The sequence below is a fragment of the Ceratotherium simum genome, chromosome 24 (genome assembly GCF_057802395.1).
Source record: "Ceratotherium simum simum isolate JZ-2026a chromosome 24, ASM5780239v1, whole genome shotgun sequence".
NCBI lineage: Eukaryota > Metazoa > Chordata > Mammalia > Perissodactyla > Rhinocerotidae > Ceratotherium > Ceratotherium simum.
The window spans coordinates 28348672-28420760 of NC_141923.1; the positions used below are offsets into that span (position 1 = coordinate 28348672).

At 46.9% G+C, this 72089-nt stretch overlaps 1 protein-coding gene and 1 pseudogene across 1 annotated transcript; one reads left to right on the plus strand and one right to left on the minus strand.

Moving 5' to 3' along the window:
- Positions 1-10550: 10550 nt before the first annotated feature.
- Positions 10551-40768, plus strand: LOC101390818 (protein CDV3 homolog; annotated as a pseudogene).
- Positions 40769-45215: 4447 nt separating this feature from the next.
- Positions 45216-48631, minus strand: FOS (Fos proto-oncogene, AP-1 transcription factor subunit). The gene is made up of 4 exons (XM_004426372.3): positions 48327-48631; positions 47302-47553; positions 46787-46894; positions 45216-46662 (listed from the first exon to the last, which is right to left on the minus strand). The coding sequence occupies exons 1-4, from the start codon at positions 48465-48467 to the stop codon at positions 46021-46023; spliced, it is 1143 nt and encodes a 380-aa protein (XP_004426429.1). The 5' UTR covers positions 48468-48631; the 3' UTR covers positions 45216-46020.
- Between the last annotated feature and the right edge of the window lie 23458 nt (positions 48632-72089).

Below are 72089 nucleotides of genomic sequence, written 5' to 3' on the forward strand. Positions count from 1 at the left end.
ACATGTATTTCCTAACTCTGTTCACTGAGAGAGCATAGAAGCAATGACACCTCAGTAGCAAAGAGCACACACAGCACTCAAAGCTTGGTTTCTAAATACCACTCTCCAGTAAAAGGAATCAGGGCTTCCTGGAGAAAGAGCTGATTCTAGGGCTGGGGCAGGGAAAACACAAGGTGAGCCTGGAGCATCTTACAGTGCCAGAAAGTAAGGAAATAAAAGAAAAATGGGGGGCATGTGAAAAGGACACAGGAGCCAACCTGAAAGTGTTCCCAATAACCAAAGCTGGAACAATTTGAGCAACAATTTGGGAAAGTATTGGATTATAACTCAAAGAATAAAATAAATATCCATGAGTCCATACTGTTATAAGTAAATAATTGAACAAATAAATTATGGAGAAGAGACAAATCTTCATTATAGAAGAATTCCAAGTTGTATATGTAGATTCTCCCTCCTCCAGGGAGTGGAGTTTCATTTCCCTCCCTTTGAGTGCAGGCTGGACTTGGTGATTCACTTCCAATAAGTAAAGTCTCGAAAGGGAAAAACAGTAACTTTACAGTGGAGAAAACTGGCAGAGCTACCTCACCCACGTCATCAAGGTGAACCTCACCATTGATCTGTCATCTTGACATCATGTACCTCCTGATACGGTGCAAAGAGCAAGGGCACTTCACCTCTGTGGTATTCTCCCAGAAAATCCATACCCCTGGCCTAATCATGAGAAAACCCCAGATAAACCCAAATTGAGGGACATTCAGTAAAACACCTGAAAGTGTCAAGGTCATGAAAACTAAGGAACAACTGTGAAACTTTCACGGATCAGAAGAGACATGACAACTAAATGCAATATGGTATCCTGGAACAGAAAATGGACATGCGTGGAAAAACTGGGGAAATCCAAGTAAAGTCTGTAGTTTAGTTAACAGTATTATACCAATGTTAATTTCTCAGTAAAGTAACCCAGGAAAATGCCATCTGTGAGAAAGGATCATTACACCTGCATTTAGAGGCTGGAAGTCTAGACCACTAACTAGAGGGTGCCTTTCACAGTGGTCAGAGACCAGATATGCCGCTGTTTGAAACAAATGCAAGGAGAGGACCAGGGTAAAGGAGAGAGGCCTGGGTGAGTGTTGATGGCAATGAGTAGGTAGAAGGCCTTCACAGACCTTCTAATGATTTGTCAGTGACATCAACAGCCTTGCTGCAGGAAACCACTTCTGTTCCCCCACTCAGTTCTTACCTCTAGGCAAAGTCATTCTATGGGAAGCTGTTTCTCAGAAACGGGCTTAGTTTGTGATCAGAATCTATTGTCGGGGAGAAAGAAAGTCCCTTCTCCCATGCAAATGCCAGGCAGGGGATGGTGCCAAATGGTCACAGGACCCTCATTTTCTCCAACAGTGATTGCTTTGTGTAAAGGGGGCAAGATGCCAGGACAACTGCTGGGGAAACTGCCGGCCACCCAGCCTCGCAGGGCCCCAAGCGTTTGGGGAATTTCAGACTGAGACCGGTGGAAGAAAGAGAACTTCACCATGTGACCCCCGCCATCTTCGGGGAGTCCTTGTCAGCGAAATAATGGTGAGACTGCTTGCTCGTTCCTGTTTCGCAGATGTAACAGCAACACTGGTGACATAAGAGCAGAGCCCTCCAGGGGGGACAACGTTTAAAGTTAAGGGTGCTCTAGAATGAGTTACCAGAATAGCCAGATTTTTCAGAGAGAGGGGTTAATACTTTAAGTGTTTAACTTTGGTAATTTGGTTTCAATGGAGATCATTTTAAAGCTTGTTACTCACTCCCCCACCTTATTAAACAGAACTTGCAAAACACAAATGAACCTTTCCTTGGGGGTTGCAGGTCATTCTGATGAACATCAGCTATGCCGTGTGCTGAGACACAGAAGTGCATTCAGCCTTGGGGACATTTGCTGAATGGGTGGTGATCTCAGCAATGGCCCTGAAATCTGCTTTTTTGAAAGAATCCCTGACATCAGCTTGTTTGTCCTTCAGAAAAGTGCAATGTTCCCTCTTCTTTCACAAAGGCAAACAGAACACTAGCCCCAGAAGCTGTGTGACCGTGGCCAACTGATGTCATCTCTTAATGGCTCAAATTCTTCATCTGTAAAATCAGGAATAATGCTATGAAGTTAGATAATGCAAGTTTAGAACATGAAGGAGATGCGCTAGAACAATGCTTAGGACAGCGCCCAGCACAGAACAAGAGCTCAGTGTGTTAATTACTGTTCCCAGATGAAGACAAGTCCCCAGGTCTGGTTAATTGGGTCTACCTCCTTTTGCTGGGTGCTCATCAACACCAGCTAGCTGCCTGGGAAGCCACACGGCTGGTGACCATCTCCTGGGCCTCAAGTGGCCTCCAGCCATTGTGTGGACTCGAATCAATGCGGCTCACCTCAGCCTGTGCCTTGTCTAGTAAGAAGAGGCAGAGAGAGATCTCCCTGGGTCAGAGTCTCCCTGGGTCAGAGTGCTCCCTGGACCACAGGCCTCTTGCAATCCATCCCACGACGTCCCAGAAGGAAGCCTCTGCAAATGTGTGCTCAGGGCAGCGTCGGGCAGTCTGGCCATTAAGTATCTCTGCCCGAGAGGCGAACAGCGTTTCCGTTCTCCTCAGGCAGCTTCCCCCGCCTTGCTGCCCCCCAGGGGTTTTGGAAGATGAGCACTTGGCTGAGATATAACTAGAAAGCCCCGGGAGGGCGCGGGCCTAAGACTTCATCAGGAACTGAGGACAGTGGGGCTTGGAGCCCCTCGGGGCCGCCAGGGTAGGCTGGTACGGCCCCCAGCTCGCTTTCCCCCCAAGTCCTGGAGGAAGGCACTCTCTGGCCTCGACGCTCGTCTCTCCACCGGTGATATCACCCGCGGCGTTTCCAGCTGGCAAGAAGTCAGGCGTGACCACACCAGCCGCAGCCACGCCCTGCGCCTGGGCCACCCCCTGCCCCCGCGGCGGGGGGATCCGGAAACTCTGCCCGAGGATTTACCGGAAGACCCCCTCCTTCCCCAGGTCATCCTCCCCATGCCCTGTGCTGCCCCCGACCCCTCCAGCAGGGGCGCGCATGCGGCCACAACCAGGGAGGTCGCCGGCGGGCGCTGGGGCGCGCTTTCTACCGGACCCTTCGGCATGGACTCGAGCCCTGCGCAGACCCGAGACTGGGGAGACTGCTGCTTCGCAGTCCCTTCCGACGCGAGGATCAACCCCTTCCTTTCTGCGGCCTTCCTTCTCCCGTGTTTTGGCGGATGCCACCCTGCAGACACCACCTCCTCGGCTCTGCCAAGGCCCTGCTGGAGGTTGGCCCCACCCCCACTGGTGGAGCCCTTCCCGTCTTCTGCCAAAGACGCACCGTCCTCTTTCCTTATAAATACATACAAACATACATACCTGCCCCAGCCCTGGCTCCACCAACAGAGTAACTCACTGAAGGGGTGAGCAAGAGACCAGGCCAGTTTGGGGAAGCCCCTCTTCTTGGAACCTGGAGGGGGCAGAGCAGCGCCCCTGACACCTGGCATGCTGTGGGTGTTCAGTCGTTATTTATTTTTGCTCTCCCCTTCCTCTTTTTCTTTCTCAATATCAGTGCCTCTGTCCTCCCACCTCCTTCTCTCTCCATCTCCTGCTCCATCCTTTTTTCTCCCATTTTTTTCTCCTTTGGATGGATACCTCCTGCCTGTCAGGGACACCCAGTAGAGCTGAGGGGGTTCCCTTGGCCACCCCAGAGATTCTCCTGGCCCCAGGGGCTGCTAACCTCTGAACTAGCCTCCTACGCTTCCCTAAATTCACTCTGCCTTCTCCGCCCCTGGCCACCCTGGCTTGCCCAGTGTGGTCTGGTTGAAGAAATCAAATCTACATCCACCTCAACATCCAAAATTGCTACCTCAAGTACATCTCTGCACTGTCAGAGGATCTGGCTTTACCAAACACCTCCCCAGAGTTTTCAAAATGCCACCTTCTGGATTAGTGTTCATTTTGTTGGGTGTGATAATGATATTGCAGTTATATTTTTTAGGTCCTTATCTGTTAGAGATATATTCTTTGAAGTATTTACAGGTGAAATGATGTGATGGGAGGGGAGTAAGTGGATGGACAGAGAAGGAATGGCCTCTAGTTGAAGTTTCCTGGGATTCGGTGATGGGTACATGAAGGTTTATTATACTCTACTATCTACTTTCTCCATAATAGAAAGTTAAAAATAATACTCCAGCAATCAAAAGAGAGAGAATTGAGTAACAAACAAAGATAGGCAAAATGTTAATAATTATTGAAGCTGGGTGATGTATACATGTGGGTTCATTGTACTATTTTCTGTACCTTTTTATGTTTGAAAACTTTCATGATAAAAAAATGTTTAAAATTTTTTTAAAATACCACCTTCTCGGGGCCGGCCGGGTGGCACAAGCGGATAAGCGTGGGTGGTCTGCTGCAGCGGCCCGTGGTTTGCAGGTTTGGATCCCGGGCACGCACCGACACGCCACTTGTCAAGCCATGCTGTGGCAGCATCCCATATAAAGTGGAGGAAGATGGACACGGATGTTAGCCCAGGGCCAATCTTCCTCAGCAAAAAAACAAAGGGGGGGGAGGATCGGCATCGGGTGTTAGCTCAGGGCTGATCTTCCTCAAAAAAAAAAAAAAGCCACCTTCTCATGGACTCTTTACCATGTAAAGCTGCTCTCCTGTACTCAGCATGCACTGCCGAGATGTTGATGGACAGGTGTTTCCTCAAAGGCCTCAAGTGCAGTTCCTGCCTCTTCTCTCAGATGAGCACACTGAAATGCTCCAGAAAACCAAGAACCCTCCTGGTTGGGCAATGCTGCTTTTACATCTCTGTGCCTTAGCACATGCTGTGCACTGCCCTTCCCTGACCCCCCTGCCTCGCTCTCACTCAGCCATGGCCCCTCTTCTGTCAAGCTTCCTCTGATGCTCCCAGGCTTTGTGCCACCACTGAACCTTGCACACACCTCTATGTTATACCATTCACCTTGAATTCCAATGTTTGTTTATATGCCTGGGTCCCACCCCACCCTAGACTTGTAGCTACTCAAGAGCAGGGATAATTTTTTATTCAACTTTCCATCATCATGACTTCAAATACCATCTATAAATTCATGACTCCCAAATTAACATCACCAGCTAGACTCTCTGAAGCACCAGAGTCATAGAGCCAGATCCAAATGCCCCCTGAACTTCTCCCCTTGGATGTTCTACAGACCCTAAAATTCAGGGACTCCAAAACTGAGCACACTGTCTTTCCCCTAAACTGTTCCTCCTGCTCTTCCTAAGCAGGAGAACAGGGCTGCTCTCTATTGAGTTGCTGAACCCGCGTATCTGAGCTTCACCCTTCCCCTCTCCTCCCTTCACTCCCCCTGCTGATTCCACAACCTATGTAGTCCTTGAATGCACCACCTCTCATCCTCACAACTCCTTCCTTGGTCGAGCACCATCCTCTTTCACCTGATCACCTGCAAAAGCTTCTTAACCGTCCTCTAAATTTGCCCCCTCCATCCTAGTCTTCAAATGAGAGCCTCATCTTTCTAAGATGATCTTTCAGAAAGGCCAATACAATCCTGTCATGCCCTAATAAAATTCTTTCATGTCTCCCTGAAGTCCAAATTCCTCAACATTTAACATGGCTGGCAAGGCCCTTTGTGACTGGCCTCAGCTTATCTGAGTCCCTACAGTTTCTCTACCCAGCCCTCCTCACCAACTCCCAATACACACACTGTAAGCTCCAGCCATTCGGAATGACTTGCAGCTTCCCAACATGTTATACTCTCTCTGTGTGGCACAGGCAGCATTGTTCAAAGTTATGACATGTGCTCCCCTACATTTCTAGTCCTATATCAATTAGATGGAGCCTGGTGACTAGTTCTGGCCAATGGTTGAGAGCGGAAGTTATGTGATCACTCCCAGGCTAAAGCATTTACTCTCCAGTGAACCCCACACACACACACTCTTTCTCTCTCCTCGTCTTCCCTGGCCACACGTTGAGATGATAGAGTCCTGACTTGGAAGCATCCTGGATCACCGAGTCACCTCATGGAGGACAGTTGCCCTGAACTCACGTCAGACTTTGCTTGAGTGAAAAATAAACTTTTGAAATAAACTTTTCTTGTGTGAAGCCACTTAGAGTTGAGGGGTTTCTTTTACTGCAGCATCATCTAGCCTGTCTCCTCCAATTCCTTTGCCTATGCTCTCACCTCTGCCTGTAACGATTTCCCTCCTGCCTCTCTACCACCCACCTCCACACCTGGCCAACTCCTGTTTTCCTATCAGGTTTAGTTGTTGCTTCCTCCTGAACCCCAAGTCTAGGTATGGGATTCTTGCTAAGAACTTCCTTACCACCCTATGAAATCCCTTTTGACACTTTGCACCGTTCGTTTGCCTCTTATTCTCCACTGGGTCTGCGAAGCTAGGGCCCATGGCTGTCTGGTTCACAGCTCTATCCCCAGCACCTGACACAGGCCCTGCATGTAAGGTATTTAACAAATATTTGCCCAATGAATAAACTTTACATTCATGGGACCTAGCCTATAGCTCAATAAATAGCTGTTAAATAAATGAGCGAATGACTTCACAACCCCTAAAATCAAACAAGCAAAAAAAAAAAGAAGATTTGGGTTCTAAAAAGTACCTCAATCCTCATAAACAGCCGTAAATTAGAAAACTACGTTCACCCAACTTTAGATATACAAATTAGCATATCCACCCCTCAGCTCTGCTCAACACCAAAGGTCAATGATTTTAATGAGTCTTTAGTCCCTCTTTTAGTGGTAAACTATTAGAAATAATTGAGGAATTGGGAGAGTGGAAAGTCCCCCATTTTAATGACTTATACTCAGCCGGGGAAACAAAACACAAACATTGAAAATCCACAGCCGAGTCCTTACTCTGCCCCTCCCTCACTTTTTTCGTGTTTAACTTTTCCTCCGCACTACCCATTGGGACCCCAGAAGGCCCTGCTCTAGGCCTTGCAACAGCAGCTACGTAAATAAGGGAAGCATCTTGAGCTCCGGTGACGTTTAAGGCCACAGCTGTCCCGCATGGCCACAGGCACTGCTGTCGAGTCAGGTGGCTGGGAGGGCCAAGGAGGGGGGCTGAGCGGCCCCCATCTTTAGCTGTCAGATGCCTGCGGTGGCACTCAGGCCCTTTAGCTTCTCCATTTGTCATTTTCAGCAGAGCCAAGAGCTCAGGTCTCTGGGGACACGGGCAGGCTGCTGCAATTTTTCCCAAGGGTTTTAGCTCAATCTGGGTGAAACCTTGAGAAATCAGCCGGGAAAGAGTCATCAATCAGATGCAACTCAAGGCAGCAAAGAGTTATGGAGCACGCACATCCATGAGTCCCTGGAAGGAACTAAGAAGTCTATGTCCCAGAAGGTGCCTTCAAGGGTCCAAGGCTCGTGAAAAAAGCCAGAGTTAAGCAAATGAGAAAAAAACAAGAGGCCAATACAAGGCAGGGTATAATCAAGGGCTACATTGTGCTGCTCAGGCTTTACAAGGACCAAAAAGGCAAAAGAGTCATGTGACCAGGAGAAGGCAAGGAGGACCTCATTATAATATTTGATGTTGGATGCCTGCTCCGGGCCAGACATTACATGCATTAATGCTTAGTCTCTACAAACCCCATGCGATAGGCTCAGAGAGGCTAAGTAACCTGCCCAAGGTGACAGAGCTGGTGAATGGCAGAACCAGGATTTTAACCTAGATCTAACCTCAAAGCCTGTGTTCTAGACCACCTCGTATATCCAGCCTCATAAAGGGTATATGGTTTATTTATTATGACCAAGACCCTGAGCTAAAACCTTCACGTATGTTGTTTTTCGCCCTCACACTATCTCAAGGAGGGAGGTATTACTACTCCCAATTGACACTTGGAAAAACTGAGGCTCAGAGTACATGTGCCACAAGGAAGGAGGGAAACTGGGAGACGCCTGGTTGCAATACAGTTCAAGTTAACTCAAATTCAGGTATGCTGTGCATTTTCACTTCCCCTGCCACTGATTGTTATTTGAACCACAAAGATTTTAGAGGTACAAATGTGCTATGTTAGGAGTTGGGCACATTTAGATATTACCTTTTTCTCAAAGACAAATTGATAAGTGGTCTTACTGCAGCTCAGCATTCGAGTCCTTCCTAGGAAGTAAGCCCAGCCTCGTGGGAACTCACTGCTGGCCAAGATCATAATCCCCATCAACCCCACGTTGGCTGATGTTGCCATGAAATGTCACAGCCAAGCCTTTTAAAGCATGTTATGTGCTTTTGCAGTTTCCTGATGTTTTCCAGTTGCTATCAGCACTTGCCAGTCATATCAAACACTCCTATATACCAGGCACAGTCCTAACTCTTCTCTCCACACAACCCCCATTTGGTTCACGAGGAAACTGAGGGTCAGGGAGGTGAAGTTACCTGCTCCAGGTCATCCAACTAGTCAGTTACAGAGCCAGATTTCCTGCCTCCAAGACCAGAACATGTGTTTACATCATTCTCTGTAAAAATTCTCACCTGACTAGGCAGTCAGGTGCTCCTTAAATCTAGTTCTGAAAAACTTTTAAACCAGTAGATGTGCATTTTGTTCGTATAAAAATACAAGAACAAGGATTTGCCCATCTCATTGACCACCTTTGTAACTTTTGACAAATAACATAACCTCTTTGAGCCTCAAGTTTCTCAACTATAAACCATGAATAAGACCAGCTCCTGTATCATAGGACTGTTATTAGGACCAAATGAGAGAGTGCCTATAAAACACCTAATATCAGGCCTAGGATATCGTAAGCACTCAAAGAGTGATACTTATTAGCAGTAGCAATATTTGTTTATTGCCTACTATTAGCCAGGCCTTATGCTGTGTGTCATAAAATAGTATGTGTCATAAGACTCTGACATGTGTATGTGGAAAACACCTACATGGAGATTTATATATATACATGACTGGGAGTATACAGGAAAAAAAAGTCTGGAATGACACAAACCAAAATATTAACAGTGACAATGGGAGGTTTTAATTTCCTTCTGTGTCTTTATATATTTCCCAAATTTTTCTATAAAAAACATGGATGGGTTACTTTTATAATCAAAATAAAGAAAATCTTGGTAAATCCGTTTCAAGTGCAATTCATTTTGGAATGGGAGGAATGCTTTATTTCAAAAAAGCAATAAAAGTTTAAAACCTTTTAAAAGGTGCACTAGTATAATAGTCCCAGGAGGGAAGAAAGAGCTGTTTCCTAGCAAAGCTGAGCAAACCCAGCTGACTTCACCGGCAGTTGCTGTGACACCTGGTTCTAGAACAAGGACCCTAGGATTAGAAAGGGAAGACTTTTCAGTGGCAACCACCCATCTGGTGGTCACCTGAGGGAGGCGGTTGGCCACTGCTTGAACCTCATACTTAGTTGTTCTGAGGCCAAGCCCCGCTAGGACTCAGAGCCCTCCTGCGTCCCAGTCACCTCTTCACCGTGACACACACATCCTTCCCGGTGGAGCCCTTACACTGACGCGGGTGCAGCAGCAGCAAGTGGCTGCCCACAGCTCTCCCCACCTGGAAGGCAGATCCAGTTGCTAAGCAAGGAGCCACCAGCTAGAGAGCAGCTTCCATAGAAGCAGTGGGGTCTGGCAAGGAGAGCTAAGGAAAGAGGACCTGGGAGGGCAGCACATGAGACAGGGGCAGAGTCTTTCTGCTTCCCAAGGACTTTCTCATCCAATCCTCACCACAGACTCAGGGGGCAATTGGGAACCCATCTTGCAGATGAAGGGGTCTCGGGGAAGGTAAGAGCCTTGCTCAAGTCCCACAGCTAGTATGAGGAGGAAAGGGGCAATCTATGTGCTTTATTTCAGGTGGCACCAAACCATAGGTTGCAAGCGTGGTGAGGACCGTGGCACACTGAAGATCTGAGCTAAAACAGGGCCCCCTTTTCTGCTCCGGGACTGTGCCATGCTGGAACGCAGGCCCACTGTAGCCGGATCTTCTGAACTGTTTCGTGAAATGTCTCGGTTTCTGAACGTTGGATTCATTTTAAAAATAAAATAAAATAAAGGCATCTGCAGGTCAGACAGAACACCCCTACAGGCTGAGTGTGGCCAACCAACCCGCACCCTTGGCCTCAGCGGCTGCCTGGACTGGAGTTGGGCTGCCCAGCTTGTGAGTGCTGCCTGGCAATGGTTATGGAGTTTCGGGCTCCCCTGGAGGAGAGGCAACCCTTCTCACTGGGCTGGGGAGCTAACCCCAGAGAAATAAGAAAATATATGCAGGCTTTCAGATTACCAGTCAGAGAAGAATGTGGGCTGGGACCAAATTAGCCATAGGAAACTAGAGAGCTGGATTTGGTATCTAGTTCTCTCTGAGAACAGACCCTTAATTTCAGCAGACGTTGCTTAAGTGATGACTACATCCACTTGCATTGTTCTAGGGTCTGGGGATAGAGTGAGGAACAGAACAGAAAGACTCCTGCTCTCGTGGAGTTTATAGCTGAGAGAGAGGAGGCAGAAAATAACCAAGTGCATGATACCTCGAGGGAGAAAGGCTCATGAAGAAAAGTTAGGCAGAATAAGGAAGACAGGGCATGCGGGTTGAGGGCCACGCTGATCAGGAAGGCCTCTATGATAAGGTGAGATTTGGATGGGGACCTGACTTCATTGGCAAGCCATGTAGATTTCTGGGGAAGAGCAGTCAGGGAAGAGTAGGTGCAAAGGCCCTAAGGCGGGAGGACACAGGACACGCTGCAGGAAGAGTTATGAGCCAGCATGGCTGGAGCAGAGAGGAGGGAGAATGGTGGGAGATGAGGTCAGAAGAGGCAAGCAGAGGTGAGTCGAGGGAGAGGTGGGCTCTGTCATGTAGGGTCACGTTGGCAGTAATCAGGGCAGGTTCTGGGGATGACAGTAATGAGATCTGCCCCCAGCCCTCAAGGGGCTTGCAGCCCGGCCCTGTGACCCACTGTATCCCACTCCCACCTACCTGTGTGTATTCAGCATCATGAACTCTCCTGTTGGCCTCCGAGCCATCTGACTGCAGGTGGGACACTGCAGGGAGCCCACTCAGCACTGGGCCACTCCCTGGGTCTGGACGGAGGAGTGGAAAAAAGGGAAAGCCTGTGCGGGCTGCCCACCCTAGGACCCGTCATGCAGGACTCCACGGTGAAACGCCCACCGCCGCTTCACAGGTTGACACAGAGAATAGGAATCATCGCCTTACCATTAGGACCCAGAATTATTTTTGCACTAGCGTATTCATGCAACAGGTATTTATTGAGTAACTCTGAACATTGAGTCCTGACCAGCACTTGGGGACCCATAGGTGAAGGAGATGACCCTCGCCACCACAGAGCCCACAGTCCTGAGGAGATACGGACAAACAGACAATGTGAGCACAGCAGGTAAGTTCTGCAATGGAGGCGGACCAGGAGACTCTGGGCGGTGGTGTGCTGGTAAACGCTTAACAATTGGCTCTCCAGAAAAATATGTGTGTGTGTGTGTTTATGAATTTTACTGATATAAAGGATGTATAGCACATAATTTATAAATAATAACAAAATATGCAATACTCTTTACTGTAAATTCCATATAACCAATTGATTTTCACAGAATGCTTTCAGTGATTTTTGCTAACACGTGCATCTAGAGTCAATCTACCGTTGGAATTGATGAACAAGTGTAGTCTCAATAGAATATTAGCTGATGTTGTTTAGGTTAATAAGTAAGACAAGTGTGAGATAAAAATGTATGTTGGAACTTCATTTATTTGTCAATGGCATGAAAAACTTCTTTGCTGAATTACACGATAGTTTTTGAATACTGAATGAATATTTCCTCAACTTTTTTGTGCCATTCACGATGTAATGGCTACAAACACACTTTTAAGTTTAATCTGCATTTTTAATATTTTCTCCATCACTTCCTTAAGTTTAGACAAGCAACACAACAGTAAATCAATCCCTGATTTATAGCATTTGCCAATTTTCATGGTGAAAATATACCCACCAAGGCTGATTTAAAGCTACCGGTGTGCCATGGTCTGAATGTTTGTGTTCCCCCAGAAATTCACATGTTGAAATCCTAAGCCCCAAAGATGATGGTATTAGGAGGTGGGGCCTTTGGGAAGTGATTAGAACATGAGGGTGGAGCCCTTATGAATGAAATTAGTGCCCTTAGAAAAGAGGCTCCAGAGAGATCCCTCGCCCCTTCTGCCACGTGAGGACGTGGAAGAGAGAAGATGCCGGCTATGAACCAGGAAGAGGGCCCACACCAGAAGACAACGAGGTTGGTGCCTTGATCTTAGACTTCCCAGCCTCCAGAACTATGAGAAATAAATTTCTGTTGTTTATAAGCTACCCAGTCTATGGTATTTTGTTATAGCAGCCCAAATAGACTAAGACACAATGTAACACCACTTATGGAAGGTTTGGGACGAGATGCACAGTCGCCTACAAAATATATTGTATTTCCACCATATGGACACAAGAGACATAAGTAACCTCAAGAGCACAGGTAATAGCAAAGTATACTAAAGCAATTAGGAAGTGACGAATTTTGAGTGTTTATTACCATAGTTGAATTTTCAGTAATGGCTGAGTTTAGAAACCAGCTCGCAAAATTCATGAAAATTTAACAATCAGTTCATTCGAGGCACACTGGTGAGGTGCTAACCTAAACTTCAACAGGTCAGGCCAGTTGAGACCAAAAGGGCAGGACTTAGCTAGGTCAAGTAGGACAAGGTGTCTGGGCAAAGGAAACAGCACCTAAGGAGGTGGAGAATATGTTGTCTCAGCAGCTGAGCAGGGAGGGTATTATTCAGAGTCATTTCTTTTTCAAGAGAAGGCCTTGAATTTGGGCAAAAGCCGAACCTCTAAGTCCAGGACATCTGGTGGCCCTGAGGCTGTAAAGGAAGTGGGGAGTTAATGTGCATGATGGAGGGAGGGGGACTGGGAGAACCCAGGTGGGGAGGAAGGTAGAGGAAAAGGAAGGGGTGAGCTGAGTTCTGGGCACTGCACAATGGGACCCATCCTAGGACAGTCCCCTCCCTCAGACTTCAGGAAAAGCCACACCACAAGAGGCAAAACACTTGAAGGGTTTAATTTCTTGTGAAAAATGCAGTGAAGAGGCCAAGATTCGTGCAGGGTTAGTGCACACATAGGCCCAGAAGTGAGAGAGCACGGGGTATCCTGAGAACTGAAAATGGTTCATCCCCAGAGCCCGAGGTGTGAGGTGGGAAGTGGGAGGAAGACTGAGCACCAGAAGCCAGGCTGACAGTGATGGATCGTGCCTTGTTCAGCTCAAGGGCCCATGCACTTCACTCTCACGCACATTTCTGGGCCTCTTTGCCTCTCTTCTGTGGTTACTCCAGGTGTGGGCACCCCACAGGTGACGCAGACCTTGCAGAGCCCCACGTCAGAGTCAGGCTAATGCCCTTGCCGGACAGGCCTTGCCCCCTGTTCTTGACCCCAAATAGCCTTCCCCAGGACCCAGAGGCTGTGGTGTGACAAGACTCAGGCAAAGTTCCCTCTGAGGAGGCCAAAGTTCCCTCTGAGGAGGCCACTAACACCTGCCCCTTTGCTAACAATGACCTTTAATGGGCATCAGGCACCCAGAGAGAGGACAGCAAGGATTTTCCCCCAGCTGCAGAATGTCCTTCTCATGGACTCTTGAGGTTCCCCCTGTGGTGACACAGCCAGCTCCAGCCGGTGACTAACTTGGGTTTGAGGTGACTCTTTCCACGATGGGGCAATGAAGCCTTGGAAAAAGCCCCCTCCCGCAGGGGGTTTTTCTTCCCCCATCTGCAGTTGGCTCATCCTGAAGTCACAGAACTCTTGACTTCCTCTTCTCCATTTTCTAAAGCCCCTAGATATCCTGTTTCTGTGGGGAAAGGTGGACAGGTCCCACAAGGCCCAGAATCCAGCTCTTCATCACTCTGCTCTTCTGCCCTATGCTCCTGCACACCTGCTGCCTTCAAGGGGCTCGAGCCCCGTGGGCTGGGGGATGGGCTAGTAAACAGACAGCTGCAATGCAGCATGACATGCACCCCAATAGAGATAAGCCCAGGGCCCTCTGGAGGCCTGGAGACTGGGGCACCTAGTCCAGCCTGGGCAGGTTGGGAGAGGATGCCCAGAGATGGCGCAGGTGAATCTAGAATAGACACTGAGTCGAGTTAGCCTGGCTGCGAAGCAGGGACAGGACATTTCAGACAGATGCAAGAGCATATGCAAAGACATAAGCAAAGAAGGCACATTCAGGGTCGTGTGAGTGGGTAGCGGGATGAACTCTATTCATGTTTACATTTCTGTACCCTGATCAATTCAGGCATGGCCTGGGGACCTGGCCCATGAAATTTGAGCAGAAGAGACACCCGTGTCGTTTCCAGGCAGAAAGGCATGGTCCAGGAGGCTGTGTCCTCTTTCCCTTCCTCTCCAGTAGTGGAAATATGTCAAGATAGAGCTTCCATCAGCCCGGATCCTGAGTGACTATAATGAATAGAGCCCCCTGCTGGTCTGTAGTACCAGTACCAGTGGCCATGTAGTACGAGCAAGAAAAGAACCTGGTGGCTCATTCGTTCCTGCAGCAGAACCTAGCCTGTTCCTAATTGATATGCTTGGCCTGGCTGAAACAGAAGGCTTATTCTGGGGGGTGTCAGGAGACACGCCTGCAATGTAAGTAGTCAGCTAGATCCCCTCTTCTTCTTTCCCCAGATCTCAGAGAGCAGCACAGACTGGAGTTAAGTGGGTTGGAAGCCCAGCTCCACCATTTACTGGTTCTGAGACCTTGGGCAGTTTAGTTAAACCCTTCGAGCCTAAGTTTATCCATCTGTAAATAGAGAATAATGAAAATAATATGACCTACTTCACAGGGCTGTTGTGTTTCCAGAATAAATATATCCTGGCTCTTCCCTATCCCCAATTATGATCCTCGGGCCGCCTGTCCCCAGTCACCAGAGTCCTTATTTAAAATGCAAATTCCTCACCTCAACCCCAGACCTCCTGAGTCCAAATCTCTGCAGACGGGGCCCAGCAATCTGCACTTTTAGAAAGCACTCCATGTAGTGTTTTTGCATGCTGGAGTTTAAGACCACTGCCCTTAAAGTTTCGATAGATGGTCAAAACCTCTGTACTGAGGGAGAATCTTGCATGGAGGCTGGCTTGGTCTGAGGCCAAGAATCTTCAGCCTGCTGCTGACCACGTGGACCCAGTGCCTCGGATAAAAGCCAGAGGCTTAAAAGCTCTGTATTGCTGAGCAACCAGGTAACCTCACTTGGAGCTGGCTCAGTGTGTGCAACTCCGGCGTCAATCAGCCCTCTGCAGCCAGCCCATATCTGCTGCTGAGGCTTTTCTGAGGTGTTCTTCTCCGAGGGAAAGCCCTCAGCAACACACCTCTCCCCACCTTTGCCCACCCCTTTGGCTTAGTGACGCTTACCTCTGGGGATGAGGTAGTAGTCCCTTTTCCTTCAGGGCAAGGCTGATTCTTAAGAGAACATACACTTCATAAGTTTGAGGCCAGGGAGACGGCTGCAAAACTAGACCCTGGGAAGTTGCCTTCTCAGTGTATAGAGCTGCCCAAAGGCCACAGCGGAGAAAGATGCTTTAAGCTGCTTGTATTGCTGCCCAGACCAGGCCCAGCTGCTCTCCTTGCCAGCAGCTTCCTCCCAACACACTCCACTGCCATTTGGCTCTTCCTAAGCACCGCTCCAAGTCACACATGTGCTCAAGAACACTCAGTGGCTCCCAGGAAGCCCCAGGAAATCAGGTCTTAACTTCTTGCTCTGGCTTTCAGACCCCTCCAAGCCATCTTTCGCCTTGCCATTCCAGTCCTTTCCCCACTACTTTCCCAATCCACTACGTTCTCTCTTCCTTCTCTTGCCCCTGTGACTCGCCTGGGAGGGGAGTTCAGGCCAATCGCCTATAGCAGATGCTGTTAATGCCCCACCAAGACCCCCTTTACTAGGCTGCTGCACCCATCCTCTGATACAAAGTACAGGAGCCTGGCCCTCCTGCCTCAAGGAGGCCAAACCTGTGGTGCCATCCGCACTCCAGAACTCCTTGTGGGATCAGGCTGAGGTTATGCTTCAGTGGAACCTCATTGTTGCTTGGCCTTCTCCCTTTCCCTATCCTGTTTTCCTCACCTCCTCACAGACTTTTTCTCCAGGAGAATTCCCTCATAAATCACTCGCACAAGAATCCCTGTCTCAGGCTTGGTTTCCAGCAAACCTGATCTAAGATGCCCCTGTTGTTTGAGAAGTTACCTTAGGCAGTGGTAGCCTCCAACGATGCTTCCAGGCAGGCTATCCCAGAGGTCACAGAACAGAAAGGCTCGCAGGCCAAATTAAGATGCTTGAATGACACTGTTTATTCAATCAATTTAAAACACACAGTGAGGGGCAAGGACAAAGAGAGGGGACAGGTAAACACACTTAGGACAAGTGCAAGCAGGTGGAAGGATCACCCTCCCTGAGTCCTGGGTTACACGACATTCACATATCTTGTTTTCTCTCTGCCACATCTGCCTTCTCTCCTGATGGAGTGGCCAAAGGGGCCAGAGTTGAGGACAAGCCAAGGGGAGCAGCTGGAAGGTGTTCTATGCACTAACTGCCCCTATTGGGAAGATTCGGGGCAGGTGCACCCAGTCACACTGCAGCACCCAACTAATCTACAGAGCAGCTACGGATTCTATCTATTTTTCTTGGACATAATGAGTGTTGCCATTGGGTGACCAGCTTAGGAGTGACATTGCTTCAATCTGGAAAAGACATTATCTATGCCTTATAAATATTGAAGGTTTATTTGGTCTTTTCATTCCTGTCTATAAGTAACCTTCTCATTTCTTTCATCATTTTATCTATATTCAACACATATGCATTCTATTTATTCTGTCTGTGTCTAAGATCTCATGAGCTGCTTGCTTCTATACTTAACTTCTCTCATTTTCTATAGCAGAATTGAATATTCTTAAATAACACAGCAAACACAAGACAGTTCCCTTCTCCAGAATTACCATCTCCTATCCATTGGTCCCCATAGCTCTTTGTGTCACTCCTATTATAAAACCACATCCTTCTGTAGCAAAACTGATCTCTAAATCTGGTGCACCCTCCACTGTGCCATGCAATGTGTATTTTGGGAATGTGACTTATCTCCCCTGCAGATGGTAGGGACCTGTCTTTCTTATCTCTGTATTTCATGCCACTTCTCTCTCTCTCTCTCATTCTATCTCTGTCATACACACACACACACACAGAATGCCTGCCCATGGTAGGCCCTCAAATGTTGTTTGTGGGACTCAATCGAATCCATTAGCATTTAAGGGAAAGCACAGCCAGCCTTCTTTCCTGGGTCACCTCACTTGACTTAAAAAGCCAGAGGACAGAAATAGGCTTCCTCCTCCAGCAAAGCTCTAAACAGGGCATGTGTTAAATCTTGGTTTTCATATGCCGGATACAGACTGTGAACACCAGGGTCCTGATGTCTCTCCAGATTCAGAAAGCAAACTCCTGCCTGCATACAACTGTAAAGCCAGGAGCCTCGCTCCCTTTCCAACTGGTGCACCCATCACAACACTAACACTGAGATTGTATATGTGAAAAGTGCTTGCCAAATTCCCAGAATACCCGTGGCAAGAAATTGAATAACAAGGTGAAAGTGTAACCCCATACTATACCCTTAATATTGGAGAGGAGGAGGTGATACAGTCCATTAAGAAATGAAAATCTGACTGTTGGCCAGACAAGCTCATACACAGAGCTTTACTTTAGGTTCAAGTCAGCAATTCCAGCCCACACAGAAGTCACTGGAGACAGGGATATGAAGACTCCCCTGCTCTACTGAACAACTCCTCCAGCTCTCCAAAAGGAGTGGGGTTTTCGTTCTAGACTTTCTGCACCATCCCATATGGTCACCCTCTCCCGGTTAGTAGGGAAACCTCTCCCCTTTGCACCCTTTCTCTTATTTTCTCTATCACTTAGGATGCTTTTGCCTGATGATGATAATGATGATGATGATGATAATGATAGCAGCTAATACTTACTGAGTCATAGGTTGGGTTCCCGGGAAGCAATCTCAGAGACTAGCATGCAAGATGTGCTGTTTGGATCAATACCTGAGGAACGGGAGAGAAAAGAAGCCGGGAGCAGAGGGAGAAGTTGAGCTGAGATAGAAGCTCAAGCAAGGCCTCCATCAACCCCATGGAGAGCTCTAGAACTGGGGTGGCCTTTCAGAGATACCCTGAGTTGAGGCAAGGGGTCCAGGCCTTGACAGCACCCCATAGATCAGTCATTGGACGCAGATTGCTCCCAGAAAGAGGCCGTGAGCTTGGGCAACATGGTTCTCTTCAAGTGGGGCATGCCTGTAAAGGACTGACAACTCTCCACTCCCAGTAGCTGGGGGAAATAAGTCTTCTGTTCCCAAAGTGTGATCTGGGTGGGACATCACAGCCCCCACAACAAACACATACTACAGGCCAGGTATTTTCCTCACCCTTCACGTTATCTCATTCAATCCTCACAACAATCCTATGAGGTAGACACTAGAATTAGGTCCTTTTTGCATGTCGAAACTGATGCACAGAGAGGTTAAATAACTTGCCTAATGTCACACAGCCAGGTAGTGGTAGAAACAGGATTTAAACCCAACCAGTCAACTTGGATGAACATCTGCCCACCACTCCTCGCATGCTAGTAAAAGAAAAGCCAACAAAAACTGGACAGGGATTTTTCCCAAGCATGTAGAACAGCATCTAGCACATAAGAAGCATTCAAAATGTTTTGAATGAATGAATTGATTCACAAAGGGAAAAATCCAGTGCTATGGGTTTCAAGAGCAATTGGGACTCTGGTTCTACTTCTCTGCTCTCTGCCCTCTTCCATGTGTTGGCTTTATCCTCAGAATGGCTTCCATCAAGGTCACGAGATGGACCTAGGGCTGCCTGTATTCATGTCTACACCAGAGGGGAGAGAACTTCACTTGGTATCCATCAGAAGACTCAAGCATCACACATCACACTTCACAACCTGAACCCATCACTGAGGCAAAAGGATTGACATTATGCTGATTGGCTTAGGACAGTCAAGAACCCCCTTGGCATCCCACCCAAACCCAGGAGAATCTGGGTGCTGTTAGGAAGTGGGAGAAGAGGAATGGATATTGAGTAGGAAACCAATGATCATCCACTACACTCTTCACCCCATGGGCCTCCAAGCCCTTCAACCCCTCTGCTTCCCTGCCCAGGGTCTGGCTCCATCCTCTCCTCATGCCCTGCCTAAATGTCCTTCATCTACCTCCATTCTGCAGTTGAGAGTTTGAGGAAGTGAGTTACCCTCAGATCCTGTGGGAGGAGAAGAAGAACAAGAAGAAAGCAGCCCCACTGAGAGTGGGGTCTAGGCTTGGGATGGAGTATGTAAGACAATCAGATTTTTATGTAATTAGACTAACCACTTTGCAGAGCCTCAGACAAGCCCCTGTGGTCACACTATCTAAAATATGCCTCCACTCCCACCCCAGTCACTCTCTCTCCCCTTTCCCTGCTTTGTTTTCTTCACAGCCCTTATCTCTATCTGGACTTGCATGGTTTTTATGTTTATTTAGTTGTTTGATGTCTCTTTTCGCCACTGGAATAGATGCTCCACAAAGGAAACTACTTTATCTCATTCATCACTAAGTTTTTGACACCTAAAATAGTGTCTGGCACATAAAAGGTGCCCAATAAACATTTGTTAGAGGGAGGGAGGGAGGGAGGGAGGGAGGGATGGATGGATGGGTGGATAACCATCTTCTTTGTGTTGCTATAGTAACAGGTTCAGTTACTATATATGAATGGCATTACCAAAGACCTGCTTCTATTATCCTTAACTTCAATGTGACAGACCATGGGAAGGCAATTGGAGAACGACAAGAGGAGAAATGCCATCCTATCTCAAAGAAATCACAGACTGTCCTCATGCACTAGAATATCTGATCCATACATACAGGTCATCTCTAAGTGGTCCCCCGTTCAGAGGGAACAAAGCAATGAAAGCATCTTGTTTATACACATTTCACAAATGTGAAATGTAAGATTTATACAGCAATCCTTTTCGATTCTTAATAATCATTAAATTGATAGCAACTACTAGCTCACCTCAGCTAATGTTTAACTAAGGGATGCTAATTGTCTTAGCCAACACGTGTTCACATTGTCCACAGGCTCTGCATCCACAGAACTAGGAGAACAATTCTATCATTTCTCACGTGGTGATCTGGGATCACCAATTAAGAAAAGAATAAAAAACCAGAGATTTTGAAGCCAATCTCCCTGGGTTCAACTCCCAGCTCTACCTCTTACTATCTGGGGGTCTAGAGCAAGTTGATTGATCTTTCTGTGCCTCCACTTCCTCATGCATAAAATGAGGGTACTATCACTAGCTACTGCATAGGACTGCGGTGCAGATGGATGAGTTATGAAATATAAAGCACTGAGAGGAGTGCCTGGCTCATAGTAAGCACCAAGTAAGTCTTGGCTGTTGAAATAGCTGGTCTTCACTGTTGAGGAAATCCGTCATCATGCAAGTCTCCCTCACTTACACAACCCACTCACACACACATAATACACACTGGATACACAGACACACAAAACACACACAACACATGCAACATACAACACACACAGAACAAAACATATAAGACACACAACACACACCATACATACATAACACAGCCAAGCATTGGTTCACGCTCTATATTTGGTGGTTTCATCCAGCTTTAGAGCCAAACCCCTGATAACACACACTCACGACGCTCATTGCTCTTCCCCATTGTATGTCATTGTGACATCATGCCAAGTCATGATAAAACAATTTACCAATTGCTTGTTCTAATTGCTCTCAGAGCAGAATATTCTTTACCAACTTTGTTTCGTAAGTTTCTTAGCAGTAGTGTCTTCTCCAGCGTAGTGTGGGGTTCTAGTGCAGAGCTTCAGACTCAGATAGACATGAATTCAAATCCTGACATTACTACTTAGCAGGTATGTGACTTGGGGCAAACCCCAAACCTTCTCTAACTGTAAGGTGTTTCTCATTTTATGGATGAGGACACAAAGAACCAGAAAGAACAAACTGCTAAACAGGAGTCGCATGTTGTTATCTGTAAAAAAGATTCACCTTGCGTGGTTCTTATAAGGAATGAAAAGATAAGGCAGGGACCACATTTAGATCAGTGCTTGGTGCATGCTAATATATGCTAATATGTTATATCCTATATATACATGCTAATATATGCTAATATATTATATCTTATATATATGCTAATAGATGCTAATATAACATATGTTGGGTAAGTGGTGGTGGCAATGAGTGGCGTATTTCTTTAAACAGGAAAAAAAAAAGTTGCTTTGAATGAACTGTTGACAGTTAATGGGACTCTGATGGTGATGTTAGTTCCACCCAGCCATTTGGGTTCCAGATCCCATAAAGTTTGACCAGCGTTGTGTTGTAATTGTAACATTTCCCTTCATGAAATTTGAGAGCTGATGTTTTGACATTGTTTCATTTCGTTTCATTTCCTCCTTACGGGTGGGTTTAACTGGTTTCTCAATTTAGGCAGAGCAAAAGGGAGAAGTATTTTAATTCACTGTGATAGTCCAAGTTGGTCTCACTGTCTGGCCCCTGAGAATGAGCCCAAAATTCTCTTCTACTTTCCTAAGGTATTTGGGCTTTTTCCAATTCCTCTAATTGCCAAATATAATCGTTTCCTTAGTTTCCTCCAAAGCTCCCCCTTTCTCCTTTCAACTTGCCCCTTGGCATTTGGGTACCTGAACGATGAATTCTGAAATATTATCTTAATCACATTTCACGTTCTTACAGTGCATTTCTGTTCACTAAGTCCATTCTTCATTATTGGCTGAAGGAAGTTGTAAGTCCACTTTATGAACGACACAACTAAGGCTCAGAGAGGGGAACCAACAAGCCCCGGGTGTCAGCCTTCAAGGAAACACCCCTGTCTCCTGGTACAAGAAGACAGTCTTTAACTGATGCACACTTTTTAAAAATTGTGGTAAAATATACATAACATAGAATTTACCATTTTTAAGTGTACAGTTCAGTGGCAGTAAGTATATTCACATTGTTGTGCAACTGTCACCACCACCCATCTCCAGAACCCTTTTCATCTTCAAATTGAAACTCCATACTGAAACACTCCCCATCCTCCCCTCCTGCAGCCCCAGGCTACCACCATTCTACTTTCTGTCTCTATGAATGTGACTTGCTCTGGGAACCTCACATAAGAGGAATCACACAGGATTTGCCCTTTTGTGTGACAGACACTTTTGCAGCAAGATTTTTGGAGGAAGGTACCCAGATTCTTTCCTCCATGGCACTGGTGTTGGCCAATGTTGCACATTAGCCAGAAAGGGGGTCCATTCCTTCCCCTAAAGTAACCCACCCTCGTGGGCATGAACACCTCTCAGGCCTGCCCTGCAAAGCGGTTTTCTAACTTTTTGTTTTACGTTGAATGCTGTTCGCCCCTCTTGTCCTCCAGGTCATTACCTGAATTGTGGTCATCAGCCAAAAAAACTCCTGGAGAAGGAAGGACATCAAATATTTTCACGTTTCACCTCTGAGTTTCCCCAAGGCCCCTCTTTCCTCTACTGGCCACTGTTTTTTTGTTTTAGAGAACTCGGTGATCCGCTTCAATTCGTATTTTGCCCAGAAAGCTAACACAGCTGCAAATCCTTTCTGCCCGGAAAGCCTTCCAGACTTTCCAGAGGCCTCTTTGCTGGTTCAGTGGCCACTGCCCTCCCTCTCAGGCCGGCCAGCCTCTCCGAACCCACTGCCCCCCAGGCCACCTGCCTGGCTCCTGAGAGAAGGTGCCACTCTCTAGAAGTGGCCGTGCCTTCTCTGTGAGTTTCTATTACTTGGAGAAGTACAGGCCCCCTGGACACCCCAGCCCCCTCCTCGGGCTTCCCCCTCAGAGAACTGGCTCTGCTGCCCGCTGGTAAATGGACTGGCCGTCACCATGACAACCATCTGGCCCAGAGCCTGGATGACGCCAGGCCTGATTCCCCTCCCAGCCTCACCCAAGTCTGTTTGTTTGGATTCCAGCTGCTTTTGTTGGGCGTCATTTTGCTTGTCAGTTTGAGGCAGCTCCCTTGCTGATTGGCTGCAGGGGCCTGGGCTTGGACTCCCTGGGATACCGGGAAGTCAGCTTCCTGCCTGGGCAGGAATTTCCTGGCAGTGTGGGGTACTTCCTCATCACAGTAACAAGATCTAGAAGAGCCCTTCAGGCAAGGCAGAGCCCACAGGAAGCGGGGGCATCAGATAATCTGCTAATGCTCTGACCCCACAACCGACTTCAAGCAAGGGCACTACTACTATGTTGGCTTCGCGATGCCACACTCATGACGAAAGGCCAGCCTGTTGTTGGATAAAACTAAAGAAGCAATACAATGTGTTGACAGAACAGTTCAGCCGTGCAGAAACATCAAAAATAGATAAATCTTGGAAGGAGAAACAATTACGTGGATTTTGAGGAACAGTTTAAGTAAATGTGGCGATAGACATCCAAGTGAATTTTCACCTTGACACTTGGAGTGGTTTTCCTTCTAGTATTCGGATAAATGTAGACTGAGCGGGAATCTGGAACATTGTATGTGACTAATTTGAAAATATGCCTTCTAGCCTTTCGTCATTTCAACAGGTTTTTATCTCCCAAATAACTCATTTTAATAACTTGCTTGTGAGCCAGCCCTGATGGCCTAGTGCTTAAAGTTCGATGTTCTCCACTTCAGCAGCCCTGGTTCAGTTCCCGGGCACAGAACCACACCACTTGTCTGTCAGTAACCATGCTGTGGCAGGGGCTCACATAGGAAAACTAGAAGGACTTGCAACTAGGATATACAACTATGTACTCGGGCTTTGGGGAGAAAACAAAAAAAACAAGAGGAAGATTGGCAACAGATGTTAGCTCAGGGTGAATCTCTCCTAGCAAAAAAAATAAACAAAAAAATAAAACGCACAATTAAAAAAGAAAAAAAAACGTGGTTGGTGTTCAAGGCTCCTGAATTTACCCCACATTCTCTGATTTGTGATATAAAAGATGTTTCTCATGCATCGCCCTGTGAAGCTGTGTCAGGGCAGCCTGAGCTCCTCATCTGTAAAATGGGGGTAAATAATGCCAACCAGCCAGATTGCAGAGTCCTGGCACTTACTGAGCTACCATCTTCATCACTGACTCCTACCTATGCCTTTTTTCTGAGGATCCTGACACTCTTCAGTAGAATTACCTCATTGACTCATTTAACAAATATTTACTAAGCCTCAGTGGACCAGGCACCACGCTAGCCACTAGGGATAAAACGACAGACAAAAACAGACATAGTTCCAGCCCTTTGGTAGCTTCTGGACTCAAGAGGGAGACAGACATTAGTCAAATAACCACAAAAAATGTAAAATTACATCTGTGTCATGGGGATGAAGCCATCTCAGACTCTCTAGACCGGCCCATCCTCCAGCTAAATACCGTGGAGGACATCACTTTGCCATATTGAGCAGAATTTCCCAGCCAATTCCTGTCTTAATTACTGACCCACAAAATCATGAGATATAATAAATTGGTTGCTGTTTTAAGCCCCCTCAAAATAAAAATACATCTGTAGTAAGTGCCTAAAGCATCAAGAGAACGTGAAATAGATGAAATAAACTACATCTCAGCCTCTTTTCCTGGTAGGATACTAGAGCTAAGGCAGGTTTTGATATAAGCATTTAGAATGAAATGATTTGACTTCCTCAATCCTAAAGCTTAAAGCAAAGCCCAGGGATGCAAATTATCCATCCACAATGCTGCAGAAAGATCCACACTGGTTCCTTGTATCAAACCTTGTTTCACTGAAGAGCGCCCTCTTCTGGCTCAGGGCCCTTTCTCCAGCCACGCTGCCTCCTACCGCTGCCGCTTTTAAAGGGATTTGTAGACTCTGAGGTCCATTCCTTCGTCTAACATGTGCTGAGCACCCAGGTCCTGGGAATACAGCCTGAATCAGACACAGGCTCCCCACTCTTACGGGACTGACAGTCATTTGAACTTCCTGACATCTCTGAGAGGGTGGGACAAGCTTCAGAACTCCCGTCTGATAGACAAGGAATTGAGACAGGGAGGGGGGGTAAAACTTTGCTACATCATTGATAATTTAGGACTAGATTTTAGGACTCAAGGAAACAAAAACCTCCCACTAGTTGGGCCCAAATTCCTCACCCTCCACAGCCACACCCTGCGTCCTAACCTTGAGTTCCCTTGTGCTTGGGAAGTCTCCTCATGGTCCCCTGAACCAGGGAACCCCACATAGGGAATGCTACATCCACACCTTGTGGCCTCAAGCGTCTTTCCCTGCCACTTCATCTCTGCAATGACTGTTTCTCCAAAGCCAGCCCCCAGTCCCCCTCTTCCCTAAAGCCCTCCGGCCCTCCCTGATGTGTTGGCCCCTGGTAGCCCTGACATTGTAACATACATTTGTGACCGTATATCCAGGCAGGCACCTCACTGTATATCCTGTCACATCGAGGGCACAGCCTTTGGAGGGGATCAGACAGACCCGGGGTTCAGATCTCAGATCTGCCACCTACGAGTCCTGTGATGCGAAGGAAGTGATGTCACCTTCTCAACTCTGGTTTTCACACGGGAACAACATGGATAGCAATTTCTACCGAACAGGGCTGTTCTGAGGCTTAAAAGATGTGTCTCAAGCACTTGGCACATCATAAACATTCAGGACACTATAGGTCTAAGTCGCTTAGACTTACAACAATCTGGTCTCCTGCTTAAAAAGCAATATGGCCCTCAAGACATCTAGTACAGTCTTGGGCATGTGTAGGGAGATATAACCCAGCTACTACACAGGGAACAGAGCTGATGCAGGAGGCACCGTGCCTAGGGCCCACAATATTTTTAGGAACCCATGGAAATGTTTTAATTTCTTTTAAAAATCAGAAGAAAAAAATTAATTTTTACATCAAAAAATGACTTAATACATTATAAATTAATATATTCATCTTTATACCAAGGCAGTCATAAAATATAATTTTTAATAAATTTTTATAGAGGAAGAGGCCCACAAAGGCCAAAGTTCCTAGGGCTCACGGAAGTCATAGGGCAGTCCTGATGAAGACAAGCTTGATATTTTAAAAAAAAAAAAGGTGGTGGGAAAAGCAAACAGTGACAAAAGAAGAAAATCCTTGACTAGATGAGTGTAAGAGTTCCTCCCAACCCTAACATCCTTTAGTTTCAGGAAGGATCCTTTCGCCTCAGCATGGCAGGGATCCTTTACAGAGTATACTCTTTTTTTGTGTGAGGAAGAGCAGCCCTGAGCTAACATCCATGCCAATCCTCCTCTACTTTATATGGGACGCCGCCACAGCATGGCCTGACAAGCGGTGCGTCAGTGTGTGCCCGGGATCCGAACCTGGGCAGCCAGCAGCGGAGTGCTCACACTTAACCGCTACGCCACGGGGCCGGCCCCTACAGAGTGTATTCTTAAGAATAAGTTTCCTAACACTATCAGAATCTGTGTGCCATCTGCTTTTATCAGTAGATCTTGTTCCCCAAGAATTTTGTGTGAATTTTAAAATTCATGCAGGCTGTCTCCATCTACTTGGTCAAGGATTGTCTTGCCCTTCAGTGGCCGACAGAGGGCGCAGTGACTCAACTCTAAACGTGGGAATCACAGTGGGTGTAGAACAGGAGGAGGCTGTAGTCTGAAAGTCTTGCTGCTCAGAAGGTGGTCTCGGGACCAGCAACATGGGCTTCACCTGGGAGCTTGTTAGAGACACAGAATCTTGGACCCTACCCTAGACCTCCTGAATAAGAATTCATGTGTTGGGCCGGCCCTGTGGCTTAGTGGTTAAGTGCACGAGCTCCGCTACTAACGGCCCAGGTTCGGATCCGGGCGCGCAATGATGCATGGCTTCTCCAGCCATGCTGAGGCCGCGTCCCACATACAGCAACTAGAAGGATGTGCAACTATGACATACAACTATCTACTGGGGCTTTGGGGAAAAAAAAAAAAAGGAGGAGGATTGGCAATAGATGTTAGCTCAGAGCTGGTCTTCCTCAGCAAAAAGAGGAGGATTAGCATGGATGTTAGCTCAGGGCTGATCTTCCTCACAAAAAAAAAAAAAAAAAAGAATTAATGTGTTAAGAAGATCCCCAGGTAATTTATATACACAATAAAGTTTGAGAGGTACTGGTTAAAATTTCTAGTCTTAGAAAGGGAAGGCTCGGGCCAGCCCCGTGGCTTTGCAGTTAAGTGTGCGCACTCCACTACTGGCGGCCCGGGTTCGGATCCCCAGCGCGCACCAACGCACCGCTTCTCCGGCCATGCTGAGGCCGCGTCCCACATACAGCAACTAGAAGGATGTGCAGCTATGACATACAACTATCTACTGGGGCTTTGGGGGGAAAAAATAAATAAATAAATAATTAAAAAAAAAAAAAAAGAAAGGGAAGGCTGGTCCACAAGGGAAAGAGGACGGGAGAGGAGGTGGCCAGTGCATCCCTCGAAGCCCCCAAATCTGTTCCTTCAACCAATCAGCCAGCATCAACCAAGAAGGAATTGAAGGCACAGGAGGGCGTGTAAAAGCATTTTACAGGTCACATATGAACTGGCTTGTTCTTCCATTTCAGTAAATGCTTATTGAGTGTTAACGATGTGCTGGGCATCAGGGATACAATAGTAAACAAAAACAGATCCTGTTCCTGCCGTCATGGAGCTTTCAGCCTAGTGGGGACACCAAGGGAGCATAACCACAAACACATAACTACAAACCTGGACACTGCTATGCAGGTACAGGGGGCCATGAGAATAATGGGAGGGAGGCGGGCTGGTTTATACCGAAGGCGAAGGCCTTCTCTGAGGAAGAGAGCTTTAAGCTTGAGATCTGAAGTGTGCATAGGAGTTAGCCAGGAAAGGAGTGGGAGTTCCTGGCAGGAGGAACAGAATGTACAAAGGTCACACAGCAAGGAGGAACACTGCGCACTCAAGGAACTGAAAAAAGACAGGCTTGGAGTGATGCAACGTGAGGCTGACAGGCACAAATCAGCCTCGAGGGGCCCAGAGACCAGAGGACACAGGCTCCGCCTCAGATTTTACAGAGGTGGCCTCCCAGGCCCCAAAGTGACTGGCATGTGGCTCTGTTTCCAAGGGTCCCTGCTCCAAATGGCCCATGTGGACACCTCACCCCTATCCACTGAGTTCTCGTTCTCCCCCACAGCCCACCCTCTCTTCTGCTAACCTCTCCTCATGCCCCCCACCACCAGCCCTGTGTCCACTACTTGTCTGCATCTACCTTCCACTCTCCAGCGTCTTCCCATTCACCACTGAAACCTCCTCAAGTTCTCCCCTCAACTTTCCCAGGCAAGCAGACCCCAATTTCAAGACAACTTCTTCCCCTGAAAAAAAGACGATCCATAAATCAGCAACAGCCACCATCTGTTGAGGCTCATCACGTGCTGTGCCAGGCACCACTTGACACATTTTTTTCATCCAATCCTCACCACCTTATTGGATAGCTACTATCATGCCAGTTCTACAGCTGAGGAAATTGATGTGTCAAGAGGGTAATTTCCTCAAGATGACGCAGCTAGAAACCAGTTGAGCCAAAACTACCTTCCCATTGGTAACGGGCACTGCACACTGTACTCTGTGACGCTGCCCCGACTGCACAGTTACAGTTCAAAAGCCTTAAAAAGGAGCACGCCCTTGGCCCACCTTGACAGAAATATTCTTGGATGTGCATAAAAACTTAGCTACAAAGATATTTGCAGCCTTGTCTATAATAGCAAAAAATTTAGAAACAACCCAAAAGTCCAACAATATAGGATTGGTTAAATTGTTGGATGTTTATAACTAGAATCCTATGTAACTAGCTATTAAAGTGATCATATAGAAATATATTTTAATGTTCATGATCTATGGTGTAGAGAAAGCAGATTACAAAACTGTAGTACGGCATGGTCCAATTCTCAAGAAAACTACAGTCTATGAAGAGTATAAAACTGAAGTGTATATTGGAGAGGGGGAATCAAAAATGTTGACAGTGGTTATCTCTGTGATGGGATTACAGGTGATTTTTATTTTTTTTATTTTGATTATCTGAATTTTCAAAGGTTTCACCACGAGCATCTATTTCTTTTGGAAAGAGGAGGGAAAGCAAAAAAAGAGAAAAAAATCAGGAGGTGTTTGAGCCTTCCCACTTATTATGTTCTGTTATCTATTAAAAAAACAAACATATTGCTCTGCTGGGAACATTTACAAAAGCAATATGTGCTTGCCAAAAAAAAAAAAATATCAGAAAGTACCAACAAGCAAAATGAAGAAAATAAAAACACATTCCCTCCTCCCCAGAGACGACCGATATTAGCACCTTCATGACTCTTCAGAAGCCATGTTTTTTTCTTTGAGTTCTGCTCCAGGGGCTAGGCATGGGGGCCCACCCTGTGGCCATTTCTGGAAATATGTCTTTGGAATGAGGCTCACAGGTCCTCCATGATCCCCAAACAGCTCCTAATGTGGATGTGTCCAGACCTCGGCCTGTGTCTGGGACCCCGGAATAACCACTTGCATGGTGTAGACCCCAGCCTAGTGGGGAGCACACAGCTCACAGGTCATGGGGCACAAGAGACCTCAAGTGCGAGCATTGTGATTCCCAAAGAGTTTGGGATTGCAACACTCTGTCATTGTTGGATTTTGCAATCCTCCTTCCCCCTTTCAAGAGAACTCAAAGGAACATACAGTATTTGCATGTTCTCTTTGGTACTTTTCCGCACATGCAGCTGAAGGGAATTAAGGTTAATTTGTCTCTAGGATTGTCATAACCGTCCTCCCCACCCCGCCCCTTGGATAATTGTTGACAATCAGTCTGGGGTGTCCTTGGTCGGGGTTGGGAATGGCAGCTTTGAGGAGCTGTGCAGACAGGTTCTGCCATGAGGGAGGCCGCACCAGGCCTGGGAGTCCAGCTCCTGGGGCAAGATGGCTCTGGGCCATTCCCACACATACACACTCAACAACAACGGTTTCCAGGGCCCACCCTGCCCACGCCCTCTCCTACTAAAGTCCTCCCTCCTGGGAAGGAGAGCAGGAAAGGCTCACAGCCACTGGCACCTGGCCCCACTGGGTCCACACCCTCCCCGCAGCCCTCCGGCAGAAGATGTTCCTAGAGCTGATAGGCAAGTCACACCATTCCTGGTTTCTTCAGACGTTGTGTCATGGCCCAGACCTAGGGCCCACCATCCCACCCCCAAGTTCCGTGAGTTGAGCTGGTGTCCTTGCTATTCAATATATTCAATCTTTCTTGAAACTTCAAAGATTGTGGAGACTCTACTCTTCTCTATATACGGCTCCTCTCATAGATAATAATAACTCTAGCTTCTGTTTATTGAGCTTCTTATATACCAGGCATTTTACAAGCATGGAATGCGCACAAGTCTTTTGAGGTAGACACAATTATCCCCACTTCACAGAAGAGAAAACTGTGGTCCCAAGGAAAGCGATCTGCCCCAGAGACAGGAGTCCACCCAGACCTGCCTGACCCCAAAGCTCATGCACTTCCCTGGAAGGTCAGTGCAGAAGGGAACTGAGAGATCATATAATCTTCCCTCATTCCATTTACAAGACAGCAAAGCTGGAAAATTCATTTACAAACTGTTTTACAGCACTTACCATGTGCCAGACACTGTTCTAGAGTGCAAATATCACTTTGCAAATATCAACTCAATTTATCCTCATCATATTGCCATGAGATGGGTACTTATTTTTACATACCAGAAAACTGAGGCACAGAGAGGAGAGTAAACCTGCCCAAGGCCACACAGCAAGTGGCAGAATCTGGATATAAACTTGGCTCTAGAGGCTGTACTGCCTCACTGATCCCAGGAGCAGAGGCCCCCTCTCCTAATTCTTCGTCCTTTGTCCTTTCCACATTGCCACCCTCCTCCTCATCTTTGTAAGAGACCACTCCAAACTTCCTCATCACTCTCTGGGTGGTGGTGGTGTTCTCTTGTGAAATTCTTTGTGAAACTACTTATTGTGCAAGGCTATATTGAATTAGATCACTATCTAGATTCCCCCAAAGAATTAATAGGAAGATTTATCGAAGCAAAGGCTTAGAGTTGCTTCTGTAGAAGTTAATCGATTATTAATCAATTAACCAGCAAGGGCTTGAGAGCAGGTTTTGTCCCCAGCCCCGTGCTGGGCATTAGGAGGACTGTGAACACAAAAGACACACAAGACGTGGCCCCCACTCTCAAGGAAACAACAGTAAAGGCAGTATGTAAGTGTGTGCTCCGTGGGATGGGTCTGTGTACAGCTGTATTTCATAAGATGTATAGGAAAGGAGAGTAAGAAAGGTTGTTATGAAGGAGGTGGAATTTGAAATTGGGTTTGAAAGAAGGGGGCAGTTTGGCTAGCAGGAAGGAAAAAAGCAGTCCAGGCAAGAGAAACAACAGAAGTGTTTTCTGCATCCAAACAGATCAGACCCTCAGAAATAAACTAGACAGAGAAAAAACTGGGATTTTTTTCTCTGCACAGTTTTGCTATTTCCATCAGAGTGAACAAAAAAAAAACTCTTCCCCTAGCCTGCCCCACTCTGCCTCACATGTCCACCAGGGGGCAGAGCTGCTGCTTCTGCAGCTGTAGCTCAAGTACCACCAGAGAGGAAGGCGAAGGATCCCAGACTTCTCAAATCAGCCACTTGGGCTGCCCAGAGGCCAGGGGTGGGCACCAGTTTCCTCAGTCTGAGCTGCCTTCATATTCAGCCTAGAAGTTAGGGAAGAAATAGAGTAAAGAATGGAAGAGGAAGTTGGGTGATGCTGAAAGGGAAGAGAGCAAGACATTAAAGAGGCATTCCTCCACAGAATCTAACCTCTCTGCACCATGAAAAGACCTTCCAATGGGGTTTCCATGGGTTCAGGCTGCTCATACCTTCTGCTGTTGTCTTGGCTGAGGAAAGCTTAATGCAAGGCTTGGGTAACTATGAACAATGACCAACTGCTTGTCTAAGACTGGTTTCAGGACAGTCAACCCAGGTTCTCTGGACAAGGGTAGCCATTCCAGCCACTGTAAGGAGGAATGCTTGTGGTTTGGGGAGTACACACCTCCTGGCCATCACCCCAGGCCCTGGTGTCATATTGTGGGCTGTGTATGACCATTGGCGTGCCACTGGCATCCTTTAGGAGCCCCGAACTCAATATTTAGCTTTACTGTATACCCCACCATCTGAGCCAGGCCACAGGGTCCTGAAGCCACAAGAGTACAGGGGGTTACAGGTGAGGTTTGAACACTAGTTTGAAGGGACACTGGTTTGAAGCCAGAAATCCTGGCTTTTATCTGTCTCTAACTAGCTGTGCCACTTTGGATGGGTGAACCAACTTCTCTGTGCCTTTGTTTCCCCATTTGTGAAATAGAAAGGTTGAATGAGAGAACAGTATGACCTGCGTTCCAGCTCTGAAATTTTGAAAAACAGACAGTCCTTTGGCCAGAAGAACTGGGGAATGGGCAGGGTGCTAGGGGGAGTGAGCGGCGACTGAGCAGCCTGAAGAGCCAACCCTACGCCCCTAAAGCTCCCCAGCAGAGGCCACTGCGGCACTGCCCGCCCCGCCCCCGCCCTCAGGATCCGGCGGCACACACCCACGGCTCCCTCGGAGACTTCTGGAATCTCGCTGGATTCCTCCTAGGAATGCTTATTGCCCTTTACATCTGCAAATCGCTTTACATCAGCAACCCCGCCGCGCGATTATTAATCATCGCAATCGTCCTCCTTCCGCCTATAAAGAGAATTGCGGGGGTTCGGATTTATGAAGGTGAAATCCGAAGGTAATTTGCTTGGGATTCATTCAATGATCAGTTAACTAAAGCTAATTAAGCGCATAATATGAACAAGGCGCAAAGAGACACACAAATCCAGTTACTATGGGGGTAAGAATTGTAGGGGTCCTCAAAGAACTTCACTGACATTCCAACTATGTCATGGGGGGGTAGTTAGAAGGTGATGGACGATCTCGCCTCACAAGCCTGATGATACTGCTGCAATCGTTACGCACCCCCGCCAGTTCATTTTACCAGGCCGAGTAAAGTGACCTTCCCAAGGTCACTTATCCCCCAAGAGGCAACACTGATCCCAGAATCTCGGTCTTCAAAGCTTTCCACTGCACCATGGGCGAGAATTTTAAGTTCAAGCCTATAAAATATAAAATAGAGTTAGTCGAGGGATGGCTGTTTCCACGATTTCCGGGCACAGAGTGAGAAAATCGTGATCCCAGCTCACCCCCCCGGAAAAACGAGACAGTCCCAACTCTCGACTGCAGCCTCAGCAAGCAGAGACACCGAGTCAAGCAATGTTAGAGACCTCAGAGCTCCTCCATCAGTCACCCACGCCCTCTCTCGGGGTCCCCAGAGCCCCCGCCCCTCTCCTCCGCCCGGGTGTCCGGGAAGGGGCGGGGGGCGCGCGGAACACAGCCGCCCGCAGCATTCCACGGGGGCGTGGCCGGCGGCAGGGGGCGGGGCGGGCGGGAGTCCGGCTCCCAGCCTCCTCCCGACGGGCCGCGCGGCGGCTGCGCCAAATATGGGCAGAGCGGAAGCGGCGGGCAGACGTCACGGCGCCGGGTGGGGGCCGCGCTACAGGGCCGATGACGGGGGTCGCTGACGGCGCCGACGTGTCACCATGGAAACCAAACAGTAAATAGAAGACTCGCGAGCTGCTGGCACCGCGTGACCCGGCGACCTGGCCTGGAGCAAAGGGCCGGAAGCTGGGAAGGGCCGGGAGAAACCTGGGCCTGGTAGACGGGGACAGGGGTGCGGCGAGGGTGCAGAGAGGGCGGAGGAGGGGACGCCGAGAGAGCACCCTTTCTGGGAGGTCCCTTGGAAGCCAGCTCTCCCTCAGCCCAGGACCAGCGGGGGCAGGAATTTCTATTCTTTCAGGAATAGAAAGAAGCTCTCCTGGATGGAAAGAAGCCTTGCTGTCCTTTTTGAAGGGGTTCCATCGGCCTGCAGGGTTATTGGGGATATTGGTTTTGCTTTCTTTTTCCGTTTTGGTGGCTAAGAATTCAGGTGTTGGAGCTACACTACCCCCGACTCAAATTCCAGCTCCGCCACTCTAGATGGATGATCTTGAGCAGATCACAATCCTTCTGTGCCCCCAGACTATATTATCTATAAAATAAGGCTGATAGCAGGACTTGCCTGCTAGGGTTGTTTTAATGAGTTACTATAGGGGTGTGTGTGTGTGTGTGTGTGTGTGTGTGTGTGTGTGTTTGGAACAGTGTCTAGCACACTGAGCCCAAATTAGTGCTAGCTGTTTATTTTTATTCGTAAGCAGCACAACAGTGGCTTACCTAGTATTAGGCAACTACTACATCATGTGACTGATGTAATGTTTTGTTTTCTTGGTTCGTTTTTTAGTTTTAAAGTAAATAATTTTAAAAGAATTTTCCATTTTAAAGTTAATATTAAAATTTAGTAAAATGTTTCATGTATTCGCTGAAATGTGCATTTAACAAATAAAAACATTACCTGTCTGTTTGCACTGCTTCACGGCTGTAAATGTTAAACACAAAAACTCTAAGTGGTTATATAGAATAACAGACCTGGAGTAATTCAAGGTCAATTTCCTTGTCTTTACAGCCACTGTGTTATCTTTGTTTCAAATCTACTGTTCAAACACAGTATTGTGTACTACCATAGGGTTGGAGACACACACTGCACCCTAAAAGATCTCAAATGATTCTGAGCCATTACAAACTCACCCGTAAAATGAAAGCATACAGTTAAGTCCATGTTTTGGAGACCAACTCTTAGTATAACTGGGAGTTTACTTCCATGTAGAATACAATGCATTAAAAGATAAGTAATCTTTTAAATGAAGCTTACAAATACATTTTGAAAACTCAACAGTAATCCCAGCAACTGTTTAGAACTTAAAAAAACAACCAAAGATTTTTTCAGGAAGGAGTATTTTGTCACTGACAATGTCTAGAATTGCCGGTTCGTGGTGTTAATTAAAAAACAGACCAACTTTAGCTGGTTTTATTATTTCTTTTAAATTATCAGAAGATAATGTGACCCCTTGTGGATAACAGACCCTAAGGTGACCCCCAATAATTCCTGCCTCCTGGTGTCTATGCCTTTGTGTAATTCCCTCCCCTTGAGTGCAGGTGGAACCCAAGACTTGCTTCTTTTTTTTCCTTTTTTATTTTTTATTTATTTTTTTTATTGCTGTAACATAGGTTTATAACATTATATAAATTTCAGGTGTACATCATTATATTTCAATTTCTATAAGATTACATCATGTTCACCACCCAAAGACAATTACAATCCATCACTACACACATGTGCCTAATCCCTTTCGCCCTCCTCCCTCCCCCACCAAGACTTGCTTCTAAGCGAAAGAATATGGCAAAGGCGATGGGATGTCACTGCTATGATTATGTCATGATATATATAGATATATATATATATAAAAGTCTCCATCCTGCTAGCACACACTAGTAGGTTCTCCTGGCAGGCTTGATGAAGTGAGCAGCCATGTTGAGGAAGCTCACATGGCAAGGAACTATGAGCAGCCTCTAGGACCTGGGGGAAGCTTCCAGCCAACAGTTAGCAAAAAGCCAGGCCTTCCACTCATCAAGCCATGCTGAGGCAGCATCCCCCATAGAAGAACTAGACAGACCTACAACTAGGATATACATCTATGCACTGGGGCTTTGGGGAGAAAAAAAGAAAAAGAGGAAGACTGGCAACAGATGTTAGCTCAGGGGCAATCTTCCTCAAAAAAAAGAAAGCCAGGCCTTAGTTATACAATCATAAGGAAGTGAAGTCTGCCAACAACAGGGATGAGCTCAGAGATAGACTCTTCCCCACTCAAGCATCCAGCTGAGAACGCAGCTCAGCTGACACCTTGACTGCAGCCCTGTGAGACCTTGAATAGAGGACCTTGCTAAGCTGTGCCCATACTCCTGACCCACAGAGACTGTGAGATAATAAATGTGTGTTGTTTGGGCTGGCCCCGTGGCGTAGTGGTTAAGTTTGCATGCTCCACTTTGGCAGCCAGGGGTTTGCAGTTTCAGATCCTGGGTGCGAACCTACACACCGATCATCAAGCCATGCTCCGATGGCATCCCACATACAAAGTAGAAGAAGATGGGCACAGACGTTAGCTCAGGGACAATCTTCCTCAAGCAAAAAGAGGAAGACTGGCAACAGATGTTAGCTCAGGGCCAATCTTCCTCACTAAAAAAAAAAAAATCGTGTGTTGTTTCAAGCTGCTAAGTGTGTTGTAATTTGTTATAGAGAAATAGAACGCTAATCCAGTCTCTTTGCGTGTACTTGGGACAGACTGCCCCCACCTGATGGCACTTGGTGTGCCCCTGCAGAACTGCATACACTGCTCAGGCCTTCCCCACTTGGTGATGTGGTGTGGGCCCCTTCAGTGCATTTCCACAGAGGTCATCTGATGTCATCAGAGTTTTGAAGCTGGAAAGGGAGCTCTGAAATTTTTGATACCCACTCCTGATATTTAGAGGAAATAGTCTCAGAGGGGTTAGAGTCTCACCCTAGGTCACGTAAGTACATATTTAGGGGCAGATTTTAACATTCTAGCAAAGCAGTTAAGCACTTTGGCCTTTAGAGTCACAAAGAGCTGATTTCAACTCTCAGATCTGCTACTTACCAGTTGTGTGACCTTGGTTAACTTATTTAACCTTTTCTAGATCATTTTCCTATCTGTAAAATGAAGATCCTAATAATATCTGCCTTGTAGGATTGTTGTGAGGACTAAATGAGAGCATCCATTCAACAAAAGAATTATTATGTGCCAGTTGCTAGAGGTAAAATGATTAGCATAGCAAAAATGGTCCCCGATTTAGCATTCTCTGTGAAGTGCACAGCCCAGCCCAGAGCAAGCGTGTGTGAAATGTTAGCCTTATCGATATTATGTCCTCGGGCTCCAGGTTTTATCCCAACCACGTGCCTCCAGACAAACTCTATAAATTCACATTGTAGAACCTCTATCGTGTAATTCCAACTGCCTACACTACACCTCCCTGGATATTCCACAGGCATCGCAAACTCAACGTGTCCGACACAGAACTTATCTTCTTATCCCCTGAACCTGCCCTTCTTCCTATGGTCACAAAGTCATTGGTGGAACCACAAGCCTCCTTGCGTGTCAAGCCTGGCAAACCTGGGAGTGAGCATGGATTCCTCCCTCTCCCTGACCTCCCACATCCACTCAATCACCAAGTCCCGACAGTCCTACCCCCTAATTACCTCTTGTTCCCTCTCCATTCCCACCACCACTGGCTTGGTTCAGCCTACACACAACTGAACTAAGTAAATACCAGGCTCTTCACGATCTGGCCACAGTTACCTCTTCCTGACCTATCTCCAGCTCCCTCGGCTTTGATGCGGCAATATTGATGTAAATGAAATCAAATGTACTTATGTGATGCTCTGTAATTTACATCTGCTACCCTCTCCTTCCCCCACCCCCACATTTTATAGTCCAGCAAAACCAAGCTCATTGTTTTATGAGTCTGTCTTCACAGTGCTATCATTCTGTCTCCTGGAATTCCTCCACATGCCACTTGCCCATCTAGCAAACTCCATCCATCTTTAAAGCCTAGCTCAGAGGTCACCTTCTCACAGACTCCCCCAGACAGGGTTCATCACTCCCTCCTTCATGCACCTCCTGAGCCTCGTGTCAATTTTCATTGTTTCAGTGTATTATAATGGATATGTTTATGTGTCTTTCTCCCTTACTAGGGAGAAAGAACTCTCTGAGGACAGGACCGTGCCTTCCTCACATCTGAATCCAGCACCGGAAACATAGCAGACACCCAGAAATGTTTTATTGAATGAAATGAAGCCATGCTTGCTCCAGAGGGTATGTATTTTCTCCCCTGACCACTTTCTCCCTGAATTATAAAGACGATAAATAGTAGCTAACATTTCTATAATACGTCTGTGTGCCAGGCACTGTAATAGGCACTCTATACATACTAACTTATTTAATGCTCACAACAACCGAAGAGGTGAGTGCAATTATTATCCCCCTCCTACAGATAGGGAAACTAAGGTGCAGAGAGGCAAAGTAACTTGCCCAGCGTCACGGAGCCAGGATCCCAAGCTCAGTCTATGCTCTGAACTACTCTGCTGTATTAGATCCAATTCCTCAAATCCAGATGAATTCATCATATTGTTTTGATAAGTTTGGCTGTGATGACAGTCTCATGATTGACAAAAGAGCCTGAAAACGAATCATTGTTTCTGTAGATCTGACCACAGATTGCTCCCCAAAGTGAACACGGCAGCAGCTGGCACCTGTGCCATTCACCCTCATCATGACATTGCTGCCCTTTGCTCCACACCCTTTAATGGGGCTCCCTTTCTATGGGCCTGCTCCTAATGTAACCATCGATCAACCCCCTCTGGGTTCTTATCCAAATCTACTGCATGAACCAAACCTAAGCGCCATGTCAGTGTGAGCCGAAAGTAAAAAGGGCTTATTGATTAAGAAGAGCTGATGGCCACCGGGCAGGGCAGCCTCCTCGGAGCAATGGCCGGAGCCCTTTCTTCTCTTTGTCCTTTGGGCAGCTAAACAATGCTTCTCGGACAAAGGAAAGGTAGCTTAGTTTGATCCGTGAGTGAGTGTGTGGAGCCATTGAAATGAATTGTGTTGCAGCTAAACTGGTTTATACTTCTGTTGCTTTCTTCTGTGTGTGAAGAAAGTGGAAATCTATCCAGCCAGCACCCTTCAGGCGCTTCGAACTCATTCATCAGGATTCAATACACTTTATTCCCATCTCCTTTTCCCTGGATCTAGGCTATTCTTGGTAAATGATGACTATGATAATGACATTGACATTGATAATAAGAGTGATAGCAGCTAACGCTTCTTCTTCTATTCTAATGCAGATCAAATTGAAGGTTTTATTTATTTATTTATTTATTTATTTTTTCCCCCAAAGCCCCAGTAGATAGTTGTATGTCATAGGGTTGCACATCCTTCTAGTTGCTGTATGTGGGACTCGGCCTCAGCATGGCCGGAGAAGCAGTGCGTTGGTGTGCGCCCGGGATCCGGACCTGGGCCGCCAGCAGCGGAGCGCGCGCACTTAACCGCTAAGCCACGGGGCCGGCCCCAGATTGTAGGTTTTATAATTTAGCAGACCATTTGCTAGGAACCAATGAATTCAAATGGATTTGTGTGATTGTCTGAAAATTTTATATCAATAAGAGTGAAAAACATCGTGTTGTTTGTTTCTTTGAAGATGATTATACCTATATTTACATATGCATCCATTCTTCATTTGATGTTGAAACAAATTTCTCAATGTAATTAGTCTAGAAGTGTGACTGACCTGCAATATACTTGTATTTTTTGTACCCCTTAAAATTCCTTCCCAAGCTAGCTAGTTCCTCATCTTAATATTGTAGAACTCTTTTTTTTCCTCCCCCAAAACCCCAGTAGATAGTTGTACGTCATAGTTGCACATCCTTCTAGTTGCTGTATGTGGGACGCGGCCTCAGCATGGCCGGAGAAGCGGTGCGTCGGTGGGCGCCTGGGATTCAAACCCCGGCTGCCAGTAGCAGAGCGCGCGCACTTAACCGCTAAGAAACAGGGCCGGCCCTGTAGAACTCTTGACAAGAATTTTTTTTTAAACGAGGGATCATGCCCTTCCACTCAGGAAGAAATCTATGAAGTACACAGCTCATCTTCAGTGTTAAGTTCTAGTTATCTCCCTTTAGACACTTTTGTGATTTTTATCTGCCTTCATTCGTTCATCAATCTCCATTCATTGAACAAGCATTTGAGTGCCTGGGAGGCATTAGGGATACAGCGGGGATCAAGACAGTATGGTCCCTGCTCACGTGGAGCTTGCAGTTCAGTGGTGAAGCACAGAAATTTGTTAAAAAGGAAAAGAAAACATAAATTAGGTGTTGCAGCGAGTATGTGCTGTGAAAGACAAAGCAGGGTAATGAGACAGAGAACCATGAGGAGAGAGTGTGTGCAGAAGTTACTCTAGATAGAACCACCTGTGAAGGCCTCTTGCAGGGACTGATTGAAGCTGAGTCCTGAACGACAGGAAGGAGCCAGCCTGGGCCAAGAGGCCCTGGCAGAGGTACAGCAAGTACAAAGGCCCTGCAGCAGCCACATGCGTGCTCTGTGTCAGGAATGGAAGGAAGGCCAGCGAGCAGAGTGCCCGTAGGGGAGAAGCGCATAAGATGGAGCTGGGGAGCAGTCAAGAGCCAGCGCTTTATTGCTTTGGAATGAGTGGAAAGATTTTGAGCAAAATGAGGTTGATTACGGCAGCCTGAGTTCAGGCAACGCCAATAAGTAAAAAGGAAGAAGACGATAATGCAAAAGGAGAAGACCCAGGTGATGAATTGGGAGGAAGGTGGAGGTGGTGCGGTGGTGTAGAAAAGTCTTCAGGTCCCTGGAGTTAAACAGCTCCAGTCCAAGCACCTCCTGCTCCAAGAATTGTTACAGAAACCCCAGAACCGGCAATGGCTGGTGGTGTGTATAGGCCTCCTGGGGCCAGGTTAACCACAGCAAGGAAAACACCACAAGGACCCCCGAAATATACAGTGATGCATAGTTCCATCCCTGCAGTCCACTGCCAAGCAAGTAGAAAGTCAGAAGGATAAAGAAATGGGGAAGAGTTTTGTAGTAGCCAGCCATAAAACAAGAGGTAGGGATAAGATTTCAAAAAACCGGGCCCTTACACTTCAGCTAGACAACCAGTGTGCTCTGTTTGAAAATCAGAAAAGCAGCCACACGCAGTACAATTAAGGAATGGTCTTTGCTAACGCTTGTAAGGTAACTAGACCACAGCTAACCACCATGAACAGCCATTTCTCATCTGATCTCTGCTGGATCTACAACTGATGCAGACCACTCCATATAAGTGACAGGCCCTATTGCACTACGGAGGTTTAAGGTGTCACAACCGCTTTTTATATACTAGATTTAGGGGGTTTTCACTGTTATGTAAGTGCATGAGCTAGATTCAGCAGTGTTCTTTCATAATGACTCTGCAAATACAAAACAAAAACAACAAAAAAAGAGTTAACTCTAATGTTTATAGCAAAACAGCTCAGCTTAAAGGGCTCTGATATTCAGCATTCAAGTGATGCTCATATCTCATTTATCTTTTGAGGAATTTGATTATTCTGTGTTTGGAAGAAGTCTCGGGCCGCCCTGTGGCTTAGCGGTTAAGTGCGTGCGCTCCGCTGCTGGTGGCCCATCCCAGGCGCACACCGACGCACAGCTTCTCCGGCCATGCTGAGGTCGCGTCCCACGTACAGCAACTAGAGGGATGTGCAGCTATGACATGCAGCTATCTACTGGGGGTTTGGGGGAAAAAATAAATAAATAAAATTAAAAAAAAAAAGTCGTCTCATACACAGTTTAAAGATTGATTTTTTGTGTGTGTGTGTGAGGAATATCAGCCCTGAGCTAACATCCATGCCAATCCTCCTCTTTTTGCTGAGGAAGACTGGCCCTGAGCTAACATCTATTGCCAATCCTCCTCCTTCTTTTTTTTCCCCCTTTTTCTCCCCAAAGCCCCAGTAGATAGTTGTATGTCATAGTTGCACATCCTTCTAGTTGCCGTATATGGGACTCGGCCTCAGCATGGCTGGAGAAGCAGTGTGTCAGTGCGCGCCAGGGATCCGAACCCGGGCCGCCAATAGTGGAGCGCACGTGCTTAACCGCTAAGCCATGGGGCCCGCCCCTAGATTTTTTTTTAATTTAAAATCATTGAACGGGGCCGGCCTGGTGGCACAGCGGTTAAGTGCTCGAACTCTGCTTCGGGGGTCCGGGGTTCTCTGTTTCAGATCCCAGGCGAGCACGGATGCACCACTTGTCAAGCCATGCTGTGGCGGTGTCCCATATAATGTAGAGGAAGATGCATGGATGTTAGCCCAGGGCCAATCTTCCTCAGCAAAAAAGAGGAGGATTGGCATCAGATGTTAGCTCAGGGCTGATCTTCCTCACCAAAAAAAATATATATATATTGAAACTTCAGATGATTTCCTTAGAGTAATCATTTAAGAACTTTTACTTTGCCTCAGTCTCTTCTTTGTCCATTAATTAAAGATAGCATAATTGATTTACTTTCATTCACACTTGGAAAGTTGTTGATGCAAAATTACTGTTATTAGAACAAATTGTTAAACACTACCCTTTAATTTTGATAATTACTCAAGAGGCAGGGATGTGCAAAGATGATGCAGAATCTACAATCCACTGTCATATAGAGATAAATATTTTTTTCTTCTACCTTTTTTCCACCTAAAATTAATTAGAGCCAGAAGCGCAATGGCAGTTCATTCACTTTGAAGTTGAATTGGCAGAGATGATCCAGGGGAGGCAGTGGAGGAATTCCAGGAGCCAAAGATGGAAGTGGGGTATGTGTTTGAAGCCAGACATAAAAGATATGAAATCTCCATTGCTTAATATCATAACAGGGCCTGGAATAGGAGAATTTTGAGAATACATGTGGAATATATTTCTGCTTGTTGTAATAGCACAGAATTTATTCATTCATCCACCCCGCAAATATTCATTAACCCTATACTAAATGCCAGGCACTGAGCCAGGTCTGGATATTTATTGATGAGCTAAACTAGACCTTCTCCCCATCAGGAAATGACCCCTGTCATCCTTATTCCCATCCTCTGCCATTATATGTGCATCTTTTACATCAGTGTTGAACATGGTGCCCTGAGATAGTTATTTTGTTGAGACCAGTGTAAGGCCATATCTTGTGGGTAGGGATCAGAGTCTTTCCCAAAAGGAAGTTGACATTCCCAGTGTCCCTCATCCATGGGAGCTGTTGAATCCTGAGTGAGGAAAGGATTTGGAAAGAGCCCTTTGACTGAAAAGATAGGGATTTCCTTTCTTCTCTTGATCCCATGAAAATAGTCAGCAGGGAGCTTGGTGGGATGTCAACCCTATGTGGGACCCTATAATAGGCCTTTGAGAAGCCTATTAAAGAGATTCCCTGTGAGTAAGTCCCTCTTCCTGGACATTTTTTTTTTTTTTATAATTTTATTTATTTTTTCCCCCCCAAAGCCCAAGTAGATAGTTGTATGTCATAGCTGCACATCCTTCTAGTTGCTGTATGTGGGACACAGCCTCAGCATGGCCAGAGAAGCAGTGCGTCGGTGCCCGCCCGGGATCCGAACCCGGGCTGCCAGTAGCGGAGCGCGAGCACTTAACCGCTAAGCCACGGGGCCGGCCCCTCCCTGGACATTTAATGCAGTCTTTTGTGTGTGTGTGTGAGGAAGATCAGCCCTGAGCTGACATCCATGCCAATCCTCTTCTTTTTGCTGAGGAAGACTGGCCCTGAGCTAACATCTGTGCCGATCTTCCTCCACTTTATGTGGGACGCCGCCATAGCATGGCTTGACAAGTGGTGCATCGGTGCGCACCCGGGATCCGAACCCAGGCCGCCAGCAGCAGAGCACACGCACTTAACCACTACACCACGAGGCCAGCCCCCTAATGCAGTCTTGTTAATGGAGCAGCCTGGTCTCAGCTGGGCTGTGGTGACCTAGAGGAAAGGTCTGTGTCCAGGCCTGGGCCAGGGCTGTCAGGGAAATCAATGCTCTCTCTCTGTAGTCAGCATGGGGCTGACAGAGGCCATTAGTCAGGTCCCCAGAAGCAGTTCAGTGTCCAGGGCTAGAGGTCCAGCCTCCCTTCTCCATCTGGGAAATCTCCTTCCATGGGTTGTTATTACTATACATGTAAGGGAGCCAGCTGGCTCCCTAACAGTGTATATCACCTTGTTATTTCAGATTTCGGTGTTAGTTATAGTAATTCTGTATTTAGTTTAGGTCATATTTAAAGGCTACAGGAAATTTACCCTCTAAACAGCAAACAGGGAGTCTAAGGCCACTTTCAGTATTGCCAGACAGGCAAAAATAATATGCAAGTGGTGTGCAATGTATCAGTGCTCTTAAGAGTCTAAAGTAAGTTGCTTTCAAATGTTAATGACTATATGAGGAGCAGATCACAGTAGATCTCAGATCATAGGTGAGAATGTCAACCTCAGTGGAACTGTCATTTTAAATTAAGACTTTCAACTTGATGGAATGTGACACCCCATAACCACTCAGTGATTTTCATTATCACCAAAGCATTAGAAGGTTGGCACTGAAGCTCCTCTTCCACCCAGCAAACATGGTCTCTGGCGTCCAAGCCTGGTGCCTGCAGGAATCCTGAGAGCAGGGCAGGAAGGGCGCCGCCTACTTTCTTGGTGGTTTGTACATGTGCGTGTAAGTGCCCCATTAACAGAGGTGTCCCAGACAAAGGTCATGTTCTCCTTTAAGATGATAAAATTTCTAAATTAAAGCTTATTCAGGGTAATGTTGACTTCTCCCTATTGAGCTATTGCATAATGTTTTATTTACTGAATGATTAACCATTGTTTGTACTGTTTGAGATCTCTTTCAACTTCTGAGCCAGGCTTTTCTTCCCCCAGTATAAACTGAATGTTAGGCGTATGATGTTAAAGAAGCTTCAGAAATTACAATACATTTATTACATAGGGATAGAACAATAGCCTTCCTTTCCTTCTGAGAATAAAAATAATCCAACTAAATGTATGTATGTTAGAGTTAAGGACTGAGAAGTTTTTTTTTTCCCTAACGAAGTGAAAACTTTTTTTCAACCAAGTATTAAAGACGCAGGTCAGCCTGATGGATGGGGTCATGAGTGAGGAAGTTAAGATTCTAATCCCAACAGTGGAATATTAAGGTTTTTCATTCTAATCATTCTTCAATTTGCTCACCTTTAAGGTAGAAGTAACCCTTCAGATGATTTTGTGGGAATAAAAAGTTAAAAAGTGGTTTGTGCAAAGCTTAATTCTACTTGCTGAGAGGATTCTTTTAAGATCAAGACATTTAAATTTAATATTAGCACAACTAGATTTAAATATTCCCCCCTTTGACTTTTGAAACAAAAAAAAAGAAGCAGGAAGACATGTTCCCACGAAAGCTAACGCACAGCATGTTCCCACCCCCAGAATCTGTAGCGAATCTGAGCATTGCAATGTGAAGACGCATATTTGTAAAATATTCCAACATCAGCTCTACAGTTTCCTTCTCTTTGATAAGGGATCAAACAAAGGGTGTGTCCCTCTCCAGGAGCTGCCTTTCTTGACAAACTGGTCTCCAACAAATACCTTTCAGAACCTTACAAAACTTCCAGAATGAAAAGAGCACAAGGCTGGTCGCATTCAACTTAAATGCTTTTATTGACAATGTCTTTGAACAATAAGCAAACAATGCTTAAATTTTTCATTCAAATTCACTTTCCACATGTCAGAAGACCTCAAGGTAGAAAAAAATAAAATAAAAATATAAATATCTGAGAATCCATCTTAATAAATAAATTAAAAACACAATAAAACGTTTTCATGGAAAACTGTTAATGTCAGAACATTCAGACCACCTCAACAATGCATGATCAGTAACATTACAATGAACATTGATGTTGAAGAAAAACTACAGTACATGGATATAGCTATTTATTTCTATCTACTAGAAAATAAAGTCATATCTTTTCTTAGTTTAATATTGGTCATTGCTAATCAGAACACACTATTGCCAGGAACACAGTAGTTATTGTTAAAATCAGCTGCACTAGATACAATTTGAAAATATCCAGCACCAGGTTAATTCCAATAATGAACCCAATAGATTAGTTAATGCTATGAGAAGACTAAAGAGAAAGAGAAAAGAGACACAGACCCAGGCCTGGCTCAACATGCTACTAACTACCAGCTCTCAGATGTGTCACTGGGAACAATACACACTCCATGCGTTTTGCTACATCTCCGGAAGAGGTAAGGACTTGAGTCCACACGTGGATGCTTTCAAGTCCTTAAGGCCCACAGCCTGGTGTGTTTCACGCACAGATAAGGTCCTCCCTAGGTCTACGGGAACCCTCGAGGGAAGACGTGTTTCTCCTCTCTGTAATGCACCAACTGGGGCAGTGGCACTTAGGTGTGCCTGCTGCCTCCCCTCCCCGCCTGCTCACAGGGCCAGCAGCGTGGGTGAGCTGAGCGAGTCAGAGGAGGGCTCATTGCTGCTGCTGCCCTTGCGGTGCGCAGCCGCACAGCTGGGGAAGGAGTCAGCCTCGGGGTAGGTGAAGACGAAGGAAGACGTGTAAGTAGTGCAGCTGGGAGTACAGGTGACCACCGGAGTGCACAGGGGCTCCAGCTCTGTGGCCATGGGCCCCATCCCCAGGGAGCCACCATGCAGAGGCTCCCAGTCTGCTGCATAGAAGGAACCAGACAGGTCCATGTCTGGCACAGAGCGGGCGGTCTCAGAGCCACTGGGCCTGGAAGATGCTGGGAACATGAAGTCATCAAACGGCTCGGCCTTCAGCTCCATGCTGCTGATGCTCTTGACAGGCTCCACTGAGGGCTTGGGCTCAGGGTCATTAAGGAGGGGCAGGGTGAAGGCCTCCTCAGATTCGGGGGTGGCAGCCTCAGGCAGGCCCCCACTCAGATCAAGGGAAGCCACAGACATCTCTTCTGGGAAGCCCAGGTCATTGGGGATCTTGCAGGCAGGTCGGTGAGCTGCCAGGATGAACTCTAGTTTTTCCTTCTCCTTCAGCAGGTTGGCAATCTCCGTCTGCAGAGCAGACTTCTCATCTTCTAGTTGGTCTGTCTCCTGTATACAGAGGGATAAAGCAAAGCATAAGACACAGTCTCAATCAAGGACATTGCTCCCTTATGCCCAATCTCCAACTTTCCTCTTAAGTTTTAAAAAGGAGTGACCCACAGAATCTACCTACCGCTTGGAGTGTGTCAGTCAGCTCCCTCCTCCGGTTCCGGCATTTGGCTGCAGCCATCTTATTCCTTTCCCTTCGGATTCTCCTTTTCTCTTCTTCTTCTGGGGACAACTAAAAGAAAGAAAAGAAGACCAACATTCAGTAACAGTGTCTGCCATCAGCTCCATTCACCCACCCCAGTGAAACTGGCTCCTGCGGCTTCCCAGCTTCCTGGCACCTTTTCTATGAAGCCGTTGCTAACCTGCAGTTGCAGGCTGGGTGTGACTTGCATTTCAAATAAGATCCTCAGCAACAGAAGAAAGAATAGCCCAGTCTAAAAGCATGAGGTAGGAACCTATTAGGATATTTCTTGGGATGGGACTATCAGAGTCTGACTTGGGATGGAAAGGGCTTGGAGCCAGGGTTCCCTGTTCAGGATGTGTGGTCAGTTCCATCAGTGGCTGCACCCTCTCCACTGTGCTCCCCATCTATACCAATGCCCACTCCCTACAGAGAGTGGGTGCCAAAGAACTCCTCACCTGTTCCACCTTGCCCCTCCTGCCAATGCTCTGAGCTCTGCCTCCTGTCACTGTCTTCACGACTCCAGCCCTGGAGTAAGCCCCAGCCGGGGGGGTGGGGACTCCATAAGGGTGGGGAGCTCTGGTCTGGGATGGGGCCACGGAGGAGACCAGGGTCGGCTGCACCAGCCACTGCAGGTCCGGGCTGGTCGAGATGGCAGTTACCGTTGGGATGAAGTTGGCACTGGAGACGGCCAGATCCGTGCAGAAGTCCTAAAACGAAACAGAAGGGGAAAGCTGACGTGAGCGAGCAGGTTCTGGACACAGGTGGAGCGAGCCGAGTTCCCAGTGCCGCATGCAGCAGGGAGAGAGAGGGAGGAGAAACCGTCCTGTCATGGACCGCTCATGTCTTTTTATATGCCCCTCATCCTGGATGAAAGGTCTCCCCCTTTCCTCCCAAGAATTCCGCAGCGCGGTGCCTTTCTTCTCCATCCCTCTGCTGTGTTCCCGTTATCCCTTCAGCATCGCTCGCTTGAAAGGGGGTTTGTTATAAATATCCCTGACGTCTGCGCTGACGCAGGCGCCGCTCCGGAGTCTCCTGAATGAACTCGCTTTTTATCAATGAAACTGCCTTACACACCCGCCTGCTTCACCCTCCTCCTCAGCCCCTCCTCCCTGCTCCAGGCTGCGAGGGGAGGGGGGGATTGCCGCTTTCTGCCGCCTCCCCGGAGGAGCCAGGCCCTAGTTAGCGAGTCTTTGCTTGGGACACGTTTGCTCCAACTAATGTCAGAGACCAGTCAGAGAGCGCGGGCCGGGGGCAGCTCAGAATGAGCCTGCCGCGGGAAAGGAGAACCAATTCCTACTATGACAAGCATGCCCGCGCTCCGAAGGAGTCCCGGGCTCCCGAGATGGGGCTGCTCCAGCCGGGGCAGCCTCCCTCCAGACCGAAAGGGGTCACTGACTCGTCTTTCTAAGCGTCCCGCCCCGGTGTCTCCTCCCCGGCCACCCCGAGCCCGGACACCGAGGCGGCGCGAAGCCAGCCTTACCTGCGCATTGACGGGAGAGCCCATGCTGGAGAAGGAGTCGGCCGGCGAGTGGTAGTAGGAGAGACTGTCTCCGGCCGGGGAGGCGCTGCTGCAGCGGGAGGAGGACGCCTCGTAGTCGGCGTTGAAGCCGGAGAACATCATGGTCGCGGTTAGTCAAAGCCGGGGCGAGGGGCTGAGGGGCGGAGACAGGTAGGAGCGGTGGGGCAGAGCTGGGTAGGAGCGCGGTCACTGCTCGCTCGCTGCGCCGCCGCTGGCTCTGTCTCAGCTTCCCGGCTGCTCACTGCAGATGCGGTTGGAGTACGAGGCGCCGCAGCTACTGCTTTTATAACAGCATTTTATGAATGAGCCCAACACGTCATGGGCGCAACCATCGTGGCGCCGCAGGGGTGGCTCGCGGACCTAGACACTTCTGCAGCCTCCTAGCTGCCTTCGCCGCCCTCGCAGCCCCCTCCCCTCCGTCTTGTTGTGTTTCTTTATCTTATGAGTGTTTAGCAACCTGGGTCTTAGGGGTCTCGTGGACCCCTTAAGATGAGGGATTTCGGGGGTGACTCCCCCCACGACCTCAAGGAACGGCCGTGGAAACCTGCTGACGCAGATGTCCTAATATGGACATCCTGTGTAAAGGGGGGAGGATATTGACGGGAACTGCTTGCCGGCTGCAGCCAACACCAAGGGTGCAGCGCGGGGGGGCCGGGGGCCGCGGCCGGGGGAGGGGAGGCGGGAAAGGCGAAGAACGCTACAGAACATTCGCACCTGGTTCAATGCGGACCCTTGTTCCCCGGGTGGAGTGGGGGCGCCTTTTTGCCAGTGTACAGAGACCAGGGAACAGTTCTGAGGCTCAGGTATGGGAGAAACAGGTACACCGCCCCGAGGGCTTAAGCCTCGGCCCCCGAAGGAATGCGCCTCCACCCCCATTCCCGATTCTAGCCCTGATTCAGTGCAAACTGTGGAAGCAGACCCTCACACCCTCGCCTGAAGCCCCCGGGCTCGAGCAATACTAGGACTGTTAACTGCGTTTGGAAGCAGAAATTCGGCGGATCCAAAATAAGAGAATACGATAACCTACTTTGTCTACGATGCTGGGTATTTTAATTTTAATTTTTTTGTTTTTAAGGAAAAAGGAGCATTTTTTTTTCTCAGCCTTATAGGGGATATTAGCGTTACTGTCAAATCCCTGAGACACTAGCCAATAAACATCGTGCAGAACCTTCATGCAAGGATGTCTGAAGCGTGCGTTTGCCTGGTTCTGAGGGGGGCCCGGGGCATGGAGCGGGGGTTGGGGTGGAGGGTGTTATGTGGACAAGGTCGTCAGTTCGGGGTACCTAGTGGAGTGAGCTCTTGGAGGGGCGCAAGTCTGAGCTGCTGAGGTGGGGGTGGTTCCGTTCCCCCAGGAAGCTGGGCATACAGGGAGCCCGCAGCGGGTGATTTTCCAGCGCAGACTTGGAGGGGGGAGGACCGGGGGCGCTGGAAGGACCATGCCCAGCAGCGCCCAGGCCGGAGACCTCCGCCGCTGGGACCTCAGGCGCGGTTCCGTGGCCTGGAAATGGGGGCTTCGGGGCGGCAAGGTGCTCGAGGAGTGCGTTGCGCCCCCAGACGCCCCCAGCCTCCTGCTCCCTGCAAAGGACCGCAGGGGTCACACTGCCCCATCTCGATCCTAGCGTATCGGCCACCTCCGGGGCGCGAAGCCGAAGGTCCCCGCAGAGCCTCTGTGTCCCTTCCCCCACTCTTCGGGCCCGGAGGTCGTGGTGGGCATCTGGAGAGGGGCGAGGCGGGATTAGGGCAGCGGGCGGATCCTTCGGGGCGCGGGGGGAGCGGGACCGCCGACCTGCCTCCCGCCGCCGCACCCCGGAGCCAGGCGATCCTGCTATAGATAGTAACAGGGAAGCGGCTGTTTACAGCAACACTGCGCCGCCAGGGCCGTCTCCAGGCGACGCCGCGCGGCGGGGCGCGCCGTCGGCCTGGCGAGGCCCCCTCCCTCCTCGCTCCCCCGGGGCCTCGGCCTCCCCGGCCGGGCTGCGGCCACTCCCGCCGCCTGACATCATCCGCCGGGTCCGGGGGCTGAGCGCGGCCAGCGCGCGGCTGTGCGCTAACCTCCATTCTTAGAGATGCGAACCCGGCGGGAGCCGGGAGGGCAGGGAGGCGGGGATTCGTGGAACTGGGCCACTTGCTATTTTTGCATTCCCTGTCACAGGCAGAGGTGAAAACAGAATTTCATCATTGTATGTCACTGGTTTATGTTGGTGGGAATTAAGGCGGGTTTTTTTTTTCTCACTTAAAAAAGGAGAGAGAAAAGGAAAAACACATAATACATAAACACCGACTTCTTGGAGCTGCTCTGAATCGTAAAGCAATTCTGTGGCCTTCCTTCAGTTCTCCAAATTCTGTCATCTGCCAGGCTACATCACTGTCCTTGATTATTTAAGAAAAAAAAGTTATAAAGGTAAATCCATCTCTCATTATTATTAGCTTCAGACAAAGTAGGTCAAGTTCTGAATTCCTGGGTCTGGGCTTGCCTTCCATTCATAACTAGATCTCAGGCCGCTTAAGAGAAAACCTAGAATGATTTCATTTACTTCCCCTTCAGACTCTTGAAGCAGCTCAGGCCAACACCCAAGGGATGTGTCAAGATTTTATATCCAGGATTTATCTCATTTATCGCTTATCCTGCCTTTGCCAACACATAAAAAAGGAAAAGGGTATTTGGATGAACCTGTCTTCTCCAGAAAGCTTAACTCTTTCCTTCCTGGCACCATTATGACCAGAGAGTTGGAGACTTAGTAAATCCATCCCCTGAAAAGGACAGAACCATTCTTTCTTTAGTTCATTCTTTTATTTATTTAACAAAGGACTATTGAGAGCCTCCTATGGCCAAGCACTGTGCTGGGGGCTGGCGCTCACTGTAATGAACAGGGTGGACCTGTCCCTACCCTCAGAGAGATTCCAGCCTCGTGGAGAAGACGGGCAAATCACTAGAGAATTGCAGGGCAGCAGAAAGTGGTTTGACAGAAGCAAGAACAAGGTGCTGTGGAACACAGAAGAAGGTTTGGACACAAGTATCAGAGGAAGTGACTGCAAAACAGCGATGGGACCCAGATCCACTGTTCTCTGGGAAACGACATGATGAAGATTGAAATGCCAGAGCATTATCTAGGGAAGCAAGTGCTCAACCAGAAGCAGTAGTATCAGACGATGCAATCTCAGACTCCCTCATTAACACAGGAACCCGTGGTCATGCTAACACACTCTCACATCTCAATCTACTCATGGTATCCATTTCAGGACTGCAAAATCTGCCCCATTAACACAGGAACCCGTGGTCATGCTAACACACTCTCACATCTCAATCTACTCATGGTATCCATTTCAGGACTGCAAAATCTGCCCCATTAACACAGGAACCCGTGGTCATGCTAACACACTCTCACATCTCAATCTACTCATGGTATCCATTTCAGGACTGCAAAATCACATTTTTAATATGGAGTTCACATGGTGTAGCCTTAAAATAAAGGGAAATCAGACCCAACATGTGAAATTATCTTTGCTGTTTTCAAAGGTCAGGGTCACTTTGAGACAGATGTGTGTGCCTCTGCAAGCATGGTGCTGCCTTCCAGCAGGGCGGGGATTCTGTGTTCCGGACAAGTCTAAGCATATAAAACCCAAACTTACGTAGCTGGCGATTATCTATGTGATGAGTTCCTCCTGTCTGGAGATCCAAAAGTGAAAAAGAGGTCAGCATCCCACATCTGATTTTAACCCAAATTGAAAACAAATTCAGTTTTCCTCAGCAGTGGTTCCTTATCAGATAGAGGCTATTCCTATTTTGCACTTCTCTGGCATTTGAATTAAGAGACCTGATCCACATCAAGCATTTGTTCAATTGCTCTGAAAGTCGGGGCACATTGTTTAGCCTGGTGTTATTGCAACATTAAGTGAAAGGCTGCTGTCTGTGCCACCTACGTAAATGCTGCCGCATACAACCCCTCCCCAGCATGCAGAAGTAGTTATTTATTTGGGGAAGTGTGGTCTAGTGGTGAAGGGTTGTGGTCAGAGCACGGGACCAGAAGTCAGGAAGATGCGTATGGCAAAATCAACTCCTTCAGGAACTTGGGGAAATCGCTTCTTACGCTTGATTAGCATCTACATACTTCTGGCCTTTGCCTTTTTCATGTACTGATATTCACTTAGCACCTAGCACAGTGCCTGACCCATAGTAGGTGTTCAATAAATATCTGTTGAATGAATGAATGCCCTCATCCAAGCAAGGTGAATATATATTATTGTCCTTTATGAGTACTTAGAAATCAAATAGATAATGTTCTTTAAATCTTTGGAAAGCCTGAACAGGCTGAGTCTTCTATTCTTGGGTATGAATAGGCAAAAATTGGGGAAGAGAAAATAACAAGATGTTAGGGCTATTTTCAGCTGGTGCAGTTTTTGCGTATAAAGAACTCCCCAGCGGTTCGTGATGAAAGATCAAACTTATCCTTGTTATTGAGCTCCATGAGAAAGACAGCCAGTGCCCATACATAAATGTCACATTGTCTGGAATGACAATGACCGTGTTACCACCACCCTCTAATTTATTCATTCTAAATGTCTAGACCCAAGGGGCAGAAGCTTTCCACAATTTTTGCAGGACTCAGACACATGTGAGCCCAATGAAGGGTCTTAGAGGTCAAAGTTACTCACCCTGTGGCTCAGACATCGAGCAAAAAGACTGCCCCTATTTTAAAACAGTGGAGGCATGGGATTACCACCACCATCACCATACACACACACACACACACTCCACTACCACTACTAATTAGTACTAGAGATTTAGCCTCTTTGGGAAAAACTGTTTTCATTCTGAACAACTCTTGGCTTTTTGACAGGAGATGATGATTCAATGGGATCCCCGTCCTTCCGCTAATGCGAGCATTTAAACAAAGCTCTGTGTGGTCCCTGGGACACACTCCATCTGGAGCTGAGGAAGCTGGGGAACAGCTATGGTGCCTAACAAGGACGCATTTCAGCCCAAGCTCGCAGCATCTTTCACCACAACCAGCAGCATCGGACCCCCATTCTGTCAGTCATGCTGAACCTTGCTGCAGAAACAAGAGCTCCCCCTCTGCAGACAGCGAGTCTTCTTCAGACTGTCAGCTCCCCAGACGTCCTGAGCTGACCTTCTTCAGCTCTGGTGGACTTAGCTGCTGGAATTCCAAAGGAACCTCATCTACGTCACTAAGCCTATAGGAAAACACCACACCCTCATTGAGAAACCTCAACTGCAGGGCTCCCATCCAATGGGAAAACCTCACAGTCGGCATGCGCCGGGCCAGGGATGGCTAAAATGGGCTGGCACGTGACATACTCCAAGCTCTTAAGACATCTCAAGCATAGTTTAACCGTTTTATCCACCACCTCACTCAACAAGAAAGATCTTTAAAAGAGACGTTAATAATTATAATGCCAACAAAAAAAAATCCCCTTTCTTAAACCCGGAAAATCCTGACCAGTATGTAGGAATTCAGAGTTATGCTGCCTTCTGATCTGTAGATTATAGTTTCATCCTCAGATGTGAACACTTTTTGTCTTAGTTTAATATTTGATTGTGTTGTACAAGAAAACTTTCAGTTGCAACTCCCAGCTGAGGCCTGATTTTCCCCCTGATGTTTTACGTGGAGTGTCAATGAGTTACAGTTCCCTGTGAAAATCCCAAAAATGACTCTACTGAGGAAATCTACCTTCAGACTCCGACCCTCCCAAGATTGTGAGGTAATCACTTAACTTAGGGGCAGATCATACAGTGAAAGTCTACTCTCCCACTTAGTGGGGCTCTGACTTTAATCGTAACACTAGACACTAAATCATAAAACCCTCCAAATTTGTTTAGTGGCCAATTTACAGAAGTACACTTGGAAAAATATCTACACTCCTTACCGAGGTCTACCAAGTCTGTGTGACCGGGCCCCCTACCCAGCCCTCCAACCTCATCCAGAAACACTTTCCCTCCTTCACTCCACTCCAGCCACACTGGCCTTCTTTCTCTTCCTCAAATATGCCAAGCTGGTTCTGTAGCTGGGCCTTTGTACCCACTGTTCCCACTTCCCCCCAGATCTTGATATGTTGACTCTTCCTCATGATCAATATCTGCTCAGATAGCACATTCTCCAGGAAGCCTGTCCTGTCCCCCATCCAATGGTGCATTCCTCCTCCTTGCCCCTCGGTCACTTTCTGTCACATTACCCGGTTTATTTTCCATGTAGGACTTATCAACTACATTACTCTATTTATTTATGTACTTTTTCATTTTCTATCTTCCTCCACAAGGCCATAAACTCTACGAAAGCAGAGTCTTATTCAGTAGGTGTCTATCCTCAGTGCCTATGCTTCTTGACACAAATAGGCACTCAGTAAATGTTGGTGGAATGAATGAACGTTAAACAGAAAGGTCGTCAGCTATTGCCCATGTGTCTGAGAAGGCAGCACGGATTCTCTTTTTCCATAAAGGGGTTTGATGGGTGACTTCTTGCCTGTGCCCCCACCACCATCATCCCCGGTGAGGGGAACCAAAAGACTGATCTGCACCTTCTATACCAGGCATAATAATTTAGACACTTATAAGCAGAAAGGGTACACCCCCATCCTTAGAACTGTACAGACCCATCATATCTGCTGTCTAAATGCTTCCACTACCTGCCATTTAAGAGGGTGTGGGTGCTGTAGTTTTAAATCCACAACCACCGCACCCAGAAACAGTGATCAGCACAATGAGAAATTTCATCTGATGTGGGTCATCCCTCAGATCCTTTCTTTTCCACAAACTCAGCCTAGTACTACAAGCAACTTTTTAGAAAATGTTGGGCATAAAGATAAAAACCTAACCAGTGTTTTCATTTAAAAGTGCTGGGAATAGTGCCATAATAAAACTTTTATGGCCCCAATACTAAAATGACTATGGTACCCTCCCAAGTAATTCAAAATAAAAACAATATTAAATTGCAAAATAAGTTTTTATTTGAAAAAATAAAACTTACAAGTATGCTGAAATCATGCCAGGATGTAAGTTCCATGAGGGAGGGAAAAATTGCCAGTTCCCCAGTGCCAGGAACAGTGCCTGGCACAACTGCAGGCACTCAATAAATAGACCGACTGGTACAGTTTTCCTAATTCTTTCTTGAATGCCCCTTACCCCCACCCCCGTCCCTGCCCCCGCCCCAGGACGCGCTTACTTGGCTTCTTGGTCAATCCAGCCTTGATTGTTTGACTGTTTGTTGATTGTTTGACTTGCACTGGACAGAAGAACTGAAGTATACTATACCACAGGATCACCTGAGGCCTGGATGCAGTGCCTCCATCAGCCCCATCCTGGCTGGAGCGGATCTCTGCGGCTACAAAGAGAGCACCACGTGCTCCCATCCAGTTCAGACTGCTTAGCACTGAGGGATGGGATCAGCCCACAGGATTCTTCATTTGAATCGTTTGGCAGAACTATTCTATTCCTTTTTCCAGATTAATCAAGTGGTTTAGGATAAATCATGGGTTACCTGCCCAGAGGGCGTCTGTGGATGAAGAATCTTTGCTGCCGCTGGTCTGTTTGCTGTGAATGAGAAACTTCACAGTAGGTGGGGATTTTGGATTTGATTTGCTACTAGTACTTCACCATCCAAGTCAAGTTTATTTGAACCCAGGGCTTTATCCAGCTGGTGTCTGTCTGAGCTTGGAACTGGGAAAAGAGTGAAGCAAGGGGTTGTGAAATAGGCTGGGGAAATTGAAAAAACCTGATGTTCTTCAAATAGCATTGCATTCATTGGCCCGCCAAATCAACAGCTCCAAGCCACAGTGAATATTTCGACATTTCTTACCCATTTCTGGCTCATATAGTAAAATGACCAGAGAAGCCTGTAAAAAATAATAATAATGGAGAAAATTGAAGAGTTTCAAATTGAATGATTTTAGATTGTATGTTTAGATGAGAGCAGCCCTGAGGTGTTTATATCACACATCTAGTTTGAGATTAATTTAGTCGTATTCTTATCAGATATCTTTATCCTGCTTTCTATTTTTCCACTGGTTTCAGAATTCCCTCCAGGGAAGAAAGGGGTTTGACATACCTCAAATTATTACTACCTTGCATAAGAGCCAGAAAAAACAACTACCTACAGATACTACGCTATGGCCTCTACAAAGTTAATCCTTTCTTAAATCAAATTGTACAGAGTCAATTATCCTATTCTTTAGTCTTCATTCAACACCTTCATTAGCACCTACCATGTGCCAGTCACTGGAATCCATAGTAAACAAACAAGCTTTCTATGAACATGAGGCTCACAGTCTAGTATGTAATGTAATAAACGAGAATAAATAACCAAAAATGTCAGATAAAAGTAAGTGCTAGGCAGGTAATTAAAATGGAGGGGTATGTTGTGAGTGATTATGTTCCTGCTTTGGATTGGGTGGAAGGAGGTGACATTTGTCATGAGAAGTGAATGACAAGAAAGAACCAGCCATGGAAGTACAGGGAGCAGAGCCTTCTGGGCAGAGGAAGTGCTTCCCAGTGTAAAGTATTGAAAACATAACTGTTGATTCCCCACACCTCTGAACCCAGCAAGGGTTCTTGCAAGGAGCACCTCAAGTCCTAGTGTCTAAGATATCAACAAGCCATCTCTCCCTCCCTCAGACCATAAACACCAATTTTTGGATCAGTGTCACCAAACATGGATATGTTCCAGCTATTCCCAGTTTAGTTTCCTCCCCAGCTGTCACTACACTTTAAACAGGATATGGAAGGTTCTATTTCATTCTCATACAGTAACAACCCATATGGATCCTTCTTATAGATGGCTCCACACTAAAATCAATGGTTGGGGCCGGCCCCGTGGCTTAGCGGTTAAGTGCTCGCGCTCCACTGCTGGTGGCCCGGGTTCGATCCCGGGCGAGCACCGACGCACCGCTTCTCCCACCATGCTGAGGCCGCGTCCCACATACAGCAACTAGAAGGATGTGCAATTACGACATACAACTATCTACTGGGGCTTTGGGGGGAAAATAAATAAATAAATAAAATCTTAAAAAGAAAGATGGCTTTCTTTAAAAAAAAATAAAATAAAATAAAAATAAAAATAAATCAATGGTTGGTAAGATCTCTCTCGATACCTTAGGGAGTCTTAAATGAAAGCACTGAAAAACAGTGACATAAATTGCCCTAAACCAGGCCATGAGGTCTTCCAGGGCCCTTTCTCACAGGAATTTGAAAACAGGCACATTCCATTTTGCCCTTTGTTAGAGAGCTATCGACAATAAACAGAGTTCAGCTTAGAATTTGTGCTGTAAAACAGCAGAACAAGGAACAACCCAAGCTTTCTCACCCAGGGCGAGCGACACTCCCCTGGATTCTGTTGATACTTACCCAGGGTTCAAGCAAGGCCATTTAGGAGGTTTATGGGGAACTAAACTCTCAAAGTATTAGTTTCTTGAACTCTTTGTTATTTTGACTGCAGTACAGACTTCCACAAGCCATTATCAGAATCCACGCATCTTCAGTTCCGGTAAATATTACACCTACATGGAACTATGTGAACTATTTCATAGCTGGAATATGAACCAGGCTGTGAAAACCCGTCAATAGGAGTGACACAAGAAGAGCATGAAAACTTAAATGAGAGAAAATTCAGTAACAAAGGGAAAATGGCTAAAGGATTATGTGTGTGTTGGGGGAAGAGGGTAGCTCAACAGTCAGAGACTGATTATTCAGCCCACGCTTGATTATTTAAATCCAGCAGCAAATGTATGCTGACACACTCCTGGGAGCACTCGGGTGACTTTCATTACAGCAAGTAAAAGAAGACAAGTTCAGTTCTCAGAGGTCATTCTTATCCTTATTGGTACTAATTGTTCCAGGCAATGGAGACCCAGGGAAGCCGAGGCAGTGACTGTCCACTGTCAGTGATTCCTGGGAAGCAGCAAACTAGGCAGCTTCTGCCGTGCATTCTGGAGCTGAGGGCTAAATTCAACCCAGTGGCAAACTTCTGAGGCAGGAATTGTCTCCCACCTTTGGCAGTCCCAGCCTCTAGAACGCTTGTGAAAAGGCATTGTAACACGGCAAGCACGAATTAAATATGAGTTACTAGCATTATACACCTCTGCCCCCATCTCCCACTCTCCTCCTCAATGGAGCCGACTCTTATCAGACCTCAAACTGGAAATGTCATATCCTCATAAAGGACTTCCCTGAGATGGAATCAGGCATCCTTCAGAAGCCCTTGGTCCACCCTAGGCTTTGCATTTATAGCAGTTAACATCATTTGGAACAATATATACTTATTTAGTATTAGCAGTTGTTACTGCTGATCAAACTTGTTTGGTGCCTGTCCCCTGCTCCAGGAAGGCAGAAACCTTGCCTATTCGACTCATCATTGACTCTCTAGCCCCTAACACAGTATCTGGCTACACAATAGCTGCTCAAATAATACTTCTTGAATGAATAGAAATAACAATAGCTACTATTTATGAAGTGCTTGCTCAGGGATTATGCTGAGTGCTTTACAGATGTTGTTATTTAATATTCAAAATTCAATAATATAGGTATATTATTACACCATTTTGGTTGAATAGGTTCAGTAAATTTTTTTAATAATTATATCTTATAATTTAGAATATAATTATATATTTAATCCACATTGGATGATTGAGTTAAATTTCTCCCCAGTGTAGTAGGTAGTGCCTTGGTGACCTGAATAAGTGAATTTATTTCCCTAAGTATCTGCTAGGGAGTGAATGATGAGAGAGAAACTCAGTCTCATGGGCCTTAATTATGCTTAACTTGCTTAGAATAAAATCATAGCCTCAGCTTCTATTTACATTGGGCTTTGGAGGGAAAAATACATAGTATATTATATATATATATAGTCTGGTTGCATTGGGTTCGTATGCAACCACAGAACATTTAGAGTGTTTCTACTTCTGCCAGAGAACTCTGGAAGTAGGAAAAAAGTACGGGCCAAATCTTGTCCAAGATGCTGGTTAAACTGGCTCTGCCAGTGTCTCCTGCACCTGCCTGGGACACTAGTTGAAAGGCAGGCTTGTCCCCTCCTCTGGGAATCACGCCAATCTCCACCATTCAGCCCCATCTGATCTGGCTGAACCAGGCATAGGGCAGTCAATAATCCCACCTCCCCAGGTAAAACCAGAAGTGATTGGGTGGGTGGGTGGGGCACTGTCCGAACAAGGATTAGACCAGCTGGAAACAAAGTGACCTGCCCCAGAATGGAAGTAATTCCAGGGGAATTACTCGAAGTATTATATTCCCACCACCGTATTATATTCTAATCCACCCTGGTGAAATTATGTTACTCTTCTTGACCAAAGAAACTGGTGACCCAAAGGTGCATAGAGCAAGAAGCGGTCTGTTTGATTAGGAAAATGAAACAATCCTTGACTGAGATTTTTATCTCTCCTTGATTTCTCTGTCTGTTCTTCACCACTGTCACCACCCCCTCAAGGAGACTGAAGAAGGAATAGAACTGTCAAAAGAAAATGGAAAAAATAAAAACAAAGTCGGGAGTTTTCACAAAGCTACATATATTCAATTTCAAGGGGCTGTCCTTTAGTCTTAAATTATGTCCTTTTGATTGTTTTTAGTGTTAAAATGTCATCTCATTTATGAAATGATGGTGATAATAAGTGGTAATTGTTTGGTAAAATTAAAAGTTGGCAATCCATGTCAGTGTGCCAACTTTTAAAACATTTTGCTAGCCCCTAAAATCCAACCGTGTGGGAATTGCTGGACTACTGTACAAGTAGTGTCCTGGGAGGCTTTGGGTGAGGTTGGAGAGAAGAGTATGCCCGTCTCATGTGTGAGTGGAGCTACAGGTCTAGGGTGGGTTCCAAGTACCCTCTGTCAGCAACCAGCACAATTGTGAGGAGTGACTTGCAGTAAAATGAATAGTCTTTTCTAGGCTCCCAGCATCCTGTTTCTCAGACCTATGCGAGTCCAGTGCTCCTATATGGTGCCATCTCACCTGTCGAGGAGGAACGTGTCTGATAACCTAATTTATGCTAAACTTTAGGAACTACTACTCATCAAAGAATCTGCATTTAAAACTAAGACCTGAAGAGAGTAGCAAATGCTTACCCCCAAGGCATATGTCGCTAATATGGAATTTTAGGGACAGTGAGGGAGCATGCCTTGATATAGGATGTATCAAATCACACAGGTGGGCATTCAACCAGCCTCTACGAATTACACCCCTCACGTCCACCTTGACACTGCTCCATGTACAGGTCACCTCATCTTGTCAAACACTTTTAAACTGGTTTTGAAAGCCCTTTCACAAACATTACCCGCCTAGGGTGACCCTCATAACAGTCCTGAGAGGTAAGCAGGACAGGTAGCAATGTCTTTGTTTGTAAAATGAGGAAAGCCAGACTTGAGGAGTGTGAATATGAGAGCTGAATTTGTCACGCGTGGGACGTAGAAGAGGTTCGGTGCACTTGGGCCTTGGAAGGCCACATAGGTTACTGCTCCTCCTGCTCTGGAACAAGGCCTGTTTGCCGTGGAAACCTGGTGGGTGGAGGCGCCACTCAGCACTAAGATGGAAGGGTGTTGCGGGAAATTGTACCCACCAATAATAATCAGCATTTATACACCACTTGGTATTTCCACAGTGCCAACTAATAATCACTGTATCATTATAATCCTCTTAGGTCAAAGCAACCATGTGGGGTCAGTGAGTTCTCCAGATCCCATTTTATAGACAAGGAAACAGGCTGGGGAGATTAATCATGCTGTGGTTTGAGGAAATCAGCAGCACAGCAGGACATCATGGTCTTTAGGTTAAATTTGGTGCGCTAAATGGAGCGGCTCTGCCAAACCACAGGGCAGGAAGGGTCTGTGCATGTGTGTGTGCGTGCAAACACATATGAAACAATCTGCTGCTTTCAGTATCATCAAAACTCTAATCTTGGGGGCCGGCCCGGTGGCGCAAGCGGTTAAGTGCTCGCTCGGCCCAGGGATCGCAGGTTTGGATCCCAGGCGCGCACTGACGCACAGCTTGTTAAGCCATGCTGTGGCGGCGTCCCATATAAAGTGAGGAAGACGGCCACGGATGTTAGCCCAGGGCCAACCCTCCTCAGCAAAAAAGAGGAGGATTGGCATTGGATGTTAGCTCAGGGCTAGTTGTCGTCACAAAACAAACAAACAAACAAACAAAAAAAACCTTTAATTTTATGGTATTTCCTAGATTAAAAACTCCCTGGGCCCCCCACCATGGCCCACGACCATGTTTGGGTCATGGTCAAAAGAACAACAACAAAATTAAGAAAGAAAGAACCAAGTCTGGGAAATGGAGAAGGACGTGGAAGCTTTGAGGTTATAACTGATGCCCTTGGACAGAATCATAAAATCCAGTTCAGGTGCTGGAGTCAAATCTAGGTACTTAGAGATTCTGTCGTCGTCCACCTTCCTCCTCTCTTCCTCATCCACACTGAGAAAATGGCCTCACTCACCTCTTCAAGCTTTTCAGGTCATCTTCAATGTACAATGCAAATATTGCCTCATTATTCTTCTCTCGGTGTAACCCAGATATATTGGCTCTCAGAGACCAAGATACTCTGTATTCCTGGAAACGTAAAGAGAGATGATAGAATTAGAAAGGGATGTTTGATGGTCTAAAAATGATCTTATATCAGACTTTCAAATTTTCCCTGGCAGTGTTAGGACGGAAGGGAGACTTGCTTAGCAATTTAATATATTTACTGGGTAAATAGTAAGCACTTGCAGTCTCTGCTACTTAATCAGAATGAAGTTCATTACGATAAAGAGCTGTGCCCTTTGGTCTTATTTGCATTAAGGAGACTCCCAATTTCATTTAATTTCACTCACATCTTCGAAGGAAATTGTAGGCTATGAGGCTGGCCAAGAGGTCAGGGGAGGACAGTCAGCAAGGATATTCACCAGAGCAGATTAAGGAGAAAGAAGGTAGTGGGCTCAGATTAGAGCAGAGAAAACAGATACCCTCCTTATCAACTCCAATCTATGAAAGTAATTTTACTTTCTTGTTTCTAACTTGAGGTTTGCATCAGTGTCTCTCGGTTTTGAAAACATATTATCGGGTCATCTAAACCTTTTACGCAACATTTCAGACTTGTATGTGCATGAGCTGGTGAAGATTTATTACTTTTGACACCATAAAAAAAGATTTTAAGGCATTCTTTTCAGCACAACTTGACTGAAACCCCTGAGGCTAGATTACTATCTCTTGCCAGATGTTAACTTGGTTTCACTGATGGGAGCCCAGGGTGAGGTTAAAACTGTTTCTGGAGACAATGTGCCTCAGAATATTTAACTCCATCAGTATACTACCATTATAAATGACGAAATCTGGGGTTTTAAGACCAGAATTCTCCCCCACCCCACCCCCCTCATCTCTGTCCTCAATCTATTTCTATTTCTTTTGGAGAAGTCAAATGGCCCCCTGGTTTTGAATTAAAACGGGCAGAGAGGAAAGCATAAGATTCAAACAGTCCATGAATAGAAGTATTGTCCTTTGGGATTTTTTGGTATCTGCTTAGGCTACAAGAAATCTGGGCATCTCTGGGTGGGAATACGGGTAAATGACGTCATTCAACAGAATTAGGACCAGACGGAAAAATGAAGCCAAATTCTGCAGAGGGGTAGCACTGAATCCTGGCAGTAGGTATGAAAGGCTCCCGACTGCGCTTGAGAGAGTAAACCAGTGTAACTGTGAAGGCAACACAGTCTCCGGGATAAGGCCGAGAGGGTGCGATTTCTGAGACGTGATGCGGGGTGCGGTCGGGGCTGTAACCCCAAATATTGGGCTGTGACGGACGCCGGCCTAAGGGCCGTGACTCCCACAATGGACTTGATCACAATGGAAGTATGTCATCTGGTGGGCTGTAATCGCTAGGTAGACACAAGCTCCACGTTGAGCACGTTTTCTCCTGGATCCCATCCTTGGCGACGGATCCAGATCTTAGCCTCCAGGGTCTGTTTGAGAAATAAACAAATGGGAGACAAACAACCAAAACAGCAACACAGTGGAGCGGGCGCAGGAGACGAAGCTCCGCCTGTGGAAGCCTTGGGCCAATCAGAAGCCTGTTGCTGGGGCCGGTGTTTGGCCGCCTGACGTTCCCATGGAGACGGAAGAACGTTACACACTAAACACTGGGCGACGTTGACGTCTATGCATTATATCCATGGAGACGACTGAATAAACGTCATCCCCGCGCCTCCCCGCCCTCCCGCAGCGCTAGGGGCGGAGGGAGCGACGCTGGCGTCGCCGTCACGTGCTGCAGGCCCCGAACGAGGCCGGGTGGGCGGGGCCTGTTGCTATGGCTGCAGCTGCGGCTGTTGATGTTTGGAGCTGGAATTAGAAAGTGCTGAGGCGGCAGTGGAGCCAGAACCCATTATGGAACGGCGTCTCCCGCCCCCGGGCCAGAAAGGGTTCCCCAGCCCCTGGAAAGCCAGGACACCCCCTAGGCTGTCCCAGCACGCCTCAGCCTCAGGTCCTGAGCCAAGATCTCTGTGTGCTGCTGTATGACTCTAGACTGAGGGCCAAACCCACACCACTCCCTCCACCCTTGGCTGGCCATAATTGTCAGGGTGACCTCCGGAACCGCCGTCTCCTCCAGACAGCAGCCCACAGGACAACCACTGCCCAAACTGCCTTGCCCATGGGACACGAACAAAACCCAGCGTAGAAAACCTACCCACTCCTGGAGTAAACTCCAGAATCAAGGAGAATCGGAAAGAAGTTTGGGTTTGTTTTTTATACTTTAAAACAGCAGCAGAACGTTAGATGTTCATTCCTTAGAGCTTTGTTGAAGACTTCAGGGAGGGATGCCTAATAACCACCATTCAAGAACAGTTCCTTTGAGACGGAGAGAAAATTTAAAAATCCCCGAAGACTGTGATACAGAAAAATGGGGTAAGCGTGAAAAACCTAGGTCAATAGGAAAGGAAGCTTTGATTTCTGTATTGCTTAACTTTGTCTTGTCTATACAAGCTGGTGGAGTGTGAGAAATCTCAGGGTGCCAGCCTCCTTTTTCTTCACACAACTCTGGAAACAGTTACAGGAAGGTTGCAGCAACAAATTGTAGACAAAACCAGATCAAGTAACAGAGAAGTGAAAGATTGGGATGACCACGTGAAGGCAACCACCCTGAACAGAACGTGATATTTGAATGATAAGGCACAGCTGAAGGGCCCAGGACTTTGAATTTTCTCCAAATATCATAATCTTCCAGCCTGGCTGAACTTAAATTGTCTTTTATATTTGAGAGAAAGCAGAGGAGGTATTATTTGTTGGAATTAAAAATAAGCCATTAGGGTGAGCACATAGCATCTGTTTCCAATGGCAGAAGCATAAAGAACGATTTCATTAAAATGAAGGGCGTCTGGGGCTGGTCTGGGATCCCTCCATTCCTCCACCAACACATATGCAATCCCATTTTCCATCTCTGACAAGTCAGCACCCCAGGGTGTCACCCCCCCCACCCCGTGACTCTATGCTAGCCCTCCCTGGGCTCCCATTCAGATGTTTTACCACCTGCCCACAGAGCGTATCTGTTTCCTTTCAACATTTCCTTGCCCCATCCTCTGACCTACCTGTTACTCACTTCCCTGACACTCTTCTCCAAACAGTTCTCACTGAACTCCCTTCCCACTCTGTTGCCACTCCCCAGGTTTCTACCCAGCTGACCAGCACTCCCCAAACACTTGCCCCATCCACTCATCGCCACTGTAATGTTTTTCCTGTCTGGCCCTTACTTAATAGAAGACGGCAGCCTTTTGTAAATGTAGGCCAAGCACAGGAGGAAGTGCACAGTGAGTTGAACGAAGTCATCATCCACAGTAAAAAAAAATTCCGGATAATAATTGAGATTTATGCCACATATCCAAGCGTTATGCACATTCTGCTTATTACAGGACTATGGGCAAGGCAGCAATGTACTAATTCTGACATTTTCAGGGAAGTGATGATAATTTCTACTTTTTTCTGTCAACTGATGGTCAAGCTAGACCCCTTTGGGAGTGTCAGTTGCCCTTCCCCCACCCCCAATATTCCACCTAGAGCATAAGGCAGATGGAAAAGAGAGAAACCTCAAGTTCAGGTTAATGGGAACGCCTGACTTGAGGGTAGATGAGATGGAATCAGTTCATGAGAATGAAGTGGTTTGTGTTTTGTTTCAGATGGGAAAGTAGAGCATTGATATGATTTACCCCCAGGCACATAAATAACCTATCTTACCATCTAGAAAAAAGTGGAGCAGCAGTTCTTCTTATCTTCCCCATTTTAAACTCAGAGTAAAGTTAAAATAAGACAGTTTTGTTTACAGTAAGATTCTATCTATCTCTAGGTCTCTCTTCCAATTCTTCAGGCCAAACAAGGATCTAGCAAGCCACTGACAGAGAGTGTGGGGGAAGGAAAAAACTGAAGGCAAGATTGATCTAGTCCTTTGATATGCCAGGACAGTACAGAGTGCTCTCTTATATGGTATATCATTTTATCTTCCCAATATCCCTGTGAACTAGGTCTTTATGCCCATTTTGGCAACCTAAGAAACTGAAGGTCAAGCAAAGTAACTTGCCCAAGGATGTAGCACAGAGCCAGGCTTCCAGCCCAGGTGTCCATTTTCAGAGTGTTTGCTCTACCTACATCCCCATGATGGGGTAGAATGCACAGGAAACCTCCACTTGGATCATTCACAAGTTTACTTTCCATGGGGGACTCTAGCCCCTTTTTCCAAATCTATTAAAAAGCAAAGGCAGAGGGCAGATTGAAGTTCTTTTGTGAGATCTGCTAGAACTTCGTGGAAAGGCGCTGACACTACAAAGTAAGAACATGGATTCATCCCGGCCTCGGGAGACTAACCTATATTTCCTCATTGGCCCAAGGTCCGAGAGGCAAAGAGAGACATGCCTCAGAGCACACGCAGCAGAAAGGTTTGGGCGAGTTCTGGGAGACTCTGACCTGCCCCAGGCTAGGGAGGGCACTGCCTGAGTTCACTGGCTACCTGGAGAGTTCTGCCCAGATTTATCTGAGGCTGTCACTGAGGACTGGCCCCTCCTTCTTCCCTTCTCTCCTCCCCCATGCCTGACCCTGCAGAGAAGCACGTCCAGCACAGATCCCTCCAGACCTCAGATGCCTTTAGGCTTTTCATGTCTCTAAAGAGTTCCCTCCTTGACAAGCAGCATTAGTCAAGTGGAGTGGGTGGGAACGGCATTTCCCGAAGATCCAGGGCTTGGAAGAAGGGGAGACCCTCCTCCCTCGCTGACTTGGCAAGCAGCTCCTGGAGAGATCCGTGTGGGTGGCAATGAGTACAGACAAGCCAGAGGGTTTCTTGCTGGACAGGAATGCCCACGGGCCACACCTTCTTCAGCCCTCCAAGCACTCATCGTGTCTAGACCCGCAAAGGGGGTGGCAGTGCCAGGGTGTGGGTTCTCCGGTGTCTGGCTCCAACAACCGGTTATTGTGATGATTCTATTTGTGTTCCCTGGGTTCTGTTTGACTTGGCAGCGGGGAGGGGAAAGGGCAGCAGGTTTATACTGGGTGGTTCCTGCAGCCACACCCAGGCATTAAAGCCAGCGGCTTGCACTGGGGATGCCTTTACCTGGGGGCCCTCGGTGTGCAAAAGCAAGGTGTGGGAAGTATTTCCTCTTTATGGGCCAGCCAGGTGTGGCTGGCATTTCACCTATTCCTGTATTACTAACGTCACCCAGATTCAGGTCAAAAGGCAGCCTTACCGGACTCCCATGGCCCTGGGATCGAGGACTAAGGGATGGTTGGTCATATCCATTTGAGCCAGATTGCCCTGAGTCCCTTACCCATGGGACTTAACTCCAGGCTCTAAAGCAAAAATCTGATGTCTGACAATTGTGTTCTACTTTGGGGGACTCATGTTCCCAAAGTTGAAATCTGAACTTTTCTATAGCATCCAAATTAGGGATTCTTGTCATACAAGGTGGCAGCATTCAAACAGAACAGACTTCAAAGTCAAATAGACTCAGCCTGGAACTCAGGATTTGCTCTCTTATTTATCTGAGCCTCTATCTAGAACTAAAATCTCTAGCACGTGGGAAATAACAGCTAACACTTATGCTACTACATGCCGGGCACTGTGCTAAGCGTTTTTATGAAACTCATTTAAGCTTCAAAACAACCTAAAGAAGTGAGTAGATGAGTACTATTATTATCATTCCCTTTTACAGATAAGAAGCAGAGGCACAGAGAGGTTAAGGAGTTTGCCAAAGATCACCCAGCTAATAAGTGACAGTGCCAGGATTCCACCGCAGGAAGTCTGGCTCCAAAACCCAAGTGCTTAACCACTGTGTGGTAGTGCCGTTCCTAGAGAGCCAACACTGTGCCAGGGATTGGGGGTGCCATGGAGAGCAGCTGCAGACATAGCCCCCAGACCCCACCCTGTCTCCACTTACTTCTGAGGCTCCCCAGTCAACTTGAAAAGGGCCTTTCTGCCAAGCCTAGAAATTGCCGTTGCCCTGGACCCTGGGATAGCCTTTCCTTGAATGCAGGCATTTCCTAGGTGAAAGGGACAGTCCTGGTCATCCAACCAGGTCAATAAAAGGACCTTCAGAAGTGCACTAGCTTTCATGGGATGCTCATCTGCCCCAGGGGCAAGAACAAGGCCTTACACAACCACACCTGGGGCTGTCATGAAAGGGCATTCTACTGGGTTGGTGGGCGTGTGCCTCTCTGTACTCTTTCGCTCGCTGAGGGGTGGAGAGCCAGGCTAGGGTGCTGGCCGTAATTAAGCATGTCCAGCAGGCAAGGCCGCAGAGCCCTTCCCTGAAGAAAGTGGCCGTGACCTAGAGAGGCGGGTGATGAAACCATTTCCTCTTGAGAGAGGCCTGAGCACATGGCTGCAGGGCCTGGCAAGGCCACAGGCTTTGCTCACCAGGCCGCTCCCTCCCGGATGTGATAATGTACACTGTGAGCTTGAGACAGTTAGAATTACTTTTTAAATGAAGGCAAGGTATAGATAATTACCATCGCCCACATTTATTGAGCATGCTTTATGTGGCTGATATGGATTCATTGATTTAATCCTCAAAACAACCCTGTGAAGTAGGTTCTATTCTTATCCCCATTTGGCAGTTGAACAAATAAAGGCATAGAGAAGTTAACTTCCCCAAGTCTGCACAGGCAGTAAGGGAAATATAAACCCAGGACTGGCTGACTTCCAAGACTGTGCTCCTTACTCTCTAAAGTAAAGTGGAGGCCCTGTTCTCAGAGTCAGTGGAGACGCGGGACCAGGGGGAGGTCTTGAGACATTTCCATCTTGGACTGGGGAATTCAAGGCCCCGAAGTCCAGTTTACTGGGGAGCTTTGGGACCACTAGGTCCGTGCCTCCAGAAGTGTCATCTGATTCTGGCCCCCAGGCTCTCTCTGGCCACTGGGGAGCTCCATGAGCCAGAGATGGCTCCAGTAATTCCCTTTGGCTAACTAGATCCCATACTAAAGGTCTAAAACTGGGCTAGAGCCTGGCTGACCCTACAGGAATAGAAAAGGATGCGAGCAAAGACTACATACAAAACCATGACTTTCATATTTCTGGGGATTCATCTGGATATGCTCTTGTCCACCTGGGCTTGGGTTTTGCTCTGTGACTGGGAAGCATCATACAAGGCCAAAGCCAAGGCCCCCGAGGCACCCTCCTCTTCTTGGCCCCTTTAGAGCACCTCATTTCTCTCCACTTCCTCCAATAAAACACACAGACTTTGGTAGTATGTAACAACACCAACCCTGGAGCCAGACTCCCTGAGTTCTAATCCTAGCTCTGCCACTCACTTGCAAAGTATTTATCTTCCAAATTATTTAATCTTTCTGTGCCTCAGTTTCCTTATTGGTAAAATGGGGATAACAATAGTACCTTCCTTACAGTGCTGTTGGGAGGACAATGAGATAATGTATGTGTATGGCAAATGCTCAATAAATGTTAGGCATTATTGTTGTGGTGGTAGTTTGTTATTTCTTTGCATCCTTCTTTCTATGGATATAAGATAATTTTGTTGAAAACTGACTCTATCACTTACTGGACTATTGTTTATACTCCTCCTCCTATGTCTTCCTGCTGTCAATCCTTATGTAGTCCTTTCTGAAGAGATCCAGGAATGAGTACTCTTAGAATGGGAAGAAATACCATTATATCAGCTCAGGGGTCTTTGGGAAATTCCTTAAAGCCCATTTTCTTGAGAATTTGAATAGGTCAACTTGGGAAGGCAGCCAAAGCTATTAATTTGTAACAGCTGCTGAAAAATCATTATTAACACCTTGGTATAGATCTTCTCTACTGGGCACAGAGGTTAGGTTGAAAGTCATGAAACCTAAAATAATTATTGAGCAACAGCAAGGTAAGGGATTACTGATGGCCTAATAAACAAACTTTAAAAACATCCACTGCCCTTGGCTGAGTCCTCCTGGAGACTCTCACCTCCTTTTCTTAGATTATCATCTCAGTCTGACTACAAACCGTGTCTTAATAGATTTCATTTCTATTTGACTTCTAACATAAGGGCAAACAAACCCACATGCCTACTAAATATAAGCTGATGATGATATGGGCCTAGGATAGAAAGTGAGCGACTTAATGGGTGAGTTAGTGCTGCAAAGGAGAGTCAAGGTGAAAGGGTACTTATCTCAAATCTGAACAAAGGAGTATATTTCCTGTGAAGTCTGATGAGAAAAAGAAAAAAAAATGTGGTTTGACTCCATCACACAAAGCAAGTTACAGTGAGTCCTGCCCTGCTGTAGAACTTTGAAGACCTGAGCAGTGCATTTGCGGTTTGATTGTATTATCCGATTCTGGGGCTGATACAAGCTGCTTTTAGTTCATGCATGTAGAGTTTCCAGTCCTCCTTTGGGCTCTTACGTTATGGTTTCAGGTTGACCACACATCTCTCTCCACTATTCAGATGGAACAGCCGCAGGATACCCCCCACAAAGAGGCCAAATTAATTATAGTAGGCGCACCGAGGGCTTACCGTGTGCCAGACACTGCTTTATCTGCCTCATTTCATCTATGATGCCCATTTCAGAGGTTAGGGAGCTGAAACTTAATACAGGTAAAATAATTGACCCAAGGTCACACAAGTAGAAAGCTGTAGAGCCTGGATTCACACCCGCGACCATACCATGTGCCTGCCAAAACTGAGTGCTTACACACTAAATTATACGGCGTCACCCTATTCTTTCCTCCTCCTACACGTTTGCTTATTCTGTGCTTTGCCCTTTTCTCCTGCACACCTGTGGAAGATATCACCTCCACTCTATCCATCCCTCAAAGACCTTCTCCTCTGGTCTGCTGTCCCAACCATTCCAGCCCAAAGGAGTCTCTTGTCTCTCTGAACTTTTTCATGTGGATCATTTACTTTGGCACTTAGTTATGCATTATCTTGTGTTGTTATTCAAATGTTTTATTGCATAAACTCTGTCTCCCAACTAAACTACAAGCTTCCAAAAGTCGGGATCAGTGTATTCCCTTCAGCCTAGAACTGTGGACACAGTAGATGCTCACTAAGTGTCTGAACAAATGAAAGAAAACTCAAGATAAATATTCCAAATGTGGCCTCTACCCAGAGGTCATTTTCAGCAAGTGAGAATCATTTTGAGCTCAGCTTTCTTTTTTTTTTTTTTTATAATTTTTTAAAATAATTTTTATTTATTTATTTATTTTTCCCCCAAAGCCCCAGTAGATAGTTGTATGTCATAGCTGCACATCCTTCTAGTTGCTGTATGTGGACACGGCCTCAGCATGGCCGGAGAAGCAGTGCATTGGTGCGTGCCCAGGATCCGATCCCGGGCCGCCAGCAGCAGAGCGCACGCACCCAACCGCTAAGCCACGGGGCCGGCCCGAGCTCAGCTACTTTCAGCTATAAATGTTTTTGTAGTGCCTGGCCCAGTGAATAGGTGACCCATAAATCTTTGAGGAATGAAAGAATGTAACTCCAGCTCCATCACTTATGAGAGACTTGGACAAATTATCTTAACTCTTCCAAGTCTCAGTGTCCTTATCTGTAAAATGAGGATGACTCTTGGAAAGCTTATGTGAGATTAGAGACATGTGAGGCATGTCCTCTCACAGTCCTTGGCACGCGATAGCTACCATCATTGTCATGATCACCATTATTATTTTCTAAACCTTTCTTGGGAGATGGTTCCAGCAACTCAAAAAAAGAGGACCTTGGTCACTAGTCTAATGAATATGAGGTGGAAAATTGCCTCAGGAGTTGATCACAACAATCCTAAGCAACCATATGACCCACGGTCTTCTGCATATTGCTATTTACCAAGCATCGGAGTTACCAGGTTTCGGGGTTACTCTTTGTTTTTGCTTGTGGCCAGGTCGGAACCCCCATGGTGTCTTCCTATGGAACTCAGTGCACCGTTGCGGGGGCCTGCTTTTCCTTTCTTTACTAAGAAAAGGAAACAGGAAATCGAATGTAAAACCCTCCGACGGTTAGTGTCACACCAAAGTTGTGAATTTAACCACACCCCCGCCAGGAAATGAAAGTACAGTTCTCACAGCGATGTTCCCTCTCCTTTCGTGGCCCACACAGTGTTTTTCAGATTTTAGTTAGATAATGTAGATGAAAGGGCCGCACTTTGGGCAGTGGGCTGTCATCGGGTGTTTGTTGATCTGGGCATAGATTTACACACAGATTTGGTGTTGCACAAATGGAGAAGGGACTTTCATTCGCTCTATGACAATATGGATGTATCAGATTTCACGCACTTGGGG

Bases quoted from the DNA above. Each gene is read 5' to 3' on its own strand.
- FOS (XM_004426372.3), bottom strand. From the start codon at position 48,467: ATGATGTTCTCCGGCTTCAACGCCGACTACGAGGCGTCCTCCTCCCGC. The intron at 47,554-48,326 runs GTAAGGCTGGCT...GTTTCGTTTTAG, and splicing joins GCTCTCCCGTCAATGCGCAG to GACTTCTGCACGGATCTGGC. The intron at 46,663-46,786 runs GTAGGTAGATTC...CTCTGTATACAG, and splicing joins TGACTGACACACTCCAAGCG to GAGACAGACCAACTAGAAGA.